The sequence below is a fragment of the Mesoplodon densirostris genome, chromosome 15, assembly GCF_025265405.1.
Source record: "Mesoplodon densirostris isolate mMesDen1 chromosome 15, mMesDen1 primary haplotype, whole genome shotgun sequence".
Taxonomy (NCBI): Eukaryota; Metazoa; Chordata; class Mammalia; order Artiodactyla; family Ziphiidae; genus Mesoplodon; species Mesoplodon densirostris.
Genome location: NC_082675.1, coordinates 39,326,610 through 39,398,698, shown reverse-complemented (window position 1 = coordinate 39,398,698; position 72,089 = coordinate 39,326,610). Strand labels below are relative to the sequence as shown.

The 72,089-nt window shown below is 44.8% G+C and overlaps 1 protein-coding gene across 3 annotated transcripts; it reads right to left on the bottom strand.

Moving 5' to 3' along the window:
- Positions 1–25,358: 25,358 nt before the first annotated feature.
- Positions 25,359–56,350, bottom strand: GATA6 (GATA binding protein 6). Of its 3 annotated transcripts, none has more exons than XM_060118754.1 (7): positions 56,193–56,350; positions 53,620–54,782; positions 49,133–49,299; positions 44,898–45,023; positions 43,682–43,769; positions 43,486–43,589; positions 25,359–26,237 (listed from the first exon to the last, which is right to left on the bottom strand). In XM_060118754.1, exons 2-7 carry the CDS (start codon positions 54,743–54,745, stop codon positions 26,070–26,072), a joined length of 1,779 nt encoding a protein of 592 aa, XP_059974737.1. In that variant the 5' UTR covers positions 54,746–54,782; positions 56,193–56,350; the 3' UTR covers positions 25,359–26,069. The 3 variants fall into 3 exon arrangements, with proteins under 3 accessions (XP_059974737.1, XP_059974738.1, XP_059974739.1); XM_060118755.1 differs by lacking the exon at positions 56,193–56,350 and adding an exon at positions 55,522–55,566; XM_060118756.1 differs by lacking the exon at positions 56,193–56,350 and adding an exon at positions 55,288–55,345.
- Between the last annotated feature and the right edge of the window lie 15,739 nt (positions 56,351–72,089).

Here is a 72,089-nt window from a genome sequence, read left to right as displayed (position 1 = left end):
TGAAGTCACTTGCCCAAAGTCACACAGTAGTGATATTGGATGTACCAAGAGACCCTAAGGACAAGATGAGCAATTTATGTAATTCAATTAAAATGCAACTTAAACACTTATGCTTCTCTGTTAGCAGTGGGCAAAAATGTTCACTTCTGGTAGGGCCACAATTTACTGGAGATCAAAGCAGCATTATCACGGCAGCTCTGCAGCATTTCTGGAGCAGTTACAGCAGTCCAGAAACACCTTAGAAGTGACAACTCTCCTTCAACCCACAAGTCAGAATATTTCTGTTTAGATGCCTCATGTGGGCTTCACATGGTGTCTAATGGGTTCTTTAGCTGACCGGGCTTTCCTTTCCTCCCCTCTTCCAATTCTATTTCCGGAAAATACCCGAGGCTGTCATTTCTGGGCCTCCTGTATTGACCATTTCACCAATACAAAGTCCAGTCGGGTCTCTGGTATTTTAACAACACAAGAACGATACCCATGAGACAGACAGAAAGACTGTAAAGGGCCTCCCTGGTGGCACAGTGGTTGAGAGTCCGCCTGCCGATGCAGGGGATACGGGTTCGTGCCCCGGTCCGGGAGGATCCCATATGCCGCGGAGCGGCTGGGCCCGTGAGCCATGGCCACTGAGCCTGCGCATCTGGAGCCTGTGCTCCGCAATGGGAGAGGCCACAACAGTGAGAGGCCCGCATACCGCAAAAAAAAAAAAAAAAAAAAAAAAAAAAGAAAGACTGTAAGAAGAGACAGTGGGAGCAAATCACGGAATACTCACAAAGACAAAAAAGGATGAGATTACGCTAGAAGTTACCATCACTTTCCATGTCAGAGAGACAGCCCACTAGACAAATACATAACACGGCGTTCAAACTCTGACGTAACAACTGAGCGCCTGAATCCCTTACCTTCTTCTGCCTCACTGTCCACTTCTATAAGTGGAAGCAGACATATATCTACTTCATAAGTTGTTATAAGAATAAAGAGAAAATGTATATTAAAATGCTCGTTGAGCTATAGAACAATATGTAAATAGAAGTATAGGTACCCTTCCTATGCAAGTTATATAAACATAACAGCAAATTCATAACCACCAACACATTTCAAATACAAAACAGATTCTGCATTAGAAAGAACCCTTTTGTAGAAGCATCCTATTCAGCTAAGTTGTTGTAAAACCTGAAGTGAAGGGCCCTTACCAGATAGGGTTTTGATTTCTCTCCTACTTGATGTAATTTCTGTTCAACTCATGAAAGACCTTAGTTAAAATTATCTAGGAAGGTTAAGTATATATCAGTAATATCTTAGGATAAAGTCAAAAAGGATAACAGAGAATGGATGTCAACAGAAGACGGATGGTCCCGCTGGCTTGATCCAACAAGGGATTTTTATACCTGAAAAATCCTCTCTCAAGTTCACCCTCCGTTCTGAAACTTCAAGTATTAAAATATAGAAACTGTCAAGGAGTTCCAGTCCCACTGTTCAACGTCATTGAAGGATTATTCCAAAGCTATTTGCTTGTCATTCCCCTGAATTCAACTTGACGGGACTCAACATGCTCCATGGAGCTATATGTGAGTGGCCAGCACCCCATCCAAGCACCTTCTCGAGTGGCAATATCCCCCAGTAGCAGAAGCCCCAGACATCGCGTTTTCTGAAAACACAGATGACAGCTCAGAACTGCCCCCTTCCTGTGAAGCCTCTTCCCTTGGTGGTCCTCCCAGGAAGCCCCATTCATTTCTAGCACAGGTCCAAGCTCCCTCAACATTTCTGCACATCTTCCGATCACTGACACCTTATAACGACAACATTCCCCGTTGGCCAGGTGCCAGCAGGGTTCTCCATGGCGCATGTAAAGGCAAGGCCCTTGCCTTGAGGGCTCGTGATGTAAGTGGGATAAGAAATAATATTGAGCTAAGACATCAGATCCAGAGACTGATACAATTCAAATGTATGTTGTTCCCCTCCCCTCTCCATCCCTCTGAGAACAGATCTTCAGAAAGGAGCCAGGAGCGAAAAGATGGATCAGTCAGGCGAGACCCTTCCAGGGATGGGGAGACAGATGTTTTCGAGGAGTCCAAGAGGCAGATTTGGGTTGAGGAATGACAATGAGAGAGGGAGTAGGAGAGAATGCAGGCGGAAGCGTAAGTAGGAACCTAGGACAGATATTTTAAAGCGACTGAAAAAGCACTTCAAAGAGCAGCCTCTTGAGACGGTTTGAAAGCACTGAGCATCTCCCTCCAGTGTGGACAGAAACAGAAGAGTGGCGCCATCTGCCCAGCTGCCTTGTTTTCAGTTGTCACTGCTGGTATTTCCCTAAGACAGAAGACAAAGAATCTACACACCAAAATGTTGCTGACCAGCTCAATAACAGAAAATCTAGAAAGAATCAAAATGTTCATCAAAGGAATTGGCTAGTACATTCAAAGTGTCAACGTGATAAATATGGCGCAGACACGGAAAATTATCATGATGAAGGCAACGCATATGTATGATATCATATTAAGAGAGAAAAGTACAGTACTAAATGGTTACGTTACAGTGAGGTTGCCACAATACCAAATGCCCCGTGTAGACAAAGACTAAATGTTACAGTCACATTAGGATGGGAGTGTTATGAATTTTTTCATTTTTTTCAAACTTTCTTAGCATTCTTTTGACATCCATCTTTTCAGTTTTAAAAGTCTTGAATGCTATGGTGGTTTCATTAGTGGAGGCATCCTTCCACTGTTAATCCAAGTAGCTCAGAAGGGAAGAGAACAGGAGGAGTTGGTCTTCTATTTAAACACCCACCTATAACCTCCACTGCTTTAATTCGGTAGAGGGGTGCTAATTAGTAATTTCTCACATTTGCTAATGAATAAACCACCTCCGGGAAAACTGGTCGAGGTGTGGAACACAGGTCACCGGGGGGCCCAGCGGAGTTACTGGCTTGGAATGGAAGCTATAAATTCGAAGACGCTAAACAGCCACCTGGACCATTTGCCTCAAATCCTGATAATCGGGCTTCCCTGAGGGCCTCGTGGTTTCACCCAGTTTCCTCTCTGTTCAGGTGAGACCTTAGCTTGGCATGCCTGAGCCCCGCCTAAACATTTCACTCAGCCTTGTTTTCCCGGGTAGTTTGTTTCTTAAAACTTAGCTCCGTCGATAAAAATGAGGCTTATTTAAGCGCTTGGCAACAACAGCATAGCCAACTGAAAAAAGAGAAAAGTCCTTTTAAAGAATTGCTTTGTTATATTGTTTTCCACCCTGCTCCTAAATCTCTTTGAAAGTTCTATCTTTGGAAAAATCCCACAAACGCAAACACACACGGGTAATTTTCTCCCTCGATGGCTAACCAGTAAAGCGTCACCTATTTTGCTGACCTAGCTAGTATTTAAGCAGCATAAGTGGCACCCCAGGTCTTAGAAGACCAGAAACCTTGGGATGCCCGAGGAAGAGTCTTGGGAACCGTGGTTCATGTCGTCCACAGCACCCACGTCACCCACGTCGCCCACGTCGCCCACGTCACACACGTCGCCCACGTCACCCACGTCGCCCACCGGCATGCAGCTGGGGCTAGTCATTTCCCTCGCTGGATGCCTGCTTCTTCATTATCTGCAGGACAAGCACCAGCCACCCTGATGCTATCATTCACCCCTTCGTTTACCAGACACTGTCATGAGAATCAAATGAGATACAGAAATAAAACGTTTTTGAAAGCTTTATTCGTATGTTAGTAATATTATTAAATAAACCAAAAAACTGAGCAAAACTCATAAAAGGGCGTGTTTCAGGCATGTTAACTGCCCGAGGAATTGACGGTGAGGGCACAGCGTGGGAACTGGGCTGGAACGTCTATAAACTAAGGTCCGGGCTGCCTGGTGTTAGCAGAGCCCTTGAAAGAGCTACCACGGGTCACAACCATCCATTGAAGAACACAGAGGAAACGCAGCCCAGAACAGTGGAGAGAAGCCGAGGCCAGCGCCCGGCACTTGCGGGCGGGCAGGAGCCCACGGCCAGAGCCCCAGGCCTCATTACCGTCCGCATGGCCCCCTCCCACCAACTCCAAGCCCGGGCTGCTCACCACCAGCGGTGCGGGCCCTGAGTCACCCACATGTCAACACCCTGGGTTTCCCTTGGATCCTCTCCCACTGGTGTTGCCAGATGATGAGATCATGGCACTTGACAAAATCCTCTCTTTCAAAAGCACCTTTTATCCAAATGGATAAAAAAAGAATTCAACAGGCTTTATCTGAGTGGCTGCCCCATCTTTGGCAAAGCTCAGGGCTCACATATTCAATTGTAGTTGTTGTTTTTAACATATATCTTTAGAGCAGTTTTGGGCAAAATTGACTGGGAAGTACAGAAAGTTCCCACGTACCCCCGTCCCCATACATGCACAGCCCCCCACTGCAGACGTCTGCACCCGGGTGTCACATCGGTAACAACCCCTGAACCCCTCATCACCACAGCCCAAAGTTGACATTAGGTTCACTCCTGGTGTCGTGCATTCTGTGACCGATGCCGTTTTCAAGGAAGGAAGCCTGCAAAAGGGGATAGGAAATTCACAAACCAGTCAGTAAGCAAGGACTCCGCTCTCCACACCCGAACACCCCTCTGTCGTTCGTAGTGTGATGCTTTTCTTCTTCAACCATCAAGCCAGGAAACACTTGATGTTTATTAACATGTGGGACAAGTTTGTTTGTTTGTTTTTAAGTCATTTAAACCAGTGCTCCTCAAAGTTTCATGTGAATATGTATCCCCTGAGAATCTTATTAAATCCAGATTTTGCTTGAAGAGGTCTCGGGGGTGCACCAAGATGCTCCTACAAGCCCCTAGGTGACACCCATTCTGCCAGACCACACCTTGAGAAGCAAAACTCTGGCTTCAAGCTGTGTTTGCAGGGCGGGGAGCTTTCCAGCTAAGTGGGTTTGGGTTAAAATCATAGCTCAGCTCTGAAGGGAAAGGAAGAGAAGGGAACGGAAGGGAGAAAGAAAAAAGAAATTGTAATTTGGGGTGTTATCAACTTCATACTTTATTGAGAAAGAACTGTTTTCCACAGTTACTATTCACTATTATCATTATCCCGTAAAAGGAAAGGATATTTTAATGCCAAAAAAAAAATAGAATGGACATAATCCTAAAATAAAGGGCATTCTTAAAAGTTTTAGGTTTATGAAAAACTCAATGGTATCTCCTTATTTTTCTCATTTTATTGCAAACCAGCAATCAGAAGTGATCACTGGTTCTTAATCTACTTTGAGTGACAAGTGCCTTTGAAAATCTGATGAATGAACCTTTCCCCAGAAAAATGCACATAACTATATTCATATAAAATTTCACATCACCTGCTCTTAGCTGACAATTTAGCCTCTACCTGACTCACTAATGACTTTATCTTCTGGTCATCACTAACGGCTCTGAGGTCCTCTGTAAGCTGTAGTAGACTCAGGACAAAGTCCCACACTCAGGCCCTGAGGCTCTCAGGACTAGCCTTCTGCACAGTGGCACACATTTTGATGAGAGGAATAACAAAGATGGAGCTTCTTATCCTTTTGCCTGGACCCTGCCCATCAATGATACTGCCAAACCCAAAAAGATCTCCCCAGAAAAGCCCCAAGCCCAGAAGTTCATCTGAGTCCAGGATCAAAAAGCTCCACCTGGTAGTGTAAGGTCTTTGGAATCTGGGAAGTAGACCAGGGAGAGGGAGGGTCACCCCGAAACAAGATCAAGGAACACAGATTTAGGTCCATCTGGGTCTCACATCCAGATCATTCTCAAAGTCCTATGGAAGAGGCAGCAAAAAGTAAGAGAGCTAAAAGTCAGTCCAGATTCAGCCCGGCAGGCAAGGGTGTAGGAATGGGGTAAGGGGCACCTAAAAATCCTAGAAACCATGTCTGGTGACACCTAGGAAATGAGGGATTGGCAGGTACACTCATAAAGTGATGTGTGTGGGTGATATCATCACTGCTTTTGAGTGATGAGCAATGGAAGATGCTTCTTGACCTTGAGTGGCAGGTAGACATCAGTGCTGCTCAGAATGGCCTCTCAGCCACCTGTCTGAAGATGACCTAACCTACCTGCACCATCCAAACACCCAGCTTGTAGTTCCCAAGGTCACCCATGCAGAACGGATGAAACCATTTACAACATCCCTCTGGAAAAGGCCAGACGAGGAAGAAGAGAATTCTTGGTTGCAAGCCTCAATTCTGCATATTAAAGAGAGGAAAATCGTATTTGCCACTTACCCTTCCAGCCCTCTTCCTTGAAAGGCCTGAAAATGTCAAGTCCCTCATCTGTGCTGCCAAGGGGGGTATTGCTGCTTCCTCAAGTCTGTAAGGGTTCCTTGCTCCAACATCACAGAACGTAGGAAGGATTGGGTAGCTAAATGGATGTTATTCTTGGAAATAGGTCTCCCTCCCTATATGGATTATCAACCCACTTTTTGGCAGACAGAAATTGAGGGAAATCCTTAATAGTGGCAGGGGTCGGAGAGAGGTTAATGAATAGGTTTGGGGAAGTAGGCAATCTTTCAAGCCACTAAAACCAACTCTTACCTGGAGAATGTCAAAAGAGGTGATAATTTGACATATTTAAATGTAAATGTCTGGTGGATTCAGACATCTGGCTGTGGGTTAAGTTAGCCACAGGTAACTGAAAACTGCCTTTCTGCCCCACAAGGGGTTCAAAACTACTGGTAATGCTCTATTTCTTAAGCTGGGAGGTGGGTATCTGGGTATGTCATTATTTTTATAATTATTCTTTAAATTGATTATACGCAACATATATGCTCTTTTGATTGTATATTTCATTAAAATAAAAAATTTCATCTAAACAGTTTTCTCTGTTTCCATTGGCCTCTCTACCTGAAGTTAGCTGAATGCCAATTACTAGACCAGATTTGAGAGAGTATCATTTCTGTGTCTTTAGGTCTCTCCCTCTGCACTTCTTTCCTTTGTTTGTCTTCCTGTTTCCTGACCCCGCTGGAATGTGAGCAGTGAACCTTCAAGAATTTGTGAACAGGACTTGGGCCAGTCCCAGCCTTTGTGTGTTCAGGACAGAGGCTGGGCCACCGGGACCCCTGACCTCCATGCCCAAAGGGAGAGACAGACCAGGTGAGCAGAACGGAGGACTCCCTCCTGGGGGCCCGCCTACCGTGGCCTCCACCCAGGGGAGAGTCAAGAAGCTGTCGGACAGGTGACAAACTACATGGGGGGTAACATGGGGCAAGGGCTCTACAGAAACACCCACTCAAGGCCTCTTTAGCGCTCTTTTTCTCTCTTTTCTCACCATATAAATGTCAGCCATCCACTGTAGGGAAAGATCCAGAGTCTGGTGAAGGAGGAGCTTGCCTTTCCACTTTGGAAAAGAAGAGAAAGAACCCAAAACCCTTAGCCCTTGGTTACAGTCAGCTCTGCTGGAAACGTCTTCATTTACTCCATGTAAACTTGGACTTGAGACTGGTGCTGGTTAGTAACCAACCTGAAGAAGATGTGAATCTAAGGGCACACGTGACACCAAGTCCCTACTGCAGCTATCTGTGGAGTGTCCATTACAATCACATTTAATGAGGTGACTTTTGTTTTGGGGTTTTTTGGGGGTTTTTTTGTCCTGCCGCATGGCTTGTGGGATCTTAGTTCCCCAACCAGGGATCAAACCTAGGCCTCCTACAGTGGAAGCGCGGGGTCCTAACCACGAGACTGTCAGGGAAGTCCCCATTACAATTACATTTAGAATGCAGTGATGGGACCCCCAGCCACAATCAAAGGAAAGAATAACTGAGAACCTATCTTCTCTGAAGAGCAGAAAGGTTGAAAGAAAGTGATTAATCGTAACTAACAATAATTTAGGGCTGGAATGAAACCAGGTGGAGAGAGAGAGTGAGCCCATCCTGGTCCAGCACAAATGATGCTGTAAAAAGGGTTGTAAGGGGGCTTCCCTGGTGGCACAGTGGTTGAGAGTCCGCCTGCCGATGCAGGGGACACGGGTTCGTGCCCTGGTCCGGGAAGATTCCACATGCCGCAGAGCGGCTGGGCCCGTGAGCCATGGCCGCTGAGCCTGCGCGTCCGGAGCCTGTGCTCCACAACGGGAGAGGCCACAACAGTGAGAGGCCCGTGTACCGCCAAAAAAAAAAAAAAAAAAAAAGTTGTAAGCCTTGTGCTCAGCCTGCCAGAGGGCAGTGTGGGCTGGCCTCAGTGCCCCAGCACCACGGCACTTTCCAGGCAAGTCGGGGCTTTTCTCCAGTACCCATAGAGTCCTGTTTTTAGTTAGTTAGTTAGTTAGAACACTATTTACCATTATTTCTTTCACTGATGGTATTCTAAGTCTTTTGATGTAAAGTTGTTTTTTTTTTTTTTTTGCCAGTGATTAGTTTTGTTTTCTTTTTAACTTTTAATTTTATATTGGAGTATAGCCGATTAACAATGTTGTGATAATTTCAGGTACACAGCAAAGGGACTCAGCCATACATATACATGTATCCATTCTCCCCCATAAAGTTGTATTTTAAGTAATTTTTTTTCAATATATGAACCTTTCGAGGCCTTGGGGAGAGAGTGACAGGGATTAAAAGCCAGGATTAACTAACTCAAAGATGTTGACTCCAACCCTGGGATGGCAATCTCCACTCTGATGCCTCCCAAAATTGTTCTCAACTGAAGGTTCTATTTTTAATTACTTACATTGATAAGGTACTTGAGAAAGAAAACAGTATTTCTTGTAATGATTCATCACTTCTTCCTAGAATGGAAGAACGGCCAGTTCCTAGAAGACAGACCGTCTGTTGTAAAAGTAAAGCAACATGACTTAACCCTCCTTTTTCACATTTGACAAGCTCAGAAGGTGACCACATCCTGATGTGGGGTTCTTTTTTTTTTTTTTTTTTAAGAGAAGGCAGACATTGACATCTCTGAAAGTGAGCATCTTGCCTCAGACCACATGCCGCGGAACAACATACTAGTGGCACTGCAGGGCTCCAGAACATCAGAAGAAATCCAAGGGAAGAGAAAGGAACGCACTTTTATTTCAAGTTTACTCTGTGCCAAGTGTTATGCTTGGCAGTTCACACACAGCATTTCATTTAATTTCATGACAACCCTGTCGTGACATCCCATTACTCCCATTTTATAGGTGAGTAAACTGAGGCTCAGGGAAGTTAAATTCTATGACCAAGTTCACACAGCTGCTAAGTGGAAAAGCTTAGGTTTAAGTCCAGTTCAGTCTTCTTCCAAAGCCTTGGTTCTTTCCAATATACTTTACATATTGCTAAACTTCAAGAAAATGAATGCAGAGGGTGTGTCTACCTATAATTACCCTAGAGTCTACCTATCCCTTACACTGGAGCTTCCACTATGAACATGTCTTTTTAATGAGACATACTTTTAAAAATATTTTTAATCGAAAAAATACCTACGGGGACTTCTCTGGTGGCTCAGTGGTTAAGAATCCACCTGCCAATGCAGGGGACATGGGTTCGAGCCCTGGTCCGGGAAGATCCCACATGCCGCGGAGCAACTAAGCCCATGCACCACAACTACTGAGCCTGCTCTCTAGAGCCCGCGAGCCACAACTACTGAGCCCGTGTGCCACAACTACTGAAGCCCGTGTGCCTAGAGCCTGTGCTCAGCAACAAGAGAAGCCACCGCAATCAGAAGCCCGCACATCGTGACGAAGAGTAGCCCCTACCCGCCACAACTAGGGAAAAGACCGCATGCGGCAACGAAGACCCAACGCAGCCAAAAATAAATAAATAAATTTATTTTTTTTTTAAAAAGACCCAATGCAGCCAAAAATAAATTAATTAATTTTTAAAAATACCTATGAAGTACTTACTAGATGAATGACATCATCACATTACAGTGATAAAAAAGGCATCACTCTTTTGGGCAATAAACACATGTGACATCAATTCTTAATGCTATTTGAAAACGGGGGCCATTTTCAAAAAAAGTGAAGCAATCACAAGCTGTAAGTTCCTATCAAGTCTCTGCAAATCTTGTACCAAAAGAGGAGCAGAGAAATCCAGTGCTGAAAAGTGAGGAAGGAACTTAAAGTACATCAAGTCTAAATGTCACCCTTTGTAAGCAAGTAAGTTGAGGCCCAGAAGAGCCCAGTGACTTGACCCAGGTTACACCGCCAGACCACACAAGAACTGAGCCCAGAAGTGAGGGGATGGCAATAGGCAGCTCCTACACTTCTGCACAGCACCCCTTCTACAAAACTCCCCCTTGGTAAGAACCTTGAGAGAGTCCCCAAGTAATACCCAACACAGAATACTGATCCTGAGTGAGTTCTAACAGATCCCTAAGGCCCTCTCCAAGCTGTGTCATCACAATGTCCACTTCATTTAAGCCCTTTAACCTTAGACTGAAGCCCAGTTGCTAAGGTTCGATGGCCAAGCTTGTAGAATGTGACGGTTAACTCTATGTGTCAAATTGGCTAGGCTATGGCACCCAGTTGTTTGGTCTAATGCCAGTCTCTGGACTGAGTACAGCAGATTATCCTCTATAATGTGGCTGGACATCATCCAATCAGTGGAAGTCCTAAGAGCAAAGACTGAGGTTTCACAAGGGAAAAAACTCCCCTCAAGAATGCAACATAAAGATCATGAGAGATTACTATAAGCAACTCTATGCCAATAAAATGGACAACCTGGAAGAAATGGACAAATTCTTAGAAATGCACAACCTGCCAAGACTGAATCAGGAAGAAATAGAAAATATGAACAGACCAATCACAAGCACTGAAATTGAAACTGTGATAAAAAATCTTCCAACAAACAAAAGCCCAGGACCAGATGGCTTCACAGGTGAATTCTATCAAGCATTTAGAGAAGAGCTAACACCTATCCTTCTGAAACTCTTCCAAAATATAGCAGAGGGAGGAACACTCCCAAACTCATTCTACGAGGCCACCATCACCTTGATACCAAAACCAGACAAGGATGTCACAAAGAAAGAAAACTACAGGCCAATATCACTGATGAACATAGATGCAAAAATCCTCAACAAAATACTAGCAAACAGAATCCAACAGCACATTAAAAGGATCATACACCATGATCAAGTGGGGTTTATTCCAGGAATGCAAGGATTCTTCAATATACGCAAATCAATCAACGTGATACACCATATTAACAAATTGAAGGAGAAAAACCATATGATCATCTCAATAGATGCAGAGAAAGCTTTCGACAAAATTCAACACCCATTTATGATAAAAACCCTGCAGAAAGTAGGCATAGAGGGAACTTTCCTCAACATAATAAAGGCCATATATGACAAACCCACAGCCAGCATCGTCCTCAATGGTGAAAAACTGAAACCATTTCCACTAAGATCAGGAACAAGACAAGGTTGCCCACTCTCACCACTCTTATTCAACATAGTTTTGGAAGTTTTAGCCACAGCAATCAGAGAAGAAAAGGAAATAAAAGGAATCCAAATTGGAAAAGAAGAAGTAAAGCTGTCACTGTTTGCAGATGACATGATACTATACATAGAGAATCCTAAAGATGCTACCAGAAAACTACTAGAGTTAATAAATGAATTTGGTAAAGTTGCAGGATACAAAATTAATGCACAGAAATCTCTGGCATTCCTATATACTAATGATGAAAAATCTGAAAGTGAAATCAAGGAAACACTCCCATTTACCATTGCAACAAAAAGAATAAAATATCTAGGAATAAACCTACCTAAGGAGATAAAAGACCTGTATGCAGAAAATTATAAGACACTGATGAAAGAAATTAAAGATGATACAAATAGATGGAGAGATGTACCATGTTCTTGGATTGGAAGAATCAACATTGTGAAAATGACTCTACTACCCAAAGCAATCTACAGATTCAATGCAATCCCTATCAAACTACCACTGGCATTTTTCACAGAACTAGAACAAAAAATTTCACAATTTGTATGGAAACACAAAAGACCCCGAATAGCCAAAGCAATCTTGAGAACGAAAAATGGAGCTGGAGGAATCAGGCTCCCTGACTTCAGACTATACTACAAAGCTACAGTAATCAAGACAGTATGGTACTGGCACAAAAACAGAAAGATAGATCAATGGAACAGGATAGAAAGCCCAGAGTTAAACCCACGGACATATGGTCACCTTATCTTTGATAAAGGAGGCAGGAATGTACAGTGGAGAAAGGACAGTCTCTTCAATAAGTGGTGCTGGGAAAACTGGGTAGGGACATGTAAAAGTATGAGATTAGATCACTCCCTAACACCATACACAAAAATAAGCTCAAAATGGATTAAAGACCTAAATGTAAGGCCAGACACTATCAAACTCTTAGAGGAAAACATAGGCAGAACACTCTATGACATAAATCACAGCAAGATCCTTTTTGACCCACCTCCTAGAGAAATGGAAATAAAGACAAAAATAAACACATGGGACCTAATGAAACTTAAAAGCTTTTGCACAGCAAAGGAAACCATAAACAAGACCAAAAGACAACCCTCAGAATGGGAGAAAATATTTGCAAATGAAGCAACTGACAAAGGATTAATCTCCAAATTTTATAAGCAGCTCATGCAGCTCAATAACAAAAAAACAAACAACCCAATCCAAAAATGGGCAGAAGACCTAAATAGACATTTCTCCACAGAAGATATACAGACTGCCAACAAACACATGAAAGGATGCTCAACATCTTTACTCATTAGAGAAATGCAAATCAAAACTACAATGAGATATCATCTCACACCAGTCAGAATGGCCATCATCAAAAAATATAGAAACAATAAATGCTGGAGAGGGTGTGGAGAAAAGGGAACACTCTTGCACTGCTGGTGGGAATGTGAATTGGTACAGCCACTATGGAGAACAGTATGGAGGTTCCTTAAAAAACTACAAATAGAACTACCATATGACCCAGCAATCCCACTACTGTGCATATACCCTGAGAAAACCATAATTCAAAAAGAGACATGTACCAAAATGTTCATAGCAGCCCTATTTACAATAGCCCGGAGATGGAAACAACCTAAGTGTCCATCATCGGATGAATGGATAAAGAAGATGTGGCACATATATACAATGGAATATTACTCAGCCATAAAAAGAAATGAAATTGAGCTATTTGTAATGAGGTGGATAGACCTAGAGTCTGTCATACAGAGTGAAGTAAGTCAGAAAGAGAAAGACAAATACTGTATGCTAACACATATATATGGAATTTAAGAAAAAAAATGTCATGAAGAACATAGGGGTAAGACAGGAATAAAGACACAGACCTACGAGAGAATGGACTTGAGGATATGGGGAGGGGGAAGGGTAAGCTGTGACAAAGTGAAAGAGCGGCATGGACATATATACACTACCAAACGTAAGGTAGATAGCTAGTGGGAAGCAGACGCATAGCACAGGGAGATCAGCTCGGTGCTTTGTGACCGCCTGGAGGGGTGGGATAGGGAGGGAGGGAGGGAGACACAAAAGGGAGGGGATATGGAAACATAGGTATATGTATAACTGATTAAATTTGTTATAAAGCAAAAAATAAAAAAATAAAAAATAAAGAATAAAGAATGCAACATAGAGGCAGAAGACCTAAACAGACATTTCTCCAAAGACATATAGGTGGCCCACAGGCACATGAAAAGATGCTCAACATTGCTAATTATTAGAGAAATGCAAATCAAAACTACAATGAGGTATCACCTCACACCAGTCAGAATAGCCATCATTAAAAAGTCTGCAAATACTACTCAGCCATAAAAAGGAATGAAATTGGGCCATTTGTAGAGACGTGGATGGATCTAGAGCTTGTCATACAGAGTGAAGTAAGTCAGAAAGAGAAAAACAAATATCGTATATTAGCACATATATGTGGAACCTAGAAAAACAGTAGAGATGAGCCGGTTTGCAGGGTAGAAATAGAGACACAGATGTAGAGAACAAACATATGGACACTAAGGGGGGAAAGTGGCAGGGTGGTGGGTGGTGGTGTGATGAATTGGGAGATTGGGATTGACATGTATACACTGATGTGTATAAAATGGATAACTAATAAGAACCTGCTGTATAAAAAATAAATTAAATTAAATTTTAAAAAAGTCTACAAATAATATATGCTGGAGATGGTGTGGAAAAAAGGGAACCCTCTTACTTACTCTGTTGGTGGGAATGTAAACTGGTATAGCTACTATGGAAAACAGTATGAAGTTTCCTTAAAAAAAAAAAAAGTGTCACCATACGATCCAGCAATCCCACTCCTGGGCATATATCCAGAAGAGATAAAAGCTCTAACTTGAAAAGACCTAAGCACCCCCACGTTCACAGCAGCACTATTTACAATAGTCAAGACATGGAAGCAACCTAAGTGTCCATCGACAGATGAATGGATAAAGAAGATGTGGTAATATATATATACAATGGAATATTACTCAACCATAAAAAAGAGTGAAATAATGCCTTTGCAGCAACATGGATGGACCTAGAGATTATCATACTAAGTGAACTAAGTCAAAGACAAATATCACATGATATCACTTATATGTGGAACCTAAAAAAAAATGATACAAATGAACTTATTTACAAAACAGAAACAGACTCACAGACATAGAAAACAAACTTATCCGGACTTCCCTGGTGGCACAGTGGTTAAGAATCCGCCCGCTAATTCAGGGAACACAGGTTTGAGCCCTGGTCTGCGAAGATCCCACACGCTGCGGAGCAACTAAGCCCGTGTGCCATAACTACTGAGCCTGCACTCTAGAGCCCATGCTCCGCAACAAGAGAAGCCACTGCAACGAGAAGCCTGCGCACCGCAACAAAGAGTAGCCTCCACTCGCCACAACTAGAGAAAGCCTGTGCACAGCAACGAAGACCTAATGCAGCCAAAATAAATACATAAAATAAGTAAATTTATTTTTAAAAATTGTCTTAAAAAAAGAAAACAAACTTATCATTACCAAGGGGGAAAGGAGAGAGGAGGGGTTAGGAGTTTGGGATTAACAGATACACACTACTATATATAAAATAGATAAACAAGGACCTACTATATAGGACAGGGAATTGTATTCAGTATCTTTTTTTTTAATTGTCATTTATTTGCAGATAATATAATTGTCACCATAGAAAATACAAGACAACCTAAGGATCTTTTTTTTTTTTCTGGCTGCATGGCATGTGGGATCTTAGTTCCCCGACCAGGGATCAAACCCATGCCCCCTGCATTGGAAGCACAACATCTTAACCACTGGACCAACAGGGAAGTCCCTCAATATCTTGTAATAACCTATAGTGGAAAAGAATCTGAAAAAGTATATATATAGGTTATAAATATACATATATATATGTATGTTATATATATATATATATATATATAACTGAATCACTTTGCTGTACACCTGAAACTAATACAATACTGTAAATCGACTATACTTTAATTTAAAAAAAAAGAATGCAACATAGTAATCTTGCCTGAGTTTCTAGCAAGAATTCAGACTCAAGGCGCCGACATCAACTCAACCTTCAGACTCGGCAGCCCCCACAATAATCGAGTGAGCCAATTTCTTAAAATAAATATCTTTAAATAAGAAGAAAGGAAAGAGAGAAAGAAAGAAAGAGATAGATATCCACACACAGGGAAAGAGACGCATATATATATATATATATATATATATATATATATATATATATGTACATAAACTTACACATATGGTTCTCTTTCTCTGGAGAATCCTGACTAAAAGATGGAGAATGAATGAATGATGTTGTTCTAGGCTGCACACAGGAAGCAGAAAGCAATGAGTGTCTGTCTTGTGAAGGCACCACGCTAGCCCCATGCCTGGGGTTGCAAACGTTGCTCCTCCCCTCACAAAGCTGAAGTTGAGTGAGGCTTCAAGGCTGATGCCATCAGCCTTGCCATCAGGTGGTAACATTGCTCATCTTGAAGTAAGGAGACTGAAGCCTGGAGTGGTTAAGCAACAAGGTCAAGCCACAGAGCTGGTATGTAGAGCCAGGATCTTAACCCAGGTTTTCATGGCTCCAAAGTCCACAGTGTCCCCATTTCATCGAGTCCCTGATTTATCTATAACATCATGAAAGTCAACAGGGGAGGCTTCGGGAAGAACAGAGTGGGCCACAATGTCAAATGCTTGAAAGAGGTCAAGGAAGGAAGGCTGAACCGGGAGTAGCTCCTTCCACAGCCTCAATCCAAGATATAACCAGCAACCAAAGGCTTCCTACCGTCAGTTCCGAAATAAAAGAATCTCTCGCCCATTTGTAAATGAGGGGAGGCACCTTTGAGAATTTCTCTTAGAAGGACCCAACTGGAAAGTCCATCATTGAATCTAGTGGTATCAAAGAGTCAGAAATATTCATTGTAGACTCAAGTCATTAACAAAATGTAAATGGAAGAATAGAATTAAAAAAAAAAAAGAAGTCCTGGTAAAAGTACAAAGAATAATAAATGTGTAAGAAAGAGTAAATAGGATAAGAGTTATAGAAATGTTAAATATCATGTAATCAAGCAGTGTGTTCCACAGGGACCAGTTGGTATTTGGCTTTATAAGTGATGGGAAATATACAGCAGGTGCTCCCAGCATGATTTTCCATGAAAAAGATGCCTTTTGTTCTCAAAATACAGGGTGCTCTGAATTAAGTAGAGTGGGTTTACAAAGTTCATTCAACTGGAATCATCTCTCTCTCCCAGCCAGCCCAGCTACTGGTCACTGCCCAGCTGATTGGAGCCAGAGATCTCCCCTCTGCCAGATTCAACACGAGGGGAGAATGAAGAATGCAGTCTCTTATTTACAAGCTGTGAGGCCTGCAAAAACTTTGCAGAGTCTATCTCTCCATTTGGTGATAACTGAACTCCAGGGGCTCAGAAAGGGAAGCTGTTTGGGTTAGCAAGTGTAGGTGTTTGTCCCGATTTCCTCCTCTCACAATGCTTTCACTTATTCCAGCAGATGCAGCCTGATGATTCACTGGAGACCAATGGTCATTTGTGCTGCTCCCTGGAGATAACTCAGAGCTGGTGTTTGGGGATGTACGCAATCTTTGAAAAACCAGACTGGCCCAAGTCTCAGTAGCTTGTTAATTCCTAAACTGATGAATGAAGCAATGCTCAGAGTAGTAAGAAGTTGCCAGGCTCTGCCAAAGGCCAAGCTTTTGCTCACAGTGGTTGGTTCTCAAGTTTCACTCAGTGATCTCTCAGCCTAGCCCAGAGCCAAGACCATTGAGCAAGGACTCTGGAAACACAGGTTCCATACTGATACACAGGACTTAACCTCTCGAGACTCAGTTTCCTCAGCAGGACCTCAGCAAGGTCCCTTCTATCTCTAAAGGTATATGAATCCATGATTTAAGTGAACAAGTGCACTTATGTATTTCCTTAATCAGACAACACTAAGAGCAGGGGTTTCCCACCAACACCCAATACACCAGCCGTGCAAGTAGAAACTGCATATTGCCCCAGAAAACACAAGAGAATCAACTGAAAAAAAGATATCAAAATTCAGAATGATTCTGGGAAACAAGATTAATATACTCACAACTTAATATACTAACTTAATAACTAACTTAATATACTAACAACAAATGAGAAGAGTTATACTAACATCAAAAAGTGTGAAACACCTAGGAATAAACTTCCCTGGAAACATGCACAAGATCTACATGAAAAAAAGTTTAAAATGTTCATGAGGGACACAGAAAAATATTTAAACAAGTGAAAACACACACTTCATCTTGGACAGGAAAACTTAACAAAATAAAGATATTAATTCTCCCTAAGTTAATTTAAATTTTTTAATATTATCCCAATAAAAATACCAATGGGACATTTTTTAACTGAACAATGGTTCTAAATTTTGTATGGAAAAATAAATAAACAAAAATAGTGATCAAACTCTTATTTTTAAAAAGATTAATAAGAAGGGGCTAGCTCTCTAAATATATTGCAAAGTATGATAGTCAAAGCAATTTGATATCGAAGCATGAATAAACAGATTATTGATACAGAATAGAAAAATCCAGAAATAAACCCAAATATATATAAAATTTTATGTTAAATATATATCCACATAAGAATTTATACAAGAATACATAGACATATGAGAATCTACATTTTTTTAATTCCCATTTTGAATTAGTGGGAGGTAAATAGATTATTCAGGAAATGACACTGGGACAATCAGGTTGCCATTTGGAAAAACATAAGGTTGAACATATGTATACTCTACATATTACAAACAACCAAAAACAAAAATTCCAGGTGAAAACAAAATGTAAACCTTGAAAGCAAAACCACAGAAGTCCTAGAAGAAAACATGGGATTTTTTAAAATAATCTTAACAGTGGAGAAGGTTTTCCCAAATACTATGCAAAATTCCAAAATCATAAAAGAAAAGATTGATAAACTGAATTACCTTTAAAAAAAGAAAAGATCATCATGATTTTTTAAAAACATAAACAAAGTCAAATGAAAAACCAGGAATAAATATTTTTAAAGTATATTTCAGACAAAGGGCTAATTTCCTTCATGCAAAGAACTTCTCAAATCAATGAGATAAATAACCTGATAGAAAAAGGAAGTAAAAATATGAACAGAAATGGGCAAAGAGTTCACATAAAAGGAACTACACATGGCTCTTATCATAAGAAAAGATGTTCAATCTCAGTCACAATAAGATAAATGCAAAACAAATCTCAGAGATACAGAATTGACAAAAACCAGAATGTTGGATAACAGGCTCATTTGACTAAGGAAAAAAAGGGCACTCAAAATTGCCTGTGAGAGTGCAAATAGGAAAATCCTCTAAGAGCAATTTGGCAATTTCTATCAAAATTTAAAAAGTAGAGATACCCCTTGACTCAATAATGCCACTTCTAGAAACTCATCTTATTGGTATATTTGTATATGAGTGAAATGACACAGATATGGGATAATAATTGCAGCATTGCTTGAATAGCAAAAGATTGGAAACAAATGTTCTTCAGTAGGGCACTGATTAAATAACGAACTACCCAGATATACTAAGTGAAAAAAGAAAACTGCAAAGCAATGTGTACAGTACACTACCACATGTGTTTAAAAAATATTGAATATTACTTACACGTGTTTGTATATGCATGGATAGTCAATGCATATAATCAATACAAAATCTAAGAAGTTTTATCTGGGACAGGAACTGAGTAGCTAGGAAACAGGCATGAGAAGGGCAATTGTTTGTCACTGTACTCTCATTTATAACTTTTAAATTTTGTACTATTCAAGAAATTTCAATTACCTCAAAGGCCCACAAACTGCAGATTCTTCAGCCTTACACAGGACCTGCAGAATCAAATTCTCTGGGGAAGGAGTCAGGGGCTGCAATTCTAACAAGCACCGTGTGTGATTCTCATGCAGAGAAGTTTGAGAAGCCCCAACAGAGAGCATCACTGGTAATGCAACTTATCAAAATAATAATAGCAACAGTGATGTAAGCAGTAATGAACACGTATTTAAAAAGATAAAGCCTAAGATACCACTGCCAAAATCTTGCACAAGTTTTCCTGAAAAAAAAATGCTCTGGCACAACCTAGCATAGAAAGAGTTTACACCACGAAGAAGTATTCCTTGTTCTCTCTGGTGTTTGGCTTTAACCACTGTTAATCATTTCACTAGCTTTTTATCCTTTGCAAAATGCTTTACCCTAATCTTTTGAAATAGGTAAGAGCATAACAAGCCTTGAAGTTACAGGAAAAAGTGATAAGTGAAATGTTCAAAAACAGCACACTTCCAAATTCACTACTTTCCAGCTAACAACTATGAACCCACCTTCCGTGTTCTAAAGTAACTTACGTCTAGAAGAAACGTATACATTTACTAGGTTTCTTCAATCTAGGCATGGCTGTGCTACAAATCACAATTGTGTATTTCTGAGATGCTAGGGGAGAGAGAAAGGGCATAGCCCCAAGTCTCAGACAGTTCTGTCTCCCCCTCTGTGTTCTTCAATTTATTCCCCTGTAAATCAAGGTGAAAAAACAATATGGTGGGGCTTCCCTGGTGGCGCAGCAGTTGAGAGTCCGCCTGCCGATGCAGGGGACACGGGTTCATGAGCCGGCCCGGGAAGATCCCACATGCTGCGGAGCGGCTGGGCCCGTGAGCCATGGCCGCTGAGCCTGCGCGTCCGGAGCCTGTGCTCCGCAACGGGAGAGGCCACAGCAGTGAGAGGCCCGCGAACCGCAAAAAAAAGAAAAAAAAATATGGTGGAGTGATTAAGAGCATGTGCTCTGGAGCTAGAATGCCTGGGCTCAACTCCCAGCTCTGCCACTGTGTAACCTTGAGCAAGTTATTTAATTTCTCTGTGCCTCCGCAGGCACATCTGTAAAATGGGGATGGTACCACCTCATTCACTTGGTATGGGGATTAGATAAATCAATACATGTGCAGCACTTTGTATAGAAACTGGCACATAGTAAGTGGTAGATAAATATTTGCTATTATTATTTCAGACCAGTCTTGGCGTACTAAAGGAAAAGAATTCACAAAAATAATGGTAAACCCAGGGAAGGGGTGGAGAGACAGGGAGGAAAACTCTGTAATGGCTAAAGAGAAGACACAGAAGGCAAACAACAATGAAAAGTTGGTTGTTTCCAAGAAATAAAAAACCAACTACAAGATATTGAAGCAATGGGCCAAGCAAAGCAAAGCTGTTTTTTCCTAGTTCTGTGGACTGCTCGGCAGCCAGACGTTTCCATTTTCCTGTCTGGGTCTGTATCGCTGTATAAGTTTTATGTCAGGAGCCCCAAACCAAGCAGGTTTGGCGTTGGGGGTGGCAGCACCTCTTACCAAGCCCCTGTGCTCATAAATATGACCAGGACTGTCACCCTCACTGTCCCCTAAGGCAACAGAAGGGCTTTGCCTCCACAGAAAAACCCGAGGTGGTGAAGGGACCGGAAGAGCTCAAAGGGAATCCCAAACCCACCAGCTTCCCTGGTCATGGACTCAGGGAGCCCAGACCAGACCACAGACCCACCATCACTTCATTGCATACAATCTGCACATGGGACTGTGGGCAGCACATGCAGATGGAAGGGACCTCTGAGACCACACTGCCTGATTTCTCCATTTGATGGTTGCTGTGGAGACTGAGGTGCCGAAAGAGGAAATGACCTGCCCCAAAGTTCAGTGATACCTAGATGATTATCTTACCACGGGGACCACTGATAACTGAAATAGAAGCCCTTTTACTAATTATGCATTATTTCATCTTTAATTGCCATATTTTAGCCATTCTTAAAATGTCCATTCTTTAAAAACAAGAAAAAGCCCACTACGTAAAATAAGTATCTCGTGAAAATAGTGACTTCAACTGTGGAAACATCTCTTCCGTGTAACAGCGGCTGAGCAGGAAAAATGGTGAAGTAGCAGCTGTCCCCCTAGTTCTCCAGGGCAGATTTGGGAGATGCTATACAGTGCTTGGAAGGGTTGCCCACTCTGACCTGAAGCTCAGAGCTGCACCTCCATCATCCTAGCTTTCATTTCGAAGCTGTTTGGAACTACCAACCATAATTTATTTATCCAAAGTTCCTATGAACTTACTTGGGCTCTTAGCCTAATATCTTACAGTTGAACCAACCGAAAACACCACGATTCCTTTCCTCTGCAGGTCCTCACAGCCATCACTTTGTCCCTGACACACCCCTCCCCAGAGGTCACCGCAGAGAGATCTGCTCAGAACCAGCCCCAGCTAGGGAGTCAGCCACAGAGAATCCATCCTGGGGTCTCAACTGGCCAGAGCTGCAGGTACCAAATTTTTGCCCATGGACTGTGTTTTGAAAGATCTGGCCTAGCAAATTTATTTTTTTTTATTTATTTTTTTAAACATCTTTATTGGAGTATAATTGCTTTACAATGGTGTGTTAGCTTCTGCTTTATAACAAAGTGAATCAGTTATACATATACATATGTTCCCATATCTCTTCCCTCTTGCATCTCCCTCCCTCCCACCTTCCCTATCCCACCCCTCTAGGTGGTCACAAAGCACCCAGCTCACCTCCCTGTGCTATGCGGCTGCTTCCCACTAGCTATCTATTTTACGTTTGGTAGTGTATATATGTCCATGCCTCTCTCTCACTTTGTCACAGCTTACCCTTCCCCCTCCCCATATCCTCAAGTCCATGCTCTGGTAGGTCTGTGTCTTTATTCCCATCTTACCCCTAGGTCCTTCATGACTTTTTTTTTTTTTCTCTTAGATTCCACATATATGTGTTAGCATATGGTATTTGTTTTTCTCTTTCTGACTTACTTCACTCTGTATGAGACTCTAGGTCCATCCACCTCACTACAAATAACTCAATTTTGTTTCTTTTTAGCAAATGTATTAATATTTGTTTCTCCTTTTAAATAATCAAACATATCTGATGGCCCATCAGAGCTTCCAAACAACAGAAGAAGGTAACTAGTTTTGTCACCAAACTGACCTGCTATTACAACCCAGAAACAAAACGCATTTTAATTAGCCTGAGCTGCCTTATTCTGAATAAATGTTTGATTCCCTGCTCTGCCCTCCCACCCTCTCTCCACACCTTCTCAGAGTCACGGGGATCCGAAGACCCCGTGGAAAATGCCGGTATATATACTGAAGCCACCACACTGCCTCGAATTGAAAGCAGCCTGGAATCTGGCAGAGCCAAAGACTTGCTGTATTGCCCTCCCAGCAGCAAAATTTATCTACAATCTGAAATTACATCAAATTTCCAAGGACTGGGGAAAACATTTCCCATGAGCAAGAAGTTAATTTATTTGCAGGGGAAAATGAATGGTTCCTCTGCTTTCCTGACCCTCCCATAGGCACCGGGAAACAACACGAAGTGACCCTGAGGAGAGACCCCAGACAGAGCCCTCACATATGTAGGATGACCTAAAATCAGCCAGGGCTGACAGAGGACATAAATTCTGCAATGCACAGTAATGGGTCTGAGGAGTCTTTAAGCCAAGATCCAGACTGGACCTCTATTTAAATGTACTCCCTAGGGCTTCCCTGGTGGTGCAGTGGTTGAGAGTCCGCCTGCCGATGCAGGGGACACGGGTTCCTGCCCCAGTCCGGGAAGATCCCACATGCCACAGAGCGGCTAGGCCTGTGAGCCATGCCCACTGAGCCTGCGCGTCCGGAGCCTGTGCTCTGCAACGGGAAGAGGCCACAACCGTGAGAGGCCCGCGTACTGCAAAAAAAAAAAAAAAAAAAGTACTCCCTAGTGAGAAATAACTTGTTTTTTTGTATGTTATACTTTGGGGGAGGAGTGCTGAAATTATGTATTTGGAAAGAATTATCAAACTTATGCCTTATACAATTACAGGTAAACAAGTTATTGAAAAGGCCCAGGTTAGTGGAGTTCATTGTGTTAGGACAGGCCGCAAGAAGCCCTCTCCCCCACTTTCTGCCCCTTTTAACTTATTTCACAAATTCCTTCCACTTTGTGTTCAAAAAAAAAAAAAGAAGAGGCACTTTAGAACCTAATGGCATCTTAGGATTAGAAGAAGCACTGTTTGCAACCATCCCCAGAAAAAAAAAAAAAAGATCCTTTGGAAGACCCAATAAGAAAAATTCATTTTCCAATCAAAACATATTAACTCTAACATCTCCCAACCCACCAGAAAGCACTCAAAGTAATGAGAACCTTAAGAAGAGGACCGTAAGAAGAGGAAGGGGGTAAAAAATGAGTCAGTCGGGGTAATTTCCTTCTGCTGTTGACCATCCCTGTTCTGTAAAACGATCTGCCAAACTCAAGACTAATATCTCCGAAGCAACCATCTCTGCCATCACCTGGGCTGGTGGGGATCCCTCATTTCATTCTCCCCAGCTTTGTTCAAAAGTGCGGGTAAGCCAAGGGACATCAGACTCTCACAGGCCATAAACTTCAGATACTCCACATGGAGTAAGACATCCAAACACCCATGTGCTAAGAGCGCACGCCACCCTCCTTCAAAGTCAAGTTAACACTTAGTGCTGGCTATGTGCCAGGCACCATGCTAGGCACTTCACATGGATCATCTCATTTAATCTCATGAGTTATATGCCTTATTTTACAGATGAGGAAAATGAGAGCTGGGTAACTTGCCCAAGGTCACAGAGAGCACGGACTTGAAACCTCGTGGTCTGACTCCAGACCCTGTTCTGTTAACCACTGTCCCAGCCCACCATAGGGTGTCAGGGTTCAAGCGAGCTTCACCGACTTCCCCAGACACACACGCACACACACACATCCCAGGCCTGAGTCTGGCTTCCAGCACCACCCCACCACAAAGGAAGACTTCCCTTCTCCTGATTCAGACTGGACGCCATAGACCGCTGTAATCAGTACATGAAAAATGAGCCACAGTTAGGGAGCCAAAATGAAATGCCATCATTTTGTGTTGTGAAACAGCCTCCCAATTTCCTGAAATCCATGCAGCAACATAGAAAAAACAAAGGGGCTGTTCAAATCATTTTATATCTTCTGCTGAGTGTAAAGACTTTAACTTCAAATGAGCTTTGAGATATCACAGCACTTTGTAAAAGGGAGGAGCGAGAAAGGAAATCATTCTGTTTCTGGGCCACAGAGTATTTTTCATTCAGAGGAAAAGAAACTCTGGCCTTTTTAAATGTTTTTAAGGATTGATCCTAAACAGAATGCTTATAATCACAGAAATGTCTTATAATACTGGGTCCTTTTCACTTACAAAGTTGTCCCCAGTGCAACTTGAGAGTTGATAACTTGACTCCATGTGCCAACTTCAAATGAACCAAGGTATAAAACAGATCCAAAAGGACAATTCATTGAAAAGAAGGCCGTAAGGCAATTTGCAAACATCACATGCACTTGCTTTATATGAATAGCTATAGCCACATACAGTATCAAAATGAAATTATAAGGGAAGGAATTCACTGTACAGAAGACAAAACAATACCCTTTTTATTTTTAAAACTCTGGTGAAATAGGTTTCCATATGACATCCCATTTTTTTAAAAATTAACGTAAACCAACCTGCCTGTGGGTTAGTCACACTACAGAGACCTCATCATAGTGTGTACAGATGCCTAGAGTATTTACAAATGTTATTTGTTAGGTAGTAAAGTTTTGTTGCCATTTTTCCAGCACATATTCCACAGTAAAATAAAGGGGAGATATTGGTGTTCTTGTACAAAAATTCTTAACAAATGGATAAGGCAATTTACCTGAGAGAAGATTTGTTCTTGAAATATTTCTCTTTTCACAATTGGAAATATAGAAATGGGATGTAGTTGTAAAAGAAGCATAAGAATGTCTAAGTTTACATTTTTTCTTTTAAATTATTTAAGTACCATTAAGTTAAAATGTTTACATTCATTATAAAAAATGTTGTTAAATCTTATGCAAATGATTTAACACTGATTGCTGCAACGCAAATTGCACTTTTAAAAAAAATTATTGTATACATGGAAGAAAAATATCTTTTGTTTGCTACCCTGTTTACAAATTCAGACTGACTTCAGGTCAGTCACACAATATGAACTTTGAGAAACGTCAGTCACAGTGTATGTTACAGTTACGATGCAGTCCTGCAAACCGAGTGATATTTTTGACAGGAGACCTCAAGAACCGACTCAGCCTCCAGAGGCGTGTACCAAACGAATGGTCTTCTCCACGAACGCATGTGAAATCTGGGGGCGGAAAAGGTATGAAGAAACTCTGGAATAACCAAAACCGATCAGAAGACGCACATGAATTGGGGCAATACACATAAAACTTTTGCTTAAAAATCTCTCTCAATATTCCTTAGCAGGCAAGGCCCCGGTTCCTAGTCCAGGTTTCCGGAAGTGGCACACTGGACATCAAATCCCCTGGCCGACCCAGAAGTGGCCGTGGCTGGGGAGGCTGTGGGCTGCTCCGGCCCTTCTCCCGAGCCGGTCCATCTTCTCCCTGGGTCTTCAAGACAGGGCCAGGGTGGTAAAGGCTGAGCAAGCCTCGTGGGAGATACATCTCTTTCAAATAAAGGCACGGAAATCCTGTGTCAGAGGAAGATGTCCAGTCAGCATCCTCAGCCCAGTCCGGACTGCTTGCCAAGAAGATCATGAAGGCGGTCCTGCGGGCCCCGGCCGTGTCCTCCTCCTGTTACCCGCGGCCGCTCAGGCCAGGGCCAGGGCACACCAGGAATCCTGTCTCACCGACGACGTGACTTCGGCCGGCGAGGCCAGGCTGACGCCGATGTACAGCCCATCTTGACCTGAGTACTTGAGCTCACTGTTCTCGGGATTAGCGCTCTCCCCTGCTCCAGACATCACCGAGGCGCCTGCCTGATGGAAGACGGGGACGGAGAAAAGGAGAGAAAGAAGAGGAGAGACAGTTACCAGTAAGCTGTCAGGCAGCTGGTCCCTGCTAGGTAAACATTCGGGGACAAGTGAGAGGGTAGCACAGCTGGCAGAGCTGCTCACTGGGCAGCACGGTGCCATTGACCTAACTCTAGCGATTTCTGCTCTTAGAAGCAGCTTCTTATTCACATCATTAACTCGTGGCAGGAACCACCAGGCAAGATGTGCAGCTGGACGCAGGTAGGAAAGGGGAACTGCAGGTGGCCTATTTGTAAAAAGTGCCGAACGCGCTCAGATCTCCGACAGTGAAACAAACCACACCACATAGGTCAACAAGCCTTAAGGATGCCCACACAATCTAATCACTGCAAAAGAGAAAAGGCAGAGCATGGCGCGTACACACACGCACACGCGCACACACACACACACACACACACAGAGGAACCACGAGGCTTAGCGGTTCTATCAAAGTCTGAGAAGGAAAGATACACAGTTCAGCAAGACCTGATAAATGAAATTTTTGAGCACTGACTTCATGGAAAATTAACCCATGCATACACAGGATTTAATTCTTCCCAAAAGCACAGGCCATGTTTGAAGCAGACCATGTGATAAAGAAAATGCTAACATCCTATATCTGTCATGATTGTGGCAATTATTTCTCGAAGCAAAAGGTCACCTTTCTCTTGTTTCATTCCTTCCTTCCTTCCATCCAAATAAGAAAAGCCAAATAGCAAACATGATATAATTTAGTAGAATCAAACCAAAATAACTAAAATCATGTTTAGACTATGGTTTGAGAAAACAGTTGCATTTGACTTTTTTGCTTTTAAATCTAGCCATAATCACATACTTGTGAATCATGCTTTCTTTCCTTCTAAAAGCTCTGAAGCCCATTATTTCTTCTGAGCTTTCAGGGCTCCATTCCATAAACTACTGGATACTTGTTTTTTAACACAGGTAGAACATCTTGTACTTTTCAAAGCATTCCTTTTCTACATTCACAATCCCATTAAATCCTAAAACATCCATCTGTCTGGCCAAGTTGATGGTACATCCACTTCAGAGAAATACAGGGCACCAGACACTGAGCGAACTGAATGGAAGGGTCCCAGACCCTCTGTGGCTCCACTCAGGAGCCCAGTAGTCAGCGTGGTCCTACCCTCTCCTGGAGAAGATCTGGTTTTCTCTATGATCCTCACAATAACTGTATGGGACTGAGAGGTAGGATTTCGGGAGGTCTGACCATGGAACTTCCTGTCCGCCCATCCCAATCCCCTCCCAGCTGGACAGGCCAAGTGTGGCCCCCTCCACAGGTAACGAATCCTTCCTTTTCCTAGCAAAAATGAAGGTTTGTGCAAATCCAGCAACAACAGTCCCTACCCCTGCCCCCAAACTTCTTTTTAAATAATACAAACTTAAAGATGTAAAACAAGGGCTTTGGGTGCCTAAAAAAGCAAATTTCACAAACTCACTGAGATGTCTAAAATTTAAAATAGATTCTTGTGAAATAGATGAAATAATCCTGTCAAACAAACTAAAGCTATGGATTTAGTTACACATACAAATACGGTGATTACTTTTAGCTCAGAACCTCGGCTATAAGCAAACTCAACAAAGATCCAGATTTAACCCACAAAGAAATACACAAAAGGATGATATTCAATTACAAAAAGAGTCTTCATTTTAGAAAAGAGCTATCATACAACTAGTAGAAAGAGTGAGCTCCCTTATAAATGACTAATGTCATACCCCGCTTGGTATTATCTACCTATTCCCCAAAAAGGCACATTTGCATTTATCTGACTAAATCTGACTTCACCGCAGCAAGTGCTATTTTCTGAAATGGAGGGGGTGCCTGGACTGGCCCAGAAAGCAGCCCACCTCAAGTGGCCGGAAATGCTGCGACAGCAGAGGGGTCTGCCGTCACCACAAGTCGCAACAAGAAACATGAGCAGGGCCCCTCGGCCCTGGGGCCGAGAGACAGTCATTCCCAGGTTGTGTGGGGAACTAGGACACGCACGCACTCGAAAGTAAGACCACTCAACAGTTCTCATGAGTTTCTGAGCGGCTGAGACAGGGAGGTGGAACAAGAGGTCAGAGAAGGAATCACAGAGGGGAAAGGATGCCTGGGGACAGCCGCAGGCAGCCTGCACGGTAGGACCAGCTTGGACTTTCAAATTCTACCCTGGTGCAGCCACCCACCTCCTGAGCTTCCTCCTCGGGAAACTGACCCTACCTCAAGTATGTTTGTGATGATTAAGCGAGCTAATGTGTGCAGGCGCGTCAGAATGCCTTGCATGTTAAACATTCCATGAAGGGAAGCTATTGTTGTGGGTGAGGAAAGGGTGTTCAAAATTGGAAGCATGCAGGATGTGGAGAGGTCTGTTCACAAGACAAGACAGCTGAAAGGGAAGGATATTAAGCAATGAGTCAGAAAAGATTCTGTGGGAGAGAGAAACTAGAGGGTCTGACCTAGAACTTTCTGTGCCTCAGTTTCCTCACCTAGAAAATGGAAATAATGAGGCACATATGTCAGAAGGTTGCTGCAAAAGAATTAAATTAGTGTATGTAAAGCCCTCGTGAAAGTGTCTGACAATAGTCAAGACTACATACGTATGTGCTATTGACACTATGAGAATTTTGTTACTGTAGTGAAGGAGCGTGGACCTAACTGAATCTCCCCAATGTCAGCCTTCACCAGGCGAGGTGCCGCCATCACTGGGTGGGACCAGCCCTACGAACTCAGCCAGAGCTAAGTGAAAACCACCACAGCCATGACCTTATTCTAATCATCACTGACGGCTCTGCACGGAAAGAAAGCAAGGTGCTCCTGCAGCCCTTCAAAAGGCTCATTGGCCCTTTTTCAAATAAGCCGCATTAAAGAAACCTTAATACCCTGAACATTAGTCTTACACCTGAACAACAGTCCCAAAAGCTACTGTTGAAATACCTATTTATTGTCTTCTTTGTTCAGACAAATATGTTAAGCTGTATGGCAGGCAAACCCCAAATTACGTGAGTGATGAGCTCCTGAAAAAAATATCAGCTTGCTGGAAATCAAAAGCAACATCTGGGGCCTCCCTGGTGGCGCAGTGGTTAAGAGTCCGCCTGCCGATGCAGGGGATACGGGTTCGTGCCCCGGTCTGGGAGGATCCCATATGCCGCGGAGCGGCTGGGCCCGTGAGCCATGGCCGCTGGGCCTGCGCATCCGGAGCCTGTGCTCCGCAACGGGAGAGGCCACAACAGTGAGAGGCCCACATACCGCAAAAAGAAAAAAAAAAAAAAAAAAAAAAAGCAACATCTGAGTTTGTCAGAAAAAAATAAAACAAGTACTTGTGCCCAAGGTTTGAGAACCTTATTTTTAAATGGGGATATACTATTTAAACACGGAATCCTGCGATGCACAGCGTTTTTTTCTATGTCAGTCATACCTCAATAAAAAAATAACTTGAAATTTCATGTCACAATACATAATGAGATCATCATGATGAGATCAGATGGGATGGATAACGCCAGCCCCCTCATCCCTGGCTGGAGGGGTTATACGCTGGCGCACGCCTTAGAAGGTAGTTAGCAAAGCCATCAAGAACTTTATACCCTACTTAGCTCTGTAATTTCACTTCGGGAAATGGATTACAAGGAAAAAATTCAAAGGGACGGAAAGGCTCCCCACAGGAAGACATCCATTGCAGGGTTACTTATAATAGTGGAAACCATGGAAATAATCTAATGTCTCATAATGTGAGGATGGTTTGGGAACGAAGGGATATCTGCTTAATGAACTATTATGCAAGTATTAAAAATAATAAGATCAAGTAACAAAATGGAAAAAATCCTGTAATGCAATGCTAAGTGAAAAACAACAGGATAGAAATTCTAGGTCATAATTACAACTTACCCATGTGCATGCAAAAGTATTTCAAGAGAACCCAGTGGGGGTGGGAGACTGGGGACCACCTGAGAGGGCCCAACCAGTTAGCCGTCTATACTGTCCTTTTGAATATTTTAACTGAGTGGCTTACTGCAGTCTAACTCCGGGGGAAAGGAACAGAAACATGAGGCACCAGTACTTGAGAAACGAGCCAGCCTGGACAGTCATAAAGCAGCATGAAAACCAGTGGGGAATCAGAGTGGAGGAAGGATCAGATGGGCCCCCATGCACCCCTGAGGTCACCTCTGAGCCACCTGGCATAGGCTGGAACCCAGCCAGCCATGCACATGTGAAACACAGTTCCAGGTACGTGAAAACACCAAACACAGTACACAGATGGGTGCAACAGTATAACCTGAGCTCTTGAAACTGGCATTCTAACAGCAGAAGAAGACTAGAATTAGCACAACTCTCCTTAAGAAACCCGGCTTGTCACATTGTCATCTTAAGTGCCTTCCCTTTATTGGGGATATTCAAGAGTTACCTCTCAAGAATCAGTTCAACCTGGGGGGGAAAAAAATCAGAGATAACTTATTAGGACCCTGGACCCAGTACACACACACACACACACACACACACCAATATAAATGCCAATTGGTTAAGGTTTTCCCACGTCTACTTAAATCCCTGAAAGGATCAGATGGCAGACATCTCAACACGGCACGTCACTAACCTAAACCAGCCTAATCCCCCAAAAGTTCCTGAACAACAGTAGAGGAGAGTGTGCCGAACGCCCACAGCCGAGCCATCCTTCCTTCTTTGGGAGGCAGCTCGGACAGGCGAGGTCCTGGCTCTTTCTCTGATCAAAGTGCAAGACGAGGGTGGAGCAGAAATCTGTTCTGTGTTATCACTCCCAGCTTATCGGCCTCCACCCTCCCACTGACGACTGAAAATGGAGGCACTTCCTGTTGAAAGAATGTGTTATCAGCACCGACCCAGGCCGGGCTTAGCACTGCAAGCAGGCCGGGTCAGGTGGGGGACCCACAGCAACTGGCCGGACGCCCCCCTCCTAAAGGAATAAATGACTTCAGGGACAGGTCGCGGCTGCAGAGCTGGACATGGAAAATATCCACTGGCCTGTGGAGCAGCACACTGATCTTTGGATTACCCAGACTGTTTTGCTGTGAAAATAAGCCTTCGCTTATTTTCAGACACGTATCTAGATGTCAAGGATTTCTGACTTGATGAGCTCCTCTAGCCGATGCCCAGCAGTGTCTGGCTCACAGCAGGCTCACCAACCATGAGCCTTGTCACATCCCATTACAGGCAGGCCCAGAGACAGCCTCCCACAATACCCAGGAAGCAGCTCTGGAAAGGTGACACGTCAGAGCAAAGGGAGCCCTTAAAGGACACAGCCTTTCCAGAAGAATTACAGGGGTTCTCTGGCTTGTGAATTATAAACAGGAATTTCGTTTTTGAGGAAGAAAACCAAAAAGGAGTCCGCTGGGGTGTGCTCTGTCTGCCTGCCATGCTACAATCTCTCCTAAGGCTGCCTCACAATCTGGAGAAACAAACCTCGGCACCCCCGGCAGGCTGGGGGGTGAGTGATCACTCCCAGAGCACAGGATTTTGAAGGTGATCACACTGCCTCCTCAGTTTGGATTCGAGCTGTCAGCTTCCATGGTCTCTGCTGTCCTTCCTACACATCTAAGCAAGTTGTGGTTACAGCTTTTCCTTGTGTGAGGGGGAGCCAGCCGCCCCTCACTGCCAAAGCTCTCTTCTCTGCTTTCGTCACCTCTAGGTTAGACTCTGTGGTGTTTGATAGCATCCTTCCTCAAAAGAAAAATTAAAAACTAAGTCTAAGTTCCTAACAAAGGAGAAACACTTTCAGATAAACCTTAACTTCCACTCTAAAAACCAAGGTCATTTCAGTTTGGATGGAGGGAAGAGGATCAGTCACAAAAGTGACCCAAAAGTTGAGAAGGTAACACTAGGAAGATACACAAACACACACGGGTTCTGTCTCCACCAGGACACGTGAAAACCATCAATCACAACAAAACTCTCTAAGTCTCCCACAAGGGTTCAATAAAGCTCAAGAAGGGAGAGTCACGGTCACCTCAGCCGATGACCCAACTCAGTGTTTAGCAGAATAGTTTATTTTTTTGTAACTTAGCAAACAAATTCCTTACTGAGGAGAGCTCACTGGCTGTCCCCTTGACCCCTCGTGCCCCTTCTGGGCCTGAGCTGGCAGGGTTATATCCATAGCCAGGATGCTGCTCTTTTCAAGGAGGGAAAGAATTATTCTATACACACTCTACTCTGGACAAAGGAGCAAACTGTTTTATGCATCTGTACATACACACAGCAAGCATGTCGTGATAAAGAAAGGCATGGCCCCAAGTTTATAAGTACTCTGGGATTATCAGTAAAACACTGATGTACAAATATAAATTGCAAGAAGAAGGGTTTGTCCCACAACTTGAAGTCATTGGCCTACTAAAGAAAAAGTTTATCTTCGGAAATGAATCAAAATGGATGGCTTTATTCTAGTCAAATTCAGAGATAAAAGATCCAGAGGTAAGATTTAAAACCTGATGGATTATGATCTTATTAAAGACTGGCTTTTTAGGAGCTTAGATGAGCATCTTCCTCTGGACATATCTACTAGACAAAGCAGACCACGGTCCAAGAACCAAGCAGCATTTACAAGAAGGCATTATGAAAGTGCTAAGAATCATAACGAATGAAAAATTGTTGCTATCAGGGAAATAAAAGTATTTAAACATGGTTACTTTGTTAACACAATAGCTTTACATCTCTAAATTCCCCCCATTAAGAAAGGGAATGACATTTATGTCTAATGTCTTGGGATGGAAAAAATGCCATGCAAATAAAGCACATCGTTATTAACTTCCAAGGTCATATTTAAATAGTGCTATTCTTCTTGAGCTTCAAAGCGGTCTGCAGGCATCTCCCACTTATGCTACACTACACTCCTAAGGACCAGATGGTAGGAATTACTCTTCCCCTTTAGTAGAAGGAGGAAAACCTTGGCAGTTTGCTATAGTCACACACAGAGCTGGAGCTAGCGCTTGGTTGCCTGACTGCTTCCTTCCAGCTGCTAATCCATGAACCCCCAGGATAAACTTCAGACCATATTCAGGCTTCACCATGAATCAAGCGACTAAACATAAGGAGACCTTTAAATTAAAAGTATTTCGCATTTAATAGGATAAAAATATGATTCTGGAGCGTGTGCACCAGCTCTGGTGAAACCATGCCATGCTAACAACTACCAAAAGGGGCAGTACACTAAGTAAATTATCATTTAAATATCATCAGAGGGCTTCCCTGGTGGCACAGTGGTTGAGAGTCCGCCTGCCGATGCAGGGGACACTGGTTCGTGCCCCGGTCCGGGAAGATCCCACATGCCGCAGAGCGGCTAGGCCCGTGGGCCATGGCCGCTGAGCCTGTGTGTCCGGAGCCTGTGCTCCGCAACGGGAGAGGCCACAGCAATGAGAGGCCCGCGTACCGCAAAAAATTTTAAAAAATAAATAAATAAATATCATCAGATAATGACTTGGAATTGTTCACTCAAAAGACTCCAACATGACATTGAAATCAATACCTGTTATTTGTTCAAAGCTTTCTTAAAATCTGAGGTCAATAAAATAATTTCTTTTTGCTCTGGCTCACAAACTCTTTTGAGTACTGGCCCTGATATGATAGGTAGCTGAATCAGGAATGATCACATATGTCAACACCTATCTTTGGAGATGCTTTTTGTAATTATTAAAGTTTCAGAGAAAATTAACAAATAGGTCTAAACACAGAGTTAACAGATTGTATTTAATTCATGTCCATTAGATCTTCATATTGCTAGTAACTCTTTTAGCAGACACCCATGAAATGCATAATAAATTACTTTTTGTTCCAGTAAAGGAATTCATTTTCTTCGAAGATTCATTTAGCAATAACATTTCAGAGTATCCTAAGCCAGATTTCTTAAATTTGGCTGTGTTTTCCGTCCACATTATTTCATGTTTTGTGACAATTTTTGTATATTCTTATAGAGGCGGGGGGGAAAACACTGCAAAGCATCTGTAATTCGAAAAGAAAAGGTGTGTTCTGAGATGAAGCCTTCTAACTTGAGGCCATATGAAAAGGCAGCCCACACTTATTCTTTACCTAGTATTCTGGCTTTCAGATTGTGATAATGAGTCAGTTATTAAACAAACCACAGTCCTGTGATAAATTGGGTGGACATATATGTTATCAACTATTTAAAGAGCAATACAGTTTTACTGTTTCCTAATATACATACAGGGACATTGTCATATTAATGTAGTAAGTGTATTTCTAATCACCATCCTCCCCATGACACACGCACGCGCACATGCACACAAGAAGAAGAAAAAAAAAAAAAAGAGGGAAGTCTAGAAAAGGCCTTCAGATCAAAGTGAAAGTATGCAAACTCCACATGCTTTCACATTCCCTGCCAGGGTGACGTGTGACTTTCACGGCGAAGGCCAATGTGGTCAGACAGGAACGTGAGTGAGTTATTAGAAGGGTCTGTGAAAGAAGAAAAGAAAGGGAGCCTGGCACATAAGGAGCGTGAAGATAAAATGCCAACAAAATATTTATGTTCATGGCTAGCAGCAAGTGGCGAGTGGGATATTAATAACTGTGATGACTGCCAACTCCCTGGGAGAGGTGGGAGACATCGGCTCCAGCCCCGGCTGCAACGCGGGCTTGTCTTATGACCTTACGGAGTCACTCCGGATCCTGGTTTATAAATGAGGCAATAATAATACCTAAGTGCAACTCTCTCGCAGACCGTCATGGGAGATTAATGCCTCTTTAACTCTTTTTATTCATTTAGAGAAAAGTATCTTGGACTATAAACTCTGGGGGGAAAATGGACACTTGCCTCTTAAGAAATGCTTTTTTAATGATTTTGTAAAAATTAAATTGAAGGCAATTTGGACATTCTAAAAGTTCCAACTAACTTGGCACTCACTGTGTATGGGTTTAAATGACACCATCAGAAGGATTTTAATACTGCGATTTAAAGTATTTCATATTTTAAGGGAGACTTTTTACCATCACATGCACAAACAACAGTAAATTTTACTACTTATTATTTTTTTCTATTACCCAACTAACAAAGCCTTAGAATTATAATACTTTTTTTTTTTTTTGCTGTACGCGGGCCTCTCACTGTTGTGGCCTCTCCCGTTGCAGAGCACAGGCTCCAGATGCGCAGGCTCAGCAGCCATGGCTCACGGGCCCAGCCGCTCTGCGGCATGTGGGATCTTCCCGGACCGGGGCGCGAACCCATGTCCCCTGCATCGGCAGGCGGACTCTCAACCACTGCGCCACCAGGGAAGCCCTAATACATTTTATTGATAAGTATAATGTTTAACAAGAAAATTTATACAATGTGCCTTGTGTATTGGTCATGAGAAAATCACTTCTCTAGTGCTATTTTCCTAGCTGTACTTGATGCTGAAGTGATAACCAAAATTAGTCAGATTTCTTTAAGAACATGTTATTTCTTCTCTCTAAAGGTTTCAGCAGCACATATACTATCGCATATTAATCCAGTATGCCATAGGAGTAAAAACACTGACTTTGCCTCTGCCAGACCTGCGTCCAAACCCAAGCCCGGCCTCTTAATCTGATACATAACCTTGGGGCTATTACTGGGTCTCACTCCCCCAAATGGAAAATGTAAATAAAAACACTTCATTTGTACAGTGATAATTGGGAATAAAAGAGAAAGGGTATATAAAACATCTGGCACTTAAAAGGTACTTGACAGAGCTAGTTTCCTGCCTTCCTACATCCACAATCTTATGAGAAAGTACGAGAAAGAGAGGAAACTCCCCCAAAGCAACCATACGGTAATTAATCCACTAAGGCCTGGCTCTCAAGTACCCTAAAGGCGAGCGTGGAACATTCAAGGTAAGAGTTAAGCAGGGGGACTTCCCTGGTAGCGCAGTGGTTAGGAATCTGCCTGCCAATGCAGGGGACACAGGTTTGAGCCCTGGTCTGGGAAGATCCCACATGCCGCGGAGCAACTGGGCCCGTGCGCCACAACTACTGATCCTGCGCTCTAGAGCCCGTGAGCCACAACTACTGAGCCCGCGTGCCCCAACTACTGAAGCCCATGCACCTAGAGCCCGTGCTCCACAAGAGAAGCCCGCGCACCACAACGAAGAGTAGCCCCCACTTGCCGCAACTAGAGAAAACCCGCATTCAGCAACGAAGACCCAATACAGCCAAAAATAAATAAATTAAATAAATAAATAAATAAATAAATAAATAAATAAATGTATTTAAAAAAAAAAGTTAAGCAGGAACTTTGGTCCCCACTCCAGCAGCCTCTTGAATCTTCTCTTCTTCACACTCAAGTTACCCTGCATGAAAGCAACTCATACTGTATGCAGATCCTTCATGAATGTTCCTTTCAAGTATTTAACTACTACAGAAATAGTTAATAATAATAGAAGCTATTATTTTGTGACCAATCATAGTTCCAAGTAAATCCAAAGTGATTCAGCTACTCAAAGAAAAAGACAGTGGAATATAAACTTGCTAATAAAGAAATAAGCTACGTGACTCAAACAATGTTTTCCAATTTTCATCACAGGATGCAAATATTAACATATAAAATAAAATCTATAAAAAGAATATAGAATATTAACCTGCCAAGTACCTAACCTTTCTTCAGAAGGCCTTATAAAGACATCCAGATATCCCAACAAATGTCAGTCCCTAAATCATTCATTGCCCCTCAGCTACGGAGCACTTAAGCACTTAACTCTTTCAAACCACTTCTAGCATGAGATTTAGCACCATGCAGCTCAGAGGTATTAATTCTGACAAGGTCATTGAATAAAGCTATTACCTAGGACTGACTGCAGTAGGGAAGTGGGTCCCGCTAGGCATAGAGCATCCCAGAAGGATAAATGAGGCAGGAATGAAGATACCTATTCAACACTGAGAAACTGACCAAACATGGGCAAGGCCCGCCCAAAGGCAGAGAACCAGCCAGAGAGGAATCTGAGATGTGGTCCTTGTCTCAGTCTAAGGATGCCTGCCTCTCCCTCTGTGGAAGCTGTCACCAACAACAAACCACAAAGTGAGGAAATGAATTACACTTAGACACACTATCTTTAACACGGCTCCATTTGGAAGGGTCACCTGGCAGCCACCCTGAAACCATCTTGCCCCAAGGAGTCCCTCAGGTCAGGACACGTCACCCGCTCCAAGGAGGTAGTTTTCCTTATTAACTGTGAAAGGAAACCCTGCTTGTAAAATGTACAAACAGGCATGCTAACATTTGTTTACATTAATTATCAAAATGCACCCAGTTAAGGATGTTTTAATTGTTGGAGTATAACAACACATTTTTGGACAGAAACACCACAGTGGGTGTTAGAGAAAGTCCATCATTTAGAAATGAACATAGTGTGGACCCTACTTAAGGCTGACTTAAAATTGACTTGAAACAGTTTTAAATATCTGCCTTCCACCTAATTTATGCATCTCAGCTCCTGCCTTTGGCTTTTTCTACCCTACACTCCAGCCACACTGAATTCCTAAAACTATGTCCCTGAAGCATCATAGTTACCATGCTCTTCTTCCTCCTGGAAACCTCTATCCCAATTTTTCCCCCACAAAAATCCTACACAACTAATTCAAATTTCCTCTCCTCTGAGAAGCCATTTCCAACCCTGTGGTCAGAATTCACGGCTCCCTACTTTCTTTTTTTTTTCTTTTTTGTTTTTTTGTGTGTGTGTGGTAGCGTGCCTCTCACTGTTGTGGCCTCTCCCGCTGCAGAGCACAGGCTCCGGACGCGCAGGCTCGGTGGCCGTGGCTCACGGGCCCAGCTGCTCCGCGGTCATGTGGGATCCTCCCATACCAGGGCACGAACCCGTGTCCGCCGCATCGGCAGGCGGACTCTCAACCACTGAGCCACCAGGGAAGCCCACGGCTCCCTACTTTCGACTCCCAACTTTGTTGCTCATTTAAAACACTTTCAAATCTGACCAGCAGGAAGATCTGTCTATACACACATGTCCCCACCACGACCACCACGTTACCAACAATCTGATGTCCAGGACCTTGTTTTACTACACTGAAAACAGGGCATCCCGTAGCACAATGTTTCTTAAATGGAACAATGACCATAGGGCAAGGGCTAGTCAGATAGAGTTCATCTCCATTTATTTCAACATTATATGTTTAATGATGACTTCAACGTTTTATTTGCAGTTTCAATATAAACTTAAGTAGGCTTTAATTTTTGTTAAATAATTATCTACAGAACTACTTGTAGGCAGGCAAAATATGTTCAGTGATTTTTTTTATCCTCAGCCATTGTCTTATTGCTCACTTTATCAAATTAATCCTTCCTGTCCCAAAGAAAAGTAAGAGATAACTTTATAAATTGGGGGATGAGTTATAAAGTTTTTGTATATTATATGTTACATACATATATACAATATACATATGCATTTTATATATGTGTGTATATATGTAAAGTATCCTCCAGTTTTACAAATTTTTAGTTACAAGTCCTAAGAGGGATAGACTATATAGAGACTACTTATTAAATCTTATTTGGGAATTGCTGAAATAGAATGTTACCATATTTGCCTCCTAATAACAACAGACGTAAAACATAACTCAGTCAATAAATGGAATTCAATGAAAAATTTAAATATTCTTACAATCCACAGAGACTATAAATGCCAAAGAAAATCTGATGTCCGTTTAGGTCAACTAAATAAACATTTTTCAGTAAATCTACAGATAAAGATTTCAGACTGAATGAAAAAAAAACATTTGGAGGAAATTTATCTTCAAAAGTCCAAAATTAATGAACTGTATCAAAAATTAAGTTCAAAAAAATTAAGTTCAACACATTTCTTAACAAACACAAAGAATTCCGTACAAGAAACTGATTATAAAATTCTGATAGGACTTCCCTGGTGGTCCAGTGGTTAGGACTCCACGCTCCGAACGCAGGGGGTCACGGGTTCGACCCCTGGTCAGGGAAGATCCCACATGCCACATGGCAAGGCCCCCCAAAATAAATAATTTTTAAAAATGTTTTAATACAGAGAAAATAAGGAAAAGAAAAATGAAAAATAATAAGGTCTAATGAATAGTAAATATCATATAAATGAAAGCAAATAAATCATTTATTGCAATAGTTTAAAAAAAGAATGCCAAAGGAACAAAACAGGGGCTATTTTAATACCAGGCTGCCCGGCAGCAGCAACGGTCTTCCTGTTCTCATACAGGAGACAAACTGCCCTCCCTCCGCCTCCAAAACTTACACCACACCTGCACAGCCTGCAACAGAGAAACTGAGTCATAAGGGAGCAGGTCAGCAACCTGATGACCATCAGAAGAAATGAGACAGAGGTCTAGTTAAAACACAAAGGAGCAACACATACATAAAGCTAAGACATGCCACAAAGTCAACAAAATGAGGCTTCAGAGCAGTGCAAAAATGATTTTCGCGTGGTCCAGAATACTCAGCTCCAGCCAGGCTTGCTCAGGTGCCAGGTCACGACAGTACCACCACTGAATAGGCCCACATGCAGGGACATCAGAACTTTTAAAAAGTCCTCTAGGAATGCCTACTGGTGATCTCCTACAGATGACTTCTCAGAGGGGAATTAAAACAGCAAGTCTGATAGGGTCTCTGCAACGGTCTCTGTGCTTTAAATCACAGTCATTAAGGAAAGGTGGAGGAGCGGGTATGTTGCCACTTGTATCTCTAAGCAGAGCGTGTGGCCCGTTTCCTTGTTCCACTGGGAGTATGCCTACGATTGTCCTTTGTTTTGTAGCTTGGCTGTCCCTATTAAATGAGGACAACCCTGCAGGACTAATTTCCACCCCGTCAGTCACAGGGGCCGCTGGAGATCCACGGGGCAGACCCATCATCCCTGGAGGTTTTAAACGCCAAGCCGAAGAACCCAACCTTGCTGTGTGGATATAGTAACATCCCCCTCACCTACAGCGCTCACAAAATCCTATAAAGCAGTCATTCACAACGCCAGCTGCCCTCCAACGTGATAAACTGGGACCAAAATGGGAAACTGTCACTTCTTTGTCAACACAGAGGCCTTTCACAAATGCTTCTGCCAGTTGCTCACAGATAACGGCTCCGGCAGGCTCTTCACGGCACCGCCGCTGCCACGCTAGCCACGCGCACGAAGAACCGGCCGGCCCAGGAGGGTCTCAAAAGTGTCCAGGGACCAACGGACACACACTGGCACTCCTGGGGAAACCACTGAGCCTGCTACAATTATCCCTGGAGGGGACAGTTTCCCAAGGCAGCCAGTCTACTGGCTTTTGCCGGGTAGTCAACACCCACATCAGGAAGGCACCGATGCTGGGAGACTCCGTGATGGGCTGGCCATCCGGAGAAAATCCACGAGCCCAGTGCCAGCCCAGGCCAGGAAGGGCGTGTCCCTGGAGGGAGGAGGGGATGATGGGCAATCCTCCCCCACCAACCCCCCCCACCCTCCCCTCCCCCGCCAAGCCCTGACCTCACCCCACCAGCTTCGGGAAAAGCTGTCAGGAAGCACTTCTGAGGTCACCTGGGCTCGGAGAACTGACCACTCCCGGGTCTGCAGCTCACACCGCTGGTTCCCACAGAGGCTGCCCGGGCTCCGGGAGTGATGGGGAGCGTGCAGCAAAGACCTTGTAAGGAACTGCTCTCCAACTCCCCCAATCTCTAAAATACTTTTTTTTTTTTTTTTTTTTTTTTTTTTTTTTTTTTTTTTGCGGTATGCGGGCCTCTCACTGTTGTGGCCTCCCCCGTTGCGGAGCACAGGTTCCGGACGCGCAGGCTCAGCGGCCATGGCTCACGGGCCCAGCCGCTCCGCGGCATATGGGATCCTCCCAGACCGGGGCACGAACCCGTATCCCCTGCATCGGCAGGCGGACTCTCAACCACTTGCGCCACCAGGGAGGCCCTAAAATACTTTTTAAAATATTTTTTTTAATACTAAATTTGCTTTGCCTCCCGGCCTCTGGTAGAAAACTGAGCCTTCCATCCGACGGTACTGGCCGACAAGCCGCCCCTGGCATGCTGGGTCCCAAGTGAGAGACAGATGCAGGGACACCAAAGCTGCCGTGGGACTAGCTGCTGGACTCCCCAGGTCCTTCTTCCATACAAGTCCGGGCCTGACCCTGTCACTGCCTTTGCACTGTTCCTCCCCTGGAGGGCAAAATTGATTGGACTTGCAAATAGCCAATTTTGAAATTTTACATCACAAAACCAGAAGGGCAAAACAGACTCCGCCCACTAAGGTTCCAAAGCCCATTGTTGGGCAAATATCTCTATTTCTGTGCCATTTATCATTCAAATTTAGCTTTTGCCATGCTAAGCTTGGACTGTAGCACCAACAAAAGTGAGTTGGAGCTGGCAGCAATCCACTTTTTAGCCAGGAGAGACGGATACTGAGGCTGAAACCCTAGCTGATCCCTCAATGCTTCAGAAAACCAGAACATCCTTTCACCTGATTTAAGCTGCGCAATTGCTTCTGAGGACTTAGGGCACAATAAAGGATATTTAAAAATAATATTGACCTTTTCATTTTCTCACAACTTCTATTTACCACTTTAGACCCTTGAAGTTACATCTTATCTTCCTGTAAAAAAAAGTCATTCACCAGAGTTCACCTTTATAAAGGCTAGAAACGTTCTTTAAGAATATGTGTCCAGGGCTTCCCTGGTGGCGCAGTGGTTGAGAGTCCACCTGCCGATGCAGGGGACACGGGTTCGTGCCCCAGTCCGGGAAGATCCCACGTGCTGCGGAGCTGCTGGGCCCGTGAGCCATGGCTGCTGGGCCTGCGCGTCCGGAGCCTGTGCTCCACAATGGGAGAGGCCACAACAGTGAGGGGCCCGCGTATCGGGGGGGGGGGGAGAATATGTGTCTGCAACAAGCAAAAAGGCTTTTTCCCTTTGGAAAAAGAATATGTGTCTGCAACAAGCAAAAAGGCTTTTTCCCTTTGGAAACTCTGAACGAACTTCTTGTTCATTAAAGAAAAAGAGTCCAAAACAGTTTGAATTGGAGGAATCAAAGAAAAATATCAAATATACCTTTAAGCAGTTAACAACTTTTTTTTTAATGTTTAATTTTTGTTTGTTTAAGCCAGTAAAAATACCAGCTCCCTGGTTCCTGGTTCAAAGACAGCTCAAGGGCAGTAGTTTCAATTTCACCTGTGGCGATTGTTCAAAAACACAAATTTCCAAGCCCCACCCCCAGAGACGCTGACTCAGAAAATCCAGGGTGGAGCCCAGGAATCTGTAGTATTTCAAAGTACCCCAAATAAAGCAAAATTAAATGTAGAAAAGAATTACTAAGTAGGAATTTTAATGCTAATGTTTCGTCCTAAACCAGTCTCAGTGTAATCCTCACCCGGGGCTGTGAAATGCTGCCGCACAGGTCGGGCCCTGGATCTCTGAGGACCAGGGTGCGGCCCGGTCATTTTTAAAGGGCATTCCAGGTAAATTTGGGAAACACTAGGGTGGGAAAGTGCTCTTCATTTGAGAAAAACTGAGTTTCAATTACAGCTTTACTGAAACGAAGTCCGTGATCTTCACAAAGACCCAGGCACCCTTGTCCTCAGGGGCGCGAAATCACACACAAACCGAACTGCTCACAGGCTGATCACCAGGCTGAAATAAGCCTGGGTACAATCAAGGTGCATTAGAAGATGGCAAGGCTGCCCAGCCCAGCAGAGGACTGTTAGGTGAAGATCAGCGAATACAGCAGCACATCACATGACTCATTGTGATGAGCTTTGCTCTGGGTAGATGATTTTTTTTTTTAATGTAAAGAAGGAAGAGAAGAAAGAAGGCTGGAGTTGATAAGATAAGCAAAAGCAATTTAAATGCCATGGGCACTGGGATATATAAAACCACTGAGCTGGTACTTTTCCTGATCTACATTAGAAATACATAATACATGTATATACATTAGAAATGTATATACATATACATATATATATATAAACTCAGATAAAAACCTGGAAATAAAAAAAATTTAAAGCACTTCAAACCAAAACTTCTTGCCTTTACTTGGGTTAATTTAACCATAAAAAATGATGTAGATCTTAATTAAGAGGTTTGTAAAGTACTTAAGTTTGTCATTTTGTTGACATTTAAATGTAATTTCCTCTAAAAACTATTCTTAGGTATCAGCTAACAAAACTGAACTGTTGGTTTAGATTATTGTACTGCCAGATAAGATAAAATTTGAGATAATATACCGGGAGAGCAACCCACTAGCTTAGAAGGAGTCTATACAGTTTTAACACTTACCCCTGAGGCTGTTGGTTGTGTCGTAGGGGAAGTATTTTTGCTGCAGTCATCTGAGTTAGAAGAGGTGGAAGTTGGAGTCATGGGAACAGAATTATTGCTATTACCTGCAACAATCAAAATTAACCTCATAAATATACATATATGCTGCTAAGTTTGGCAAATACTTGACAGTCAAATAGTATTTTGTTATATTTACCAGAGCAAGCTTTTGACTTATTTATGTTCTTAGGTTTTCGTTTCCTCGTTTGAATTCCCTCTTTTTTCATAGCAAGCGGTCGAGGCACCTAAAAAATTGTTCACATAGGCCATGAGTTTAATAAATATTATATTGAAGAAAAACCAAACTAACTAAAGACCCAACCTCAGTACTGAAAGCCCTCATTTAGAACTTGGCATAAATGTCAATCCAATTTTTACATACACTTCATAGATTCGAACTGCATAAAGACTACACTTTCCCCATCAAATGCAGAGATTCCTCCAGAAAAAAAAAATAGGGAGGGTGATTTGCCAGGGAGAACTTACTCCTTCAGCTTAATGTTTATTGTTTTAAACAACTTCAATTACAGAGTAAAATCACTGAATACATTCAGTGTAAAAACACTGAATACATACAATAAAAATATTTTTATTTCAAAGAGATCATGTATGCTTCTCCCTACATATACCAAGGATAATTTTCTTTTTAAAATTGACATATAATATCTTGCACTATCCTTAAAATGTAGAATCTAACTATAGCTATCAAATACAGCTATTCCTCTTTTGTATAAATGTATTTGATTGCATTGACATTTTTTAAACTATAAACTAGTTAGTGTGAATTTCTAGTTGGTTCCATGATACTTTTTAAGTGTACAGTTTTTTAACATATACACACTACTATATACAAAATAGATAACCAACAAGGACCTACTGTATAGCGCAGGGAACTATCTCAATATTTTGTAATAACCTATGAGGGAAAAGAATCTGATAAAGAATACATATATATTCTACGTATATAATATATATATTATACAGACACATATGTGTCACTGAATCACTGTGCTGTACACCTGAAACTAACGAGAACATTATAAATCAACTATACTTCGACTTTACAGCTTGTTTCTTTAAAGCTTACTACCATCTTATCAATTCTAAAACGCACTTTCCCACATTTTAGTATTTCTAAAATTGGGATGTCTTACTATGGATTTGTGTGACAGTTTAATTGGCAGTATTTTTTGTTTCTTACTAGTAAGATAAAAGTTTCTATTATAATTAACAGGACCCTTGAGTCGCAGAGGTACATAGAGAAAATCAGATTTTTCACTTTTATGCCCTGTCTTTTGCTGATTTTTTAAACTGAAACTATGTACAAACAAGACACTGAACGTGTATACACATGAGCAGAGTAGGTGGCGCACCCCATGGAGTTTCATGTAGAGTCCACAAGCATTGCACACAGGTTCACCCTCAGCGTTTCTGCGCCACAAAGTGGTGGTTGTGGTGTGACAGTTGGCACAGGACAATCCAAGCCGGCGGGAGGAAGGCTAGAAAGCAGCACAAGAATGTAAGTGTACAGATATATGATTTTTATGCATATGCTACATACATCAATGTACCACGTCCCTGCCATCAACAAGCATGTACCTGGTTATTATAAATAAGAGGTCCCTTGAGAAAAAAACCTTGACGTGTAATTAGGTTGACCTTCCTGGACCAAAGTGTGCTCCATCCAATACATAAGATTGATTTGCTCCAGCCCATTAGCATAGATTAAAGCAGTCACAATGCTGGTCAATGCCTGCACTCACTGTTGTCAGCCGGCTGAGACACAAGAGTAAAGAAATGAGTTTCTCTGTGCCCCCTCCTCTGGAATTCTGCTCGCACAAGGGAAACCAAGCTTCCTGGACAAGAAATGTTTTCTATCTGTGTGTATTGTCAGAGGCTCTGGCAGACCTGGTCCCAAATGAGGAAATTGTTCATTGAGGAGAAACTTCTAGATTTTTTTCTCTTTTTAAAAGATGTTCTAGGGGACATCCCTGGTGGCACGGTGGTTAAGAATCCGCCTGCCAGTGCAGGGGACACGGGTTCAAGCCCTGGTCCGGGAAGATCTCACATGCCGTGGAGCCAACTAAGCCCGTGAGCCACAGCTACTGAGCCTGCGCTCTAGAGTCCGCGAGCCACAGCTACGGAACCCGCGTGCGTAGAGCCCGTGCTCCGCAACAAGAGAAGCCGCGCAATGAGAAGCCCACGCCCTGCAAGGAAGAGCAGCCCCCGCTCACCACAACTACAGAAAGCCCTCCTGCAGCAACAAAGACCCAGTGCAGCCAAAAATAAATAAATAAAATTAATAAAATTTAAAAAAAAGAAATGCAGTCACAAACCACCTGCCAACATGTTGGCTTTGGGGAGTCTCTGCTTCACCTGAAAACTGAGATATCGATCTATTTCTCAGATATGTGCAGAGGAATAAACAAGAAACTGTAGAAGGGCCTATATATATTCACAGAAATGGATTTTGGAAAATGTACAAAAATTTTGGAAAGAAATATATTTTAATACAACTCATTAATTATCACCATGATTGCCTATTGAATGAATTTTTGTATTATCCATTTTACAAAGGATTAGCAAATTTTACAACATTGTGTTAGTGCTGGCATTGTCTTATATATGGTGATGCTGCTACATTTTATTTAGCCTGTCAACACAGTACTCAACTTTTGTTCATACAAAGGGTTAAATTTATCAGAAGAGGCCAACAGTCTGTCACTCTGATTTCTATGTTCCCTTTATACGCATAACATCCTTATATGGAATTTATTTCCTCTAAATTATTATGTGTGAATTATAAAGAGGGGCTATTTAAGCTAGTATAAATTCCTGCCTAGAATGACAAAAATCTAAGTTTGTTTTTAAATTACCTAGATAGGCAACTAAAACCCTGCTGTGATTTCAGTTAAAAAAAAAAAAAAAGCTATGGGGAAAATCCAGGGACCATAGCAAGTTGAAAGATACAGAATTAGGGAAGTTGGTCATGATGATTAATTTAAGAAAAGAAGTTATAAAGAATGGACACAAAAACACAGACTGAGCATTCACTGAATATTCAGATTAAAAGACAGAGAGTTCCAAAATCTTCATTGGCAAATTTAAAAGCTAAAATTGAATTTTGCTTTTATAACTCACATCTTGTATTGCTGTAGCATACTCTTTACAGACAAGTTGTAAAACCAAAAAGAGACACTGGGAAGCCTTTTAGTACTGCCACCTTTTTAAGAAATCAGTGCTAAGAAAGAATCAATTTGACTTTCGGTTGAAATGAATATGTTTGGCTAACAGAACTGTTTGGGAAATTGCTTGTTAAAATGATGAAAACATAAAATCTTACACATCAGGGCTTTTTTTTTACTTTATGGTTAAAAGAAAATAATTTCCCAGAAGAGCACTCCTTTCTCTTCATAAATGTGAAATCAGTAAACTAGGGACAGGAAGTTTCATTTTATAAACAGGTCATTTATGACAGTTTCCAGTGGAATTTGGAGCCAATGTGAGGCAAACTTGTTATCAGAATTTGCCATTATAACAAAGAACTTTATGACTGTCAACTGCAGATCATAAGTGAAGCCAGTCCCCATAAACATGTGAAATGAAGGTGAGTGGGTTATAAAAGTTCCTGTAACAAGTGATCTCAGCTATATTCATCACTGACAAGGAATTCAAGTTACACCATAAATCTCTTATTTTGCAATGTATTACAAGTTCAAATTCAGTGATTGGTTCTGTACTGCTAGCTAAACAAACTTGGGTTCAATAATCTGAGAACTAACTAGATCCAGCAAAACAATAAATAAGAAGCCCACAAGGAGGACTAATTGATAGACACACCCTTCAATTGGTATCATTTATAACACATTTACCAAGCACACTGGCTGACCTTGGTCACTGCCAAGACACCTGCTACACAGAAGGAAAACTCATAGATTCAGAGATGTTAAAAACTGGGGTTTTTTCCTGTTAACAGTTACTTTTACTGGTAAGTGCACAAAACTACTGCCGCCATCTAAATATGGATGTTACTAGATCAAATTTAAAATGCCACTAGAACCTAAATTCTGCCAGTTTTTTTGCTCAATCTTGAGAAAATGTTACCTTCTGGACTCAGCTCAATGCGCCTTTCCAAAAAAATAATAATCAGTTTCATTGTTCATACATTGGCTAATACATGAAAACAAGGAACTTCCTTGGAATATTTTCCGGCAGTACTTTTTCTTTTTAAATATGATGCATGTAAGAAAAATGAAAACCACAGGGAGTCAGGCACTGAAGTTAAGGATGCCCTTTGAAGAAAAGTTTAAGCTGTGGGAGACTGTAACAAGTTTAAGGCACATACGCTCATTAAATTAACCTCGGTCACTTTATTTTAAATGCATTAAAAACAAAACAACCATAAAACTAATTGCTTCTCTTTAAGGTGTCAGACTTACATTGTGATGCAATTTCACTCTAATCTATTTAACACAAACAACATGTGTAGCATTTGTTCCTGCTAATTAGAGTATAACAATTAAATAAATTACTTGGATACTTAAGATGTCTGGCATCTAACTGTAAAATATTTTACTTTAAAAGGTATTAGAGTATGAGTGCTTGGCTAAACAAATGTTAGCCTTACGGTGCGGCTTCTGAAAGCTTTCATTTATTTTCTCCAATCACTACAGCAGTAAATACCCTTTCCTTCTTAACAACACACAAAACAATAAGAGATTAATCCCTAAAGAAAATCAGAATTCCCACACTTCAATAAAACATAGTGAAATGTGTCGGGATGGTGAAAATCCTCTACTTGCAAAAAACATGCAGACTGCATTTTCTTCTCAAGTTCTATGTAGTTCTCTGAACAGCCACATTTCAAAATAACAAAGGTTAGAGTAAATAAATTTTTCACCCGACTCAAGGACAGTCCAAAAGACGGATGGAATTTGGAGCTAAAACTAGTCTGGCTCCGAGAAGAGGTGGAAGGGGCCCAGAGGTGGAAGGAACAGAGTCACAGGGGTCCAGGAGGATGAGGCTGTGGGGAGAAAGGGACTGTGGGCTCGCTGTTGTCATATCCAGTTGAGGGGGCATGTTACAAAGAAGCATGATTTTTTTTCAAGAATAAACTCCAAACCAGACCAAAGACTCCACAGTGAAAAAATAATCTCCTTCCTTCACCTGACCTGGGGCTGTAGCCTCAGTTTTTCTCCCTGGAGGTTACTAACATTACTCATTCCTTGTATCTCCTTCCAAAACTATTTCAGTGCATTTACATCTAGAGATCTGTAAATATAGGGAGTTCTGGTACTTTTAAAAGATGGTAGCACACTACATATTTTTTTTTTCTTTTTCTTTTTTTCCATTTAAGGACGTCACTCTCCTTGTGTAAATTTGGGAGGAGGGCTGCCTCCGTTCCCCGGTCTCAGGTTTCGGGACCTGCGCTCGTGGGCGCTCAAACGACCGGAGAACCGGGCGTACCACTCGGGCCGGCGCTCGGCCCGCCCCTGGTGCCCCCGCGGGGACAGGTGCGGCCGGGCGGGGCCGGGCGGGGAGACCCCGGCCCCTGGGGAAGAAAGCTGCTTGGGGCCGGGCTGCAGGGGAGGGCGGCGCTCGCACTCACCACGCGCTTCTGCGGCTTGATGAGGGGCCGGCTGAGGCCGTTCATCTTGCTGTAGAGGCCGCAGGCGTTGCACAAGTAGTGGCCGGTGCCGTCCCGCCGCCACAGTGGCGTCTGGATGGAGCCGCAGTTCACGCACTCGCGGCTCTCAGGCAGGTCCTCCAGCAGGTCTGCGGGGACGAGAAGCCGGTGAGGTCCCGCCCGCCCGCCGGTCCGTCCGTCCGTCTCCGGGGGCCTCCCCGACACCCCAGCACCCCGAGCCGCAGTGCCGGCCTTCCCCACCGGGCTTTCTGCTCGGCGGCCCGGCCGGGAGCCGGCTGTTGATGTCATCGCGATCGACCTGTTGACCAACACTTTGTCCAATACTTCTGCACCCCTGGGCGCGCCCAGTGCAAACCCCAAGGCAGTCAGAGACAGAGCTGGAAGCGCGGCTCGAATCATCTGCCTCCTGTCTCCAAGGGCCTCAGAGTTGAGCCGTGGGGAGGTCGGTTTGGGTCCTCTGACCCCTTCTTTCCGGCTGTTCCCAAGCTTTTCAAAACTGAAATCCATCATAATTACAATATACCACTTGCCAAACCCCAGCAAGCCTTGCAATATTAACAGTGATCACTGACCCCTGCCCTAACCCACAAATATCCCCGGACAAAGTGAGGCTGTCTTCTTTACTTCTATCTCAAGTTAACTTTTTGAAGGTATTTGCTGTATCTACTACTCTTCCTTTTCCTCAGTAAAAAATAGACAAGTGAAATTAGAAATACTGTTCTTGGGCACTTTTGCCAATTAATTAGAAATGACTCAGGGGGTGGGGAAAGCACTAAAATATTAATAAACACACAGATAAATGTTAAGCTTGATTTTCATGCCACAAGGACCAAATACTAAAATATTATGATTTCAAAATGGGTCTTATTGCTTCAATCTACAAAACGTCTACAAATGGTTGATGCTTTACCAATTCAGAAAATGACTGAGACTGTCCCAATGCTAAATAAATTTTTTCCTATTTTCCTGCACTAAAATTTCAACTTATGTCATCTATTTAAATTATATTTGTCATTTGGCTACTTGGTTAGTTTTCCAGAGTTCACAATTAACCTAAACCTGCTAGTTTACTCTAAAGAAGCCTTTAGAGTAAATGGTTTTAACATTTATTACTTCCCCTTGAATCAGTTAAATATGAATAATTATCTAAAATGAGATAGGTTCTTATCAAGCACTTTTTAAATAGACTTTAAAATATCTCCAGTCTAGAGTTACTTATATTATAGAAAATTTAAATGTTACAATTTGGCTTTCTTTGAGGAGCATTTTTGAATCAATTTTTAAAGTAAATAAACATTACACTTCAAAGTTTATTTGAAGAGTATGCTAGCAAGCCTTCCTATTCTTTCTCTTTCTATTCATGAGCAGTTTACAGCTTGTGTCTACCATCAGCTTTTGTAAAGATACTTAAACGGGATTTGGACATACAGAAATCTTTCATTCCATTAATATTATTTACCCTGCAAAATAAGTCTCCTTCCTCCTCAAGAAATAAGTTTAAAAGAAACTAGCCTCCCACATAACTCGAGTTCAAAGTTGTCATGGGGATACTGCAACTCAGAACACATCACAAAGATTTATTCTTCTCCGCCCTAAAAGCTACTATTGACTACGGTAATCAGTAAAATGCTCAGGACTTCAAGGACACTGAAGTTAAACAAGGTATTTGTCTTTGTTGTTGACTTTAAAATGTTACCTATCAGAGCCCCTCTCCATGGAGAATTGGGGCATTCCCTGGAGAACCCAGCCCTACGCCTGGCCTCCTTCTCCCGGGCTGGGAACAATAAAGACTCCCCGGAGAAGACAGTGTGAACGCCCCAGGTAAATCTCTTTAGTCAGCTGAAAACCCAGAGACAAAACTTAAAGTCTACTTTGGATAAATAAAATTTAGGAAGTTTGCTTATTTTTAATTAAGTAAAATCTACAGCTCCCATTGCCTCCACACTTTTCCCCACTCCTCATTCAGCAGCTGCAATCCTATAACTAAAATAAGAAAAAGCTACTTTTTACAAATCTCGAAATCTGACTGTGCTGGAAGCTCTCTCACCATTTCCCCCCAATTCATCCTCTGTCTCCTAACCTGGCTGCTTTGGGTGGCCCTGGGCAGTGACAGACTCAGGGGAGAAGGGCAAGGCCAGCAAATGTCATCCCAGGACCGAGAATGGAACCCAATTCAGTGGCAGCTTGGGAGGGCACTGGCCTCTGGAGACAGAACTCACCCCAAAACTCCCCACCAGCACCAGCACCAGCACCAGGGAGAGGTGAATGGAGCAGGTTCCCAGAGAACAGCCCCCTACTCCACCCCGCACTGTGCAGGTTGAGAAAGCTCAGGGCTCAGGTTTTAGCCCTGCCCATTTGCTCGAAAAAGAGTGCCTCCAAAAATGGTTTGTTTTTTTAAAAAAATCAAAGTGGAGAAGCAGAGAATCAGTTAGGAAGCTGGGAGGAGGGGTGCTGGGGGTCGAGGTCTCTCTAGCATGGGAACACCTGTAATGGACAAGCAAAGTTAGGGTCATTCATCTCCCCCACCCCCAGACTGGCTTATTCTCAGCAGCTTCCTGCCTTCTTTAAAGACTCTTTATGCAAAAGCTGGGTGTTCCGAAACCCCTTTCCTTTTTTTTTTTTTTTTTTTGAAACATGCTCTGAGTCTCCACAAGATTTTTCTAACTTTGCAGTGTTCTACCCAGAAAGGGAAAAAATTAGTGAAAGGATAGGCTAAGTTTAAATTGAAAAACTTACAACCTGTCTGTAATTGCACCCTACCACCTCTAAAAGGATTTTTCTCAGAAAACCAATTACTTTAAACATCCAAAGACTCCGATTATGTCTTTTGGACTGCTTCTCTGTCCTGTGTAATGCTGGAAGAGGGCAAAGGGAAACGGAGGTCACGCTAAGGTGCATCTCCAAGCAGGCAGAGCTGCCCCCTACCCAGCTCACACAACCTTTCGGATTCCCTGCTGGATGCCTGACTGACAGAAACCTCACAGCCTAACCACCACCCCCTTCCATCCTTTGAAGATCCTTCTCCGGGTCTCTCTGCTCCCAGGAGCCAGATGTGGGTCCCTATGCAGCAGGAAGGGTGACAGGGCTCTGTGGTCTCAAGTCTCCAAACTTCAACAGGGCCCTCCCCACCGCCCTACTCTACACACAGACCATAAAGATGGTCTCCAGGACCAGCTTTGCAAGGAGAGGAGAGGGGATTTTCAGCCCAATGTTACTGAGAGAGGGCAGTTCAAATAAGATCCTTCACACCTTCAGGCCACTAGCATTCCCAGGCTGCCTCTGAACACAAGGCTGGCAGTGCCTCACTTGACCCTCACTAATTAGGGTCCCTAAAAGACATGCTGTCCCTAAGTGAAGGGCTCTCCCGCAAAGCCCAGACCTGGGGCCTGAGAGCACCAGGTAGGGTACCTTAGGCTGATGTGCCTCCTTGTCTTTGCCACTTCTTGACTCCCACAGCTCCCCTCAAAGAAACAACGGCCAAAAAAGCCCATTTTTTGGTCTTAGGAGACTGTCAGGTTATATCAAACAGGTTAAATACAAAGAGAGACCTCTGAAAGCACAACGAAGGACCCAGAACGCTGAAGCTGAGGAAAGAAGCCAACGTGCCTCTGTCAGGCCAGACAACAGTTCACACCCTCCCTTGTCCTTGAAGAGCAGGACAAACACTCTTCAAGATGAGGCATTTGCAGGAATTTTGACAATTGTGTTTTCCCAGTTCACTCCAAACTGCCCCCAGACACTGGGATGGAAAGCATGAGTGGGATTAGAAACTGAAAAATTGTTGGCCTGGACTCCAGAGGAAGAATAGGTGTGAGTGCTCCTGGACCTCTGGTCCCAGGCTGGGGGGGCGCAGGCGGGAGCAGCAGCCCAACACCCTGCCAGCGTGCTGATGCCAAGCAAAAGGGCCCCGGCACCAGCCTTCCCTCGGGACGGTCACAAGGCTGACCTCTCTTCTTGCCCTCTCACTGAGGGTCAGGGAGATGCCAAATAGGCCCTTTTCCACCATGGACCACTTTAAACACTCTCCTTGAGGAAAACACACGCAACTCCCGACCTTGGGAGAGTTGAATTGGGTGTGACTGTGTGTATTGGAGGAGAGGGTGAATCGTATGCCCAACACGCTCCTAAAGTTACCCTCCAAATGGACTCTCACGCTCCCACCCACGCAAACTGGAGTCTGCGACCAAGTTCAGGCCCTGTCCGTTCCCTCCTGGGCTCATTTTTTCCAACTGCCCACTCCAGTCACTATCCATCAAGTCCCTGGACCTCCTCCCAGACACTGAGGCATATCTGCGCATCTAGTCTCTCTCGTTCAAAACAGAAGCACCACAACAACAAGGCCAGACTCCAGGCACCCAGACAGGACTGCCCTGGAAACAGGGCCCAAGTCAAGTAGCCACTCCACACCCCCTCGCGCCCCGACTCCCATGCCGCGGCGCGACCCTTACCTGCGCTGGGGCCCCGCGGCACAGGGAGCGGGGCTCCGGCGCGGCTCTGCAGGCTGTGCAGCACCGGGGTCTCGAAGGGTCCGGCGGGCCAGGCAGGCGTCAGCGGTGCACCCACGTAGGGCGAGTAGGCGCTCGGGTGGTGGTGGTGATGGTGGTGGTACGTCCCGTTCAGCGGCCGCGCGGCCGACAGCGAGCCATACTGGTGCTCGCGGCCGCCCATGGCCGCCAGACTGCCGCCTCCACCGCTCACGCCTCCTGCGCCCCCGCCACCGGCCGCCGCGTAGCCCCCCGGGTCCCGAGCCGCGCCGTTGGCCATGGGCGGGCTGGGCGAGTAGGGGAAGCGCGCCGAAACGTGCGCCGCGGCGGAGCTGGCGCTGCCGGGCCCCGCCGCCCCGCCGGCCGCCGCGCCGCCTCCGCTGCCGTACGGGGGGCTGTCGGCGGAGGCCTGGGGCCAGCCGGGGTGCGGGCCAGCGCCGCCCGCGTGATTGGCGGGCCCGCCGCCCGCCCCCTGGAGGTACGGCAGGCCGGGCAGCATGGAGCCCACGCGCGTAGTGGGAACGTAGACTGGGGAGCTCGCTGCGGCCGCGGCCGCAGCCGCGGCGGCCGCCGAGTGCACGAAGCCTCCGGGCGCGCCGTCGTAAGCGGCGGGCCCCTGGCTGGAGAGGGCGGCGAGGGTCTGGTACATCTCCTCGGGCTGCTCGGGGGCGAAAGGGCTCAGCTTGGCGCCGCGGCTGGACCACAGCAGCTTGCTGGCGGTCGCGGCCTGGTCGAGGTCAGTGAAGAGCAATAGGTCCTCCCAGCTCGACAGGGCGCCCCCGGGGCCAGAGATCCCCGGCGCCGAAGGTCCGTGGGGAGCCCCGAAGGGATGCGAGGCGTAGGGGCTAAGCAGCAGCGACCGGGCCGTGGGTCCCGCCGCCGCCTCCGTGTCGAGCTGCGGTGTCCTGCAGTTGCTGGCGCCGCCGGGGCCGCGCTCCCCACCGCGAGAGCAGCAGGAGGAAGAAGAGGAGGAGATGGGGGAAGGCGGCGTAGAGGGCTCCCGCGCTGGAAAGGCTCCGGAGTCGCTGGCGTCCGCAGGCGCGGCCCCGAAGCGCTTCGGCAGGCACCAGCCGCCGTCAGTCAAGGCCATCCACGGTCCGGCGCCACTCCTAGCTTACTTCTAGCTCCTGAGACCGGATGGGGAGGGAGACAGAGTCGGGAGGAGAAATAAAAAAAGGAGTTATCCAAAGCGCAGGCTGCACAACATCTCACCTCCACTCCCCTCTCTAGCTAATGAGATTCCTCAGAGATCCCGTTTCTGCCCCGGGCTCAAGGGGTGGGTAAGGAGAGGGGCATGGGGCCTGCGCAGCCGCCACAGGATCTTCCCAGGACCCGGATACCAGCTCTCCCTCACGCGCACGGCTCGGGTCCCTTCGCCCTCCCCTCCCACCCCCTCCGCAGCATCCTTCATCAGCGCGCGCGCCAGACCCCAAGGGTGACTGCGAGGCTGGCCGAGGTTTTCCTTCCGCCCCGAAGTGGCTCCCTCCTGGCCGATGGCACACAAAGGAACTTTTTAAGTAGCCATGCGTGTCGGCGCTGCCTTATCAAATTCCTCCGTACGGGGGTCGCTCGCCCGGAATGCCTCAATATGAGAGCTGCCCGCGTGAAAATCATTAGCACAGGGAAGGCAACCTGTTCCCGAAAACGAAACCGCCGCGTTCTCCCATACTGGCTTTCCCAGAGCTTCCCGGACTGCGCTGACGAGACAGAACGCGAGCCCCAGAGAGAAATGCAACCCAGCCCTGGAAGGTGGGGCCGCAGGGCGGAGACCGCAGTCTCGGACTTTCGGGACATAAGCAGTTCGGGGTGCGTGCGGGGCCGGAGGGAGTCTCCTGCCCAAACCCGCGTCCCCGCGGCGCCGCACACCTTAAGACACCGCTCGCCTCTGCAGCCGCCAGCGCGTGCGCTCACGCCGGCCGCGCCACGCCGGCCAGACCACCCCGGCCCACCCCGCGGTCATCCCCAGCCGCGGAAAGGCCAGACCGTTCCGGAATCGGACGTAGCGGGGTGGAGCGGAGCGCAGAGAAAAGGAGGGGGAAATGTAAGGGGGGACGCGAGACTGCCCCGGAGCCGAGGCCACCCCAAAGAGTAGAGCAGGAAGAATGACAGGGAGACAAGGAGGGGGTGGAGGAGGAGGCGAAATACAGCCGGACTGGCCTTCTCGGGGCTGCTTTTCCAAATCGCCTGGGCTCATCGGAGATAACCATACTAAAATTAATACCCACACACAGACCGGGACTAGATAGCAGGAAAGAAGTCTCTGCCCGCCTGACTGCCGGCTCCCGCCCCTTTGCGCCAAGATAACTCGGAGATAAGGCTGCGCGCAGATAAGCGCTTCGGGGAGAGGAAAAGACACCAGAAGTCGGTCCGCGGTGTCCCGGGAACCTGGGTGCCTGCTGGGAGTGGAGAAGGTAGAAACCCTCGGAGCCGATCGCGGCCCGCAGAGGGCCGGAGAGCCGAGGCCGACGGGCCAGCGACGGGTGGGGGGTGCAGAGGAGGAAAGAGGAGAGATCGAGCAAGAGAGGAAGCAGCCGAACCTCGGGTGGGCGCTGCGCATGGAGAACAGCCGTGGCGGAGGGGGCTCCAGAGCGCTGAGAGAGGCCGAGGGCGCCGGCAGGCGAGCGCGAGTCCGGGGTCTGCGCGGTGTTGCTGGTGAATAAAAAGGAGAGAGGAGGCGCCTCTTACAGCTCTGCCGGAAAACTGCAGCCTGCGCTCCTGATTGGACTCACCGAGCCCTAAACAAACAGCGCTCGCCGAAGGGTGCCAGGCTGTGGGTCGGAACTGCGCTCTGCGAGCAGCTGGGCGCTGGAGGTGAAGAGGAGGAGGAAGAGGAGGAGGAGGGAACTAAGGGAGGAGAGAAAAGAGGGTGGGGAGGAGACGGCGGGCGGCGGGGGGAGGGGAGAGCGCCGCCCGGGCAGACAATGAGCCCCGCGCAGCCTGCGGGTGTGGGCTAAGCCGCGAGCACCGTCCTGGGAGTAGGGGCGAGTCCATCCAGGGGGCGCCGATCCCGGGGACGCCGGGGGAGGGGCGGAGGTGGCAGAACGCCTGACCTGGCTGGTGACCCACACCCATTCCTCCTCCCCCAGTTACACGCGCGCTCAAGGGGGCGGGGGGGGGGCGGCAATGGCGCTGGAGGAGTTGACCGTGCACAGCCCCACGCAGCCACCGCAGCGGGAGAGACGCGCCAGCTCCCTGGTCAGCGCGCCCCCCAGAATAAGGGGTAAAAGTGCTTTCCTCCGTGGGCCTTCCCCGCTCCTCCCTGCACATTAAATGAGCTTTTAGCTCCGCAGTTGTGTGTGACCGACCTTAAACTTTCCCGACCTCTTCTCGAGACCCTGAGGCTCAGGTCGTAGTGGCCGTCGGGGGTCTCGTCTCCTGTGACCTAGGAAAAAAGGAACTCGAGTGCCCAGCTCCCTATCTCTGCCCTGGTTTTTAGAAATGTACTAAATTCCTGGGAAGTTTCGGGAGGTTCACGTCAGCCCTCCCCAGCTAAACTACGGGGACTTTGGGGGTCATGGTGTACGTAAAGGTTAGTCCATGAAGTGTGCAGAATGGAAAAGGGTTTCCACGCCGGTCACCCCCGGAGGTGGTCTCCGAGTTTTGGTGTCCCGTTTGCTCTGAGCTTTCCCTGGAGAACTTCAGGTAAGTATCAGATAAGTCGTTGGAAAGAGGAGGGGGTCACCTTCCCTGGTCCCAGCGCGAAATACCGCTTCTCCACCCCCATCCTCACATACACACCCCTTCTTCGCTCCTTCCAAATGGTTATCACAACTGTGTACAAACTGATACGGTCCTTAGCCAGCAAAGGGACTGGAAATGAACGTCGCGGGGTTATCAGCGCCGATCTGTCAGCGGGGAGTCGCGCGGCCGCAGGTTCGTCCGCGGCAGGAGCCGTGATATATGTCTCGCTCCCTTTCTCTCACAAAAAGGATTTCTTCCGACAGATGTGACCCCAGAAGACTGTCGAGAGAGAATTTTAACTAGGGCAGGAGCGGTTGTTTTGTGGTAATGGATTTTTACACTCTTTTTTTTTTTTTAAGGTAAATCGAAGTAAATGATTTTCTAAAGGTCAGTCTCCCTGAAAGCGTTTGGGCTGTGTGTGTGTGTGTGTGTGTGTGTGTGTGTGTGTGTGTGTGTGTATGTTTCCAGTTGGGGAAGAGAGAGGAGCCTGAGCAGAGTTGAGGCGGGGTAGGTAGGGCCATAGTAAAATAGGGTTTCGAGAGATTGTGAGACCTCCTGGCTAAATGTATGTTTCTTCTCTAGGTGACTGTGAGCTATGAACCTGTGAATCCTAGGGGACAAGGGGACAGGGCCTGGCAGAGCGGGGGAGGAAAGAGCGGAATCGAAGAAGTCGGCGATTCTTTTTTTTTTCTTCTTCTTTTATCATTCTTCGTAGTAAATTGCTGCTAAACACTTTTGAATTTTAAATTGCTACCGAAAAGGTCCATAAACCGTTCTCATCCAATTTAGTCACTTTTATTACATTCCTCTTTGCCTCCCCCAATCACTGCGGCGGCTCCCAGTTTCAGCGTGGCCGCAATTCCGAAAAGGCTGAAGGTAGAAAACTCTGGAACGGAGACTGGCGACTGGAGCAGGATCCAGGGGCTTTAAAATTTAACCTGAGTTCGATCGAATGCGTCTACCAAAGCAGATAACCCGGCGTCCGCCGTCCACTTAACTCCGACCAGGGCTTCTAATGCCTTTCTTTTGTTTTTTACGTGAGTTCCGATCAAATTTTTACGTAGACTGAGTTTTGCAGAAGCTCCTTTGTAAGCCGTTACAGAAAGGTTGTGGGCATTTGATTTCCTTTGAGTCCAACTGTTCTTAAATATTTCTGAGGTTTGCTCTCAAAAGCAAAGTTTTCTTTTTAAAAATTCATATCTCAATGAGGTGATTTCTAATGAAGACAAGTTAACAAATAAATGAATCCTTTGGCTGAGTTGGAGTCTGGGCTGTGAACGGCCTCCAAGCCTGAGCCCCGAGGAGAACGAGCCCCCGGCGCGAACCTGATTCCTGCTGTGTGTGTGTTTCTTATATTTGCAATTACGTGGGTGACCGTGTGAATTTCCTTGGACAATAGTTGACCCCAGGGACCGGCTTTTCCCGCCAATCCGCAGCAGCGGGGAGAGGGTGCGCTGGCCCCGGCACGGCTGAGACAGAGGTGAGCGGCAGGACGCAGACCAACTCCACAACGTGCGAGTTCTCAGGCTCGAGAAAGGACAAGGCATTTTACCATCTAGATTCCCAATCAGTTTTGAACATTGCTTAAAACAAAGGTGGGGGCAGGAAGGTCATTGTTTGCTCTTTTGCAGGGTCACAAGTTGTTTTCTGGTTTTTTTAGACTGGTCTTGTTTCTCTTGTCAGTTAACAGAGAAATAAAACAAAACTGTTTGACCCGTGGAGTTTATTTTATTCAGACAGAATGCCAGGTTGCATGACTGTTCCAGTTTGCAGTTTTCCCAACGTATCAGCTTTGGCCTTGGGGACAACACCCCCGGGGCCCCGGGGAGCGGCACATTTTCAAAGCCACCCCCCAGGGACCCGAGGCCCGGCGCTCTGAGCTTCCTCTGAGCGCCCCAGCTGGTCCGGGAAAGCCGGGGAGATTAGGGGGGCGCAGAGGAAGAAGTGCACCCCAAGAGCTGGAGATGGTTCCCACAGTGCTTCAGGTAGACGGTCATGCTCTTAGAAGTTTTCTTCGTGTTTCCTTTCCTTTCTTTTTTTCCATTTTTTTCCCTAACGCCTCACTCTTCTTGGTGGATTTGCTAATCTGGAACGAAATTGTTTCTCTCGGGACTGTTGAGACCCAAGGAGTGGCCCCTCCGGAGCGAGCCTGCCTCCGCGAGCGGCCCTCCTCACCCTCGGAGGGGGGCGGGGTGCCTCCCGGGAGAGGCCTGTCCCCAGGGCTGATTTATTTGGGCCGCGCGCGCCACCCCGCTCTTGGCGACTCGAATCCAGCCCGAACCCAGCCGCCGATAGGGCAGGGGGCGGGGGCCTGGCGGCCAAACTGGAAGGGTGTTTGGGAGCCCAGTTGTGCGCCGCTTCTGGACGAGCCGCGAGGCCCCGACGAGGACCCGCGTCTTCCGAGGATCCGCCTTTACGCCCGCAAACTTAAGCTCATCCTCTTATCATTTCACCAAGCTCCTGGGTGCTCCAGCGACGTTTCAGGAAGAAAAAGAATACATACGATTTCTGACTTTAAAGCATAGGTTTTAACTTGAGAAGTTTTTTTTTGTTGTTGTTGTTGTTTTTAACCAGATTTATGGGGCCTTCTCGCTTGTACCATATTTCTTCCCGTCCCGGGGACGCTTTGGCCAAAGGACACTTGGTCACCTCGGCGTCCTCCACCCCCGCCAGCGCCCGGGCCCACTAGCCGGGTCGGGGCGGCGCGTTCTCCGATTCAACTCGGTGGCTGTCACTCCGACGCAGGCCATCGCCCAGGGCCCTGACAGTGGTTGGAGGGAGGGGGGGGGCGTTGTCGTTGTTTTGTTTTTTAATTCTCGAAAATCCCAAAATACTCCTTAGAAATGTCAGGTGGTGACGGCGGAAGCGCGGAACGTGCGCAGCCTAGAGGTCGCCCCAACCGCGTACCCCAGCTCCCCACCCCCTGCCCGCCGCTGGTCCCCGGACTCAGGAAGGCGCAGCGCCCACGCCGGACCCCGGGCGGCCGCGATCGCGGCCCCGCAGCCCCGCGCCGACCCCGCGCGCCGCCGGCGGCCGCCAGCGCGGCGCGGAGGTGGGCTCGCGGCGGCGGCGCGCGAAAGGTCACCGCGGTGGCATTCCTCTCCGCGCGCTGTTTACGTGACTTAATGTACTTCATCCGCCGCGGGTAAGTTAGGGCCGCGATAAGGGGGCGGCCGGAGGAGGGTCGCTGTAAAAGCCCCACGCTGGGCGCCTTCCAGCCCTCCCCTCATCCATTAACCTTTTTACTTTCTTCTTCCCTCTCTCTTTTAAAGCTTGTTATCTAGGCCACCCAATGACCGACGAAAGATTTTCCCTCCCTGCTTCTCCCAAGGCCGCTTTAAACCAAATAAATTTAGCTATTAAGGGCCAAGATGTCTGACAAAAGATCGAAAGGTGTCTTTCCGTGATCGCTTAAAGAAGCGAAGGAGAAGCTTGTGGCTCTCGGATCCCGATAAGACATTCCACACCGGCGCCGGCCTCCCTCCCCGAGGCCTGCTTGCGTCCCGACACGCTGAGAACCCCACTTGGTGGCCCCGATCTCGGATGGCCGCCAAGTGGGGAGTGCCAAGCCCTGGGGTCCCGGGAGCCGGGGACTCCAGGCCGGAGCTGGACTCCCCAAACAGCCCCCCTGCACTAGGCAGAAAAACTAAACCGAACTCAGTGGGACCCATATTACCTCCCATTTGGATTATTTTCTGATACTGAATAATACTACAAAGCCAAACCACTCCTAACCTCGCGCCCCGCTCCCCGCGGTTTGCCGAGCTAGGGGCAGTGTTACTCCCCATCTCTGGTCGTCCGAAGCAGACCTTTTGAACCCCAGTCAGAACGTGGTGGGTGGAAGGAAGCCACCGGCGTCGGGATCATACAGAGGCTAATGGGGAGGGTGTGGACCCGCAGAATAACAGTGTCCAGGTTGTAGGCAGCAGTCCAAATACTCAGCCATCCTCAGGTTGAGTTTGGTTATGAAGTGTGGTATTTATTATTAGTACTATTACTTACTACAGGCTTCACTACATAAAGCCTCGGGCTACCAGCTGGGCTGAGGCCCTGACCCTGGAGTAATCCCTTCCCTCTCACCAAAGATGAAGCAAAAAATAATCCAGTTTCCTGATCCAGGACTGAGAAGTGGGCTTGGGGAGTCAGATGCCATGTTTTCAGTTTCCTGCACAGAGCTGCTGCTTCTCCCCTTAAGTAGATGGAGCATCCTCCATACTCCAGGTCCACTTAAGCCTTTTCTACCACTTTGAAATACGGCAGGATAAGAAACTGGGGGTAATAGATGAGACCACTCTTGGCTTCGCTGCTATGGGGCTTCTTCCCACAGCTTCTGCCTTTCCCATCTGTTCTTCTCTGGCAACATCAGAGACAGGACTCTGAATTCCAAAAGGCAATCCAGTATCTTCAGCGTCTGTCTGTCCTCTCATGCTGGGCCCCAGAAGTTAAAAATGTCTTTCTTCTCACTTCTCCCTCCAAATAAGGTGAAGTCCCAAATCATTCACCTTAGCTAATCCTAACCTCTTACCCAGCCTCTGGAGGTGAGAAAAATCAGAGCATCAGAGGGAAAGGGACCATTTATGCTCTCAAGAAGGTGAGAGCGATGCAGAAATTTCCATCCCACTAGACAGGCAAAACCTGGGCTTTCTCTGGGCTTTGCAGGTATCACTAAGTGTTTAGGCAATGCCCATTCCAGGGTCAGGGTGCAGATGCCACTGCCCCAGAGCTGTTTCAGCTCAGAGACCTTTGTGACTGGTTTCCTAGTGGGGCAGGGGGCATTGGGGAAGCAGAAAAAATGAGATGATAGGCTTTTGGTGATTTGCTAAGTGACTAATATCCTCCTTGAATCAAAGAAAAAAAAGTGCCCAAGAAATGGCCATCATCAAAAAATCTAGAAACAATAAATGCTGGAGAGGGTGTGGAAAAAAGGGAACACTCTTGCACTGCTGGTGGGAATGTGAATTGGTACAGCCACTATGGAGAACGGTATGGAGGTTCCTTAAAAAACTACAAATAGAACTACCATATGACCCAGCAATCCCACTACTGGGCATATACCCTGAGAAAACCATAATTCAAAAAGAGACATGTACCAAAATGTTCATAGCAGCCCTATTTACAATAGCCCGGAGATGGAAACAACCTAAGTGTCCATCATCGGATGAATGGATAAAGAAGATGTGGCACATATATACAATGGAATATTACTCAGCCATAAAAAGAAATGAAATTGAGCTATTTGTAATGAGGTGGATGGACCTAGAGTCTGTCATACAGAGTGAAATAAGTCAGAAAGAGAAAGACAAATACTGTATGCTGACACATATATATGGAATTTAAGAAAAAAATGTCATGAAGAACATAGGGGTAAGACAGGAATAAAGACACAGACCTACTAGAGCATGGACTTGAGGATATGGGGAGGGGGAAGGGTAAGCTGTGACAAAGTGAAAGAGCGGCATGGACATATATACACTACCAAACGTAAGGTAGATAGCTAGTGGGAAGCAGCCGCATAGCACAGGGAGATCAGCTCGGTTCTTTGTGACCGCCTGGAGGGGTGGGATAGGGAGGGTGGGAGGGAGACACAAAAGGGAGGGGATATGGGAACATATGTATATGTATAACTGATTAAATTTGTAAAATAAAAAAAAATTAAAAAAATAATAGAAACATGAAAAAAAAAGTGCCCAAGAAATTAAAAAAAAAAATTTACTGCGTTTGCCACCCAGAAATATGACCTCTCCAACTGTGTTGCAAATATGCAGAGAATTAGGACCAAAAGGCTGTCTACTCACATGCAGTCCTCCAGTTTCCTGCACTTGCCCGACAGTACAGAGTATGCACTGCACAAAGAAGAACTAGAAGAGGTAGCTAGTTTTGAAGTGTTTACAGTCTGGAAGGTTTGCAGTTCTGTAGAGCCGGTTAGGCAAAGTACCACAGACAACTTTCAAGATGGAGGGAGATGTCTGAGTCTTTTTTCTTTCTCTAGAAAAATATCCATGCTCGGATTTTCCTCTAGGCTTCACAATGAGCTTATTAAAAGGGGAGGGTGGTGTTCTAGCTCAAACACTAGGGAATTCCTAGGAGCCCAGACTCTGGGCCAACCTTCCTGGGTTTGAATCATGACCCCACCCCTTCCTAGCTGAGTGACCAAGACAAATTGCCTAACCTCTCTGCTTCAGTTTCCTCATCTTTAAAATGGGGTTGATAAAAGTACCTCCCTTACAGGATCATTGAGAGGATTAAAAGCCTCTTATGTATCAAGGGCTAAGAGTAACCAGCATATCGTAAGCACTGTGTAAGCATGAACCATTTTTACCAATATCTATATTGTAATAGACTCACACCTACTACATCAGATTTCAATTTTTGGGAGACCCACCTATCCCCCAGAGCTAAATTAACTCCCAGGAAAGAACTTCTTTGAGCACTCATTCAACTTTGAGACCTGCCATTCACCAGAGGTCTTGGGCTTTTTCTATGTACCAGCAGTGAGGACTTTATTTGTCGCATTATGGTAGGAAAGGGTGATGGGGGAGACAAGTGTAGATCTACTTTTTTTGGTTCCTTTGAAGAGGAAAAATTCCTTGTTCCCCTTGCAAATGCCAGCAGCAGACTACAGGACAAAGATAATAATCTTAAGGCTTGTCCTCTGCTCTGAGAAAAGAACTCCAGTCGTCAGAAGCACCCCCCCTCCCTGGAAGCTTCTTTCTGGCAGGAGATAGGAGTGAATTAACAGATGGGGCCATGAAGGAGGGCAACCTTGAGGACTGGCGTTAGATATAAGGGAGAAAAAAGAATTAATTAAATTGACCTGGTCATCTAACTACTCTCATGCTTTTTGCCTTTCAATTTGGTATTGCTGTTTATGCAGGAGACTTATTCTACATTAATCACATTTTGTTAAGGAATAAAAAAATAAATAAATAAAGTTCTGTGAGAAGCTAGGGGACCCAGTATCGATAGAGGAAAATCTAGACCATTCCAGACTTTTTCCAACTGATTTTCTTTCTTTCTGTTTTTCTTTTTCTTATAGCATCCCATCTTCTAAAACAAGATCTAAGCTGCAATACGAAAACTTAAAAAAGAATCCATGGGACATAACAAAGAATACTGTTCTCTAGATAAGATGATGGGGAAAGAGCTTTGTTTTTCAGGAGGCAAAGTCTGGAGGGAACATAAAAGTCTCCCACATTGTGCAGGTTTCCAGCCACGTTTGTGCCCAGAGCCTGTTTTTCTCTTTCTCTGACAGTCGTGATCTTCTCTCCATTTGATTTACTGAGTGCTGTCATTTCTCTGCTCTTTACTTTCACAATCACACATTCAAACCTGATAAAGTTCAAGACCCTGAATACTTGCAGCTTTCCCAGATTTACAGTCCTGTTGCCCCCCACCCCAGCCAGTGGTCCCCCGGCTGATTGAATCCTCATGGACAAAAGCCTTGGCGGATCAGCAGAAAGCCAGCAGGTCCACAAGGGCTGGATCTCCAGAGAACGACATCCCCCATGTCAACTCTGTTAGTCAAAGTGAACCTTGGTAGCTTCCTCCCCCTAAAAAGTGATGCCAACATTCTGTCATTTTAGTTCCAACTTCCAGTTTGTAACCTGCCTGTGGGTAGGGACAGGAACGGTAACTTGCAAATTTTACAGTTCGTGAGAATTGGATGTAAAATCCTGGTCAGCTTACATGATTTTCCTGGATCTACTAAACAGCCTTGTGATCGAGGACAAGCCACTTAACCTCTCAGTGCCTCAGTTGCTCCATCCATAAAATGGTAGAAATATTACTTTCTACAAACATTAATCACAAACCAATGACTTGAGTCCTCCTCCCTGTGTGTAGCTCTGTCAGGGCCCCAGTAAGACCACTAACACCTGTCCGATCTGGCTGTTTGGATTCTCCCAGGTTAAATACAAACCTACAAGTTAATCTAAATACTATACCAATGGGCTAAACAAAAGGAATGATTCATCTCCAAAGACTGATCAGTTAAATTAGGCTCAAGTTTTCAAACCGCTGAAATGTCTTATGATGGAAGATGCTATCTAAATAATCTATTCTTTGCCTATAAATATGTCATAAGTCAACTAAATCACAGAACAGTGACAAAAAGCCATCAGTGACCGTGAATGTCCTTATTTCCAGTATGGTGACTATATGGGGACTTCATATTTATGACATAAGTAATTAGTTTACATGATTTAATGTTTTCATTTATCTTGAACTATCAGAATTTTCTAGTAAGGTAAGCAGAGATTTAAGTAGGTTTTTTTTAAAATCATTGTTCCAAATCCATGAATTAAAAAGGTGTGATTTCCCCCCCTCCTTTTTTTCATATTCTAGAAAGCTAAACTGTCATAATATCTAAGAGGAAAATTGTATTCACCTGTTAGGAAAGAAGCTGAATTATTCCCTACCTTCTTCAGAAGGCATATTTTTAATGTAACCAATCAGGAGACACCGATTAGAGTATATTACTATGTTGCTTTTTTTTCCTGACCATAACAATGTTTACTTCTACAGAGGTGAATAAAAATAGAAACTTGACTTAGTGGATATCAAATAACTTTTTCTGGCTACTCCTGAGCTAGGTGACTACTCTGTTTATAATCCCACAAATTAAAGACATGCAGTTATCCAACAAAAACAGTGGGAATATTACACCATTTTTTAAAAGACTGACTACCACATAGCGGTGGCCAGCCAGCTCTAGCCAAAAACCACAGTGTGGATCCACAAATAAAGCTGTCAGCCTTTGCATTTCAAAGGCACCTTTCTGTAGAGAGCTCGGCTTGCTCTGGGCAGAAGTGAAAAACACTCGGTGAATAGAAAAGGGTCTACCCAGTGGTTGAGCTGGTGGGCCGGCAGCAGAATCCGTCCACACCTCAGCATTATGGCTAGATTAAGCTCCTGAGTGGAGGTTGAGAGCTGGGGGTCTGGATTCGAATCCCAGCTCTGCAGCTCATTCTCTGCGTCCTTATGCAAGCTACTTAATCCCTCTACTTGTCATTTTCCTCATCTGTAAAAAAAAAAAGGGGTGGTAAGAACAGTAGCCTCCTCAAAGAGTTTTTATGAAGTCTCAATGAGTTAATATTTAGTAAATGCTTAGAAGAGTGTCTGGCTCAACATGCAGACTATTTGAACCATTTGATAAACAAGGAAAAACACAAACTTCTATTTCAGGCTGCCTTCCTAGAGGAAGAGAGATGAGGGAGGAAGGGAGGATGCCCCAAGTCCTCAAAAAAGTTAGGTAGGAAGGCCATCAAAGGCATAAAGAAAAGATATGAGAAGAAGCCTTTAAGAATGTCAAATATTTCCTACTGGGGATTATTTAAGGTCATAAACTCACCCTTTCTGTGTATAAAACCTTGCAATGTGCTGTCTTTACAATGACAAATGTGCCAATATCTTGATCAGTGAATAGAGTCATAAGGTCTTGCCCAGCATATCGTGTTTATATCAGAGGCAAAAGTGAAGGTTGCAGAGGCAATAAAACTCTCAGGGTGCAAATATTTTAACAGCTAACACATGTAAAAATTCTTCTTTCTGGCACTTCGGTAAATTTTCTCACTTGAGGAAGCCCTGCTTGATGGCTAGAACTTGGCCCTGGGGTTGCGGCACCAATTCTGTCCTTGTGAGCTCCCCAAGTGTCCACAGTCACAACTGGTATGACTCTAATGGCCATGAGATCCATCCTAAAACCAACGAAGGCTAACACGTGTTTCTCCACCACACAATGGCCCTCTTCTTTCTCCACTCACCCCACCACATTCTCACGGTTATGGCTGCCTTCTCGATGCTCAGGCAGCACTGTGGTCATTGGGACGTGAGGTGGGTCATAAGTGGGTCATCTTTACTGCGTCCCTGTGCTCCTCTGGTCTGAGACACCTGGGGGCTCGGATCACGTCTTGCTCATCTTTGTATCCTCATGGATACATGCAGTGTCTAGCCAGACTCTTGAGTGTGATCATTTTGAAAGTTTTAAGATACCACGCTCCAAGCCCAAAGCATGAGTTCCAACATTATTAATATCAGACTTTTCTACACTAGAGATAATGATCTCTTTATCTGAAGTTTTAAAATTCACTCTTTTCTCCTACATCCTCCTAAATAGAATTTCAACCAGAAGGTTTGAACATCGACTTTTGACGGGATTCTATATTGAATAGTGTTGATTATCAAATGATATCTTTATAAGCCACTTTCTGATCCAATAATCCTAATACAAACAAAACCTGACTGTAGCCTGTGGAAATTCGCTAATTCCAAGTACTGTATACTTGGTCCTTAAAGGAGCTATTGTGAGGCTATTATTGCAGCAGACGTGTTCCTTTACTTCCTAGACTCTGTCTCAGTTTTTATGGACTTTATATTTCACTACGTTCTACTACTTCTAACTTCAAAATACTTTCCACATTTTTCTCTCTTAATTCAGCCACTTGAGAACATTATATTGTCTGTGTTCAGAATTCTATATTGGCCAATAATTTATTAAGCCAATTAGAGCACTTTAAAAGAAGAATCAATGGCAAACAGTCGACAGCATCGCCAGCACCATGAACACGAAGTGGAGGTGTAAATTCCGTTTTGAGTCCTGGCCACATACTCCTCTTTTGTTTCCATCATTCTAATGTTAAGGAAGAGATGTCAGTCCTGAGAGCAAAGGACTTTTGCCAGTAGGTATAACAAAGGAACAGATTTATAACTGGCACCTACCAAAAATACAATAGGATAAGGTCACACCAAAAAAGGTTAAACAGCACGAGAGAAACAAGGTCCCTTCTGAAGGATTCATTTGAATACAATGTCAAGTTCCTGTCACTTACATTTTCCACTGTGTGGTCAGGGCATTGCAGATTGCTTTTCAGCTGTGGGGACTTGCCTGGTGTGAGAGCGGGTGCCCTATCTGGAGAAAACCAGCCATCAACTGCACCACGGTCCTCCCTCCCTGGAAGCACCCAAGTACATGGGAAACAGGGCAAGACATGCTAAGGACATGAAGTTCAAACATTCTCACACAACACCACAAAATATAGAGCACCTTACAAGGATACCGTCCATAAAGTTCCTGCCCTACAGAATCCTTTTTTAAAGAATTGTCACCATAAGATATCCTACCTAATTAGAAGCACCCCAATGAGATTCATAGCACAGTCCCGGACCCACCTCAAATCAACTATACTTCTTCTGTAACCATCAAGAGCAAACATCAATATCATATTTTCTCATATTTGCTTCATCTCTCACACGGATGCAGGGACTATAGGCTGGCCGTGAGGAAGAGGCAAAAAAAGAATTGTCTCTCTCTTCCTCCCTCCATGTACCAAACCAGGGGTTCACTGAATCCGTATTAGTTCTGGACATAAACCTAAGGAACTCATTCAAGAAAAGCAGCATCCAAACAGCTACTCTTTTGCCTACGGAGCAACTGCCGGGCCGCACACAGGGGTCCTGTTGAGACTTCTTTGTAGGTGACCAAAGAATGAGCAACAACAGGACAGAGAACGGGGATTGATGTGGAGGGAAGAGCTGTTCCAGTCCACACCCTCTGAACCTCAAGAAGGAAAATGAGATCTACTGAATCGAGATATATAGGGAAAGCCCAAGGCAACGCTATGAAATACGTCAGATTGTCTTTCAAAGGTCTCTTGTTCCCCTACCCAGTGCTGTGTAGCCAACAGGGACTGTCATCAGTTACCTCACATTCAATCCTTCCCTTCTTCCCTTTCCCAACAGCCCACCCCAAACAGGTAGACACCAGGCTGATCTAAGTAAGGCTACTGGGAGTTCATGGGCTAATAACCAGGCCATCAGAGGTGATACACTCCTGTTTCAGCAGAGACTTTGTATAGTATGGTTTCTAAAAGGCGTGATTGGTGGAATTTCAGACTCCTTGGCAGTCCTGTGGGAGAGATTTTGGGGGACGAGTCTCTTAGTAACATTTAATTCAGGTAGGCCATCTCCTGCCACACCTATATGTGAAGTAAGTTTTACCCAATCACGATTCCAAGCATGGATCCTTTCATTTCAAGGCACTCTCTCTGCTTACTTGACCAATTGTTTTTCAATCTATAACTTAAGTGTTGAGCCCAAAGTATTACGAACCGTTGCATTTTTGTGTTGAAACCATCTAAAGATGACAGCTATCTCTGCTCTTAGAAAAAGTCCCTGCTTTGACTAACCCATGGGTAGAGAAGGAGAAAATTACTATTTGCTTTTGCTTAGAAATATGAGCCTGTTTGGATCTCTCAAGTTTCCATAAATCTGACAACTCAAAAAATGAGTTTACTGTAGGAAATATGGTATATAAGTATTTAGAGGCAAGATGTGAGCACTATTCTAGAATTTCAAAAATGGTTAAAATAATGATGACCAATCCTCAACTGCTGTGAAAACAAACAAGATACAGCTTGCTGAATGGCAAATGAACAATTGGCAGATGCCATATTATTCAAGAATGCTGCCCTGTTACAAGAACTTACTCTTTTTTTTAAAAATAAATTTATTTATTTATTTTTGGCTGTATTGGGTCTTCCTTTCTGTGCGAGGGCTTTCTCTAGTTGTGGCAAGCGGGGGCCACTCTTCATCGCGGTGCGCGGACCTCTCACTGTCGCGGCCTCTCTTGTTGCGGAGCACAGGCTCCAGACGTGCAGGCTCAGTAGTTGTGGCTCACGGGCCCAGTTGCTCCGTGGCACGTGGGATCTTCCCAGACCAGGGCTCGAACCCGTATCCCCTGCATTGGCAGGCAGATTCTCAACCACTGTGCCACCAGGGAAGCCCAAGAACTCACTTTTACTTACTTTCTCACCCTTGTGAGAAACCTGAGACCCAGATGATCCCCAAAAGTTCATTTGTAAGTTGCTTCCAAGAAGTTGGAGCAGATTTTCTTATAGAAATAATGTGATAAATGATGGTTAGAGCTCAAAATACCACCCCTCCCTTCATCATTATACAGTATTGTATACATGAACACTGTTTTCTAGTATTGTTCACTGCAAGTATATACCATTTAATCTACATTCCTGGTTAATATGAGCAATTGACTGCCATTCATAACATGTCAGAAGGAAGATACAGCCCCTAGAGACGGACCATATGATGCCTAGATATGAGACACCCCCAACCCTCTTTAAAGGTCCCAAGACGCAGAAACTCTCTCTAACTGGATTGAGCAGTGAGAACGGTCATGTGTGGATGTAACTGAAGTTCAGAGTCAGTTTAATCCAGGAGCTCCTGCCCCATTTCTCTGCCACTCCCCCTGTATATGTCTCTCCCATTTGTTGACTTCATCTTGAGGTCACTTCTCTCAGGTGGCAAAAGGACTTCTTCTGGCATCCAGCAGAAGAGGAAGAAAACCCTGGTCACAGGATTCTAAGCAGGAGTCCTGAAATTCACTTTGATTGGTCCCGGTAAGTCATATGCAGCCCTGAACCACTGACCTTAGCTTGGGAATGGAATGGGCTGATTGGGTTAAGCCGATCAAGAGGTAAGGTTGAGGGCTTCCCTGGTGGTGCAGTGGTTGAGAGTCCCCCTGCCAATGCAGGGGACACGGGTTCGTGCCCTGGTCTGGGAAGATCCCACATGCCGTGGAGCGGCTGGGCCTGTGAGCCATGGCCACTGAGCCTGCACGTCCAGAGCCTGTGCTCCGCAACGGGAGAGGCCACAACAGTGAGAGGTCCATGTACCACCAAAAAAAAAAAAAAAAAAGGAGTTAAGGTTGAGATCATCTCCCCTCAAAGTACACGGGTGATGATGTAAACTAAAATGAAAATGTGGGCCCACTGAGCTGTATGAAGGGGAGAAATGGATAGATAACCAACAATATCCACTAAACCATCTTTCCCTGTTGACCCCAGCCCCTGCCACTGAAGGAACGTGTTATATGGCATGGTGGAGCTAAGGAAGCTAGATTAGCAGGGGCAGGCACACAAGTGTGGGGATCAGAGGAAGGATATGGCAATGTTCTGCTCTGTTCACTCCATCCTAGAGTACCCTCTACCCCCAACCTCTAGGAGCCCCATAGATCCCCACTCTGTCTCAGATCCCAGCTACTAGACCTTCACTCTACCTTAGAACTTTAGCACCTACCACCACCACTAAAAAAGAAAATATCAATAGAAAAATATATCTTTTCCTGCATCATTTAAAAGTGGCTACATGTCTTCCATCTTCCTCTTCATTCCACTTCCTTGTCGAAGGGAAACTCAAGGGCCCTAGGAATTCGACTCATGCTTTCTCCCCTGACAAAGTGGCTCTGGTACCCACTGACTTCCCAGCATACTTTGAGACGAAACTGTGGTGGCTTTGAATCTACTCTTTAATCGACTGTCTGTAGCCAATCACTCACTAAAAACTGCAAGTTCAACCATGAGGCTGTCTAAAGAAATACACAAAGAAAGTGGGATTAATACTGCTTTCCCAACTACCTCATATTAATAAAACTACATATACCCAACTTTTGGCAGGGTATCCTCTTTTTGACTAACAGTGGGCACAGTGTCCATCCCTGAGCCATGAAGCTATAAAATATAATAAACAGGCTTGTGATTGGAAAATAGTCTGGAATTAGATTCATGACAATCAATGAAAACACAGAAGTAAAATATAGAAAGGGTCAATTACTCAGGCTTCTCAGCAAAATTGCCCCACATAAAGATTGATTTCAATCTCACTCCCACTGTACTCCAAAAATCCCGCTTTCTAAAATGGTGGTTTCCCACTGCAGGACTGGCTCAGAGCCCAGGCCTGTATCT

Bases quoted from the DNA above. Each gene is read 5' to 3' on its own strand.
- GATA6 (XM_060118754.1), bottom strand. From the start codon at position 54,745: ATGGCCTTGACTGACGGCGGCTGGTGCCTGCCGAAGCGCTTCGGGGCC. The intron at 49,300-53,619 runs GTAAGGGTCGCG...TCGTCCCCGCAG, and splicing joins GCCGCGGGGCCCCAGCGCAG to ACCTGCTGGAGGACCTGCCT. The intron at 43,590-43,681 runs GTAAATATAACA...TGATTGTTGCAG, and splicing joins TAAGTCAAAAGCTTGCTCTG to GTAATAGCAATAATTCTGTT.